Consider the following 72,089-nt stretch of genomic DNA (forward strand, 5'->3'; position numbering starts at 1 on the left):
CGAGTCTTCACTTATACGGTGGAATCAAACTTTGATGAGAAATCTCACCCAAACATATAAATTGCTATCCAAGCGACAAAACCAAAGCTACTAGGCTCCAAATAACAATCAAACTGGCTCGAATGTACAAGGATGAGTTATGAAAAAGTCTTCAAATTTTCAATTTAATTGCATTCAAAGTCAACATTTGATTGTCAAGATCAAACTGACAGCATAAACACCTTGAATCCTGAAGTTTATTTTCTTCCTACCCTTTCTTCTTGAAGTTAACTTGTTTGCAATTGTTTTAGTTTCTCTAAAGATGACCATTTAACTTCCAAAGAAAGCTCTAACAAACTAGTTAAATATATAACTCCATTCCAAGACGATAATTGGGCTACCAGCAAGCCGATTTTTCTTGAACATTGATCGAAACATACAAGTGGACCTTTTCATACATGAGAGAAATCCAACACCTTCGTAGTTCTCTTTTTAACGTTGCACCTCTTTTCTAGACTAATACTCAACTTCGCATGCGTCCTCAATCTATATTTTTGCTATGCACATTGTGTCCATAATTTTCCACGTTTCTTTATCATAGTATTTTAATAGAGACGTCATGTATTTTCAGTCTATTTGACGTTCTAACACGAGAGGTGATTCATCTCTTACGCCATATTCCTTTTCATTTGTCTCAAGATTCAAGCGAAAGCTTCCCCCAACATTGACACCCAAGTTCTAATCATAAAAATGCTCCTAGGATAAAGAGAGAAATGAAAAAGTAATTAAGTCATTCATGCTATAACAGAATAAAATAAGAGTTTCTCTTAAACAAAATTGGATATTGTGAATCAATACTGCACCCTAATCCCAGTACGAGGAATTATGGAAACTCCTACAGACCTAAACAATATCATGATATAGCGCTCAGACATTTGATCAGATATCTTGAAATCAGCCGAAACTAAACGGTTTTTCAAGATCCCAAACACCTAAGGGCTAATAATTTCACCTCAAGAAGATTGGAGAACATTGTTCTCTATGACCCAACAAAAAACAAAACACAGCTTTGAACCTCATAAGAGAAGGTTTTTTCTGGGTAGTGAGACCTCCCCAACGGGAGCATTGAACTCGGGTACTGGTCAGCAGACTTTGAACCTTAATTAAGACAAAAAGGTTAAGAGAAAAGGTTAAATGGCACCCCCAATTGGGGGAGCACTTTTGGCTGCACCGTGAGTATAATAATCATAAGAAATTTCAAACAAAAGAAATAATTACAAACAATACATATCCCGAAAAAATGACTTCACAAAGTAAAAGGACCTCATCGCTTGTGATCCATGAACAAAGAGTAGAGTAATGGTAGGCCGCTGGCAGCCTCGGTCTGACACTGATATGCACTCATAAAATGACTGAAAATTGTAATAACTATACATAATTGCGGACTTCTGACATATATACTCAAAATCAACAATCCCCAACAGCTGAACTTGGCTCATCCTTTTGCTTCTTTTGGTTTTCTGCCTCTGTTCTGCGGGTATTATTTTGGGGGGAAGCGGAGGGTGGGGTGCTGCAGATGCTTGTTCTCGGTCTAGTGTATAATAGAAATGTGATATAATCTGAGAATCAGATGGTAAGATTCTCCTGAATGGCGACAAATGACCCCACTATATTTCCTCCCGCATCCAGGAAAGTTTCACAGCCGGGAAGCGGTCTAACTTTGCCCTTTCGATCAACTTCAACAGGGTATTTCAGGAGGTGGCCCCTCATTTCTGTTACCTCATTAGCTGCAAATTGTTTCCAATTCATCTCACCCAATGATCTTACCCTTCTCATACATTCAACCGTCTCGGGTTGTGAAAAGCAGTCCTCGATGACTCCAGTGTGCTCTGCCCACAGTGACATCCTGTATCCATAGATCTACCAAAACAAAAAAGAGAACATATGCATATGCAGCTAGTCATGTACTGAACCTTAAGCTAGGGGCGCCATGCTCTTTGAAAAATCAACAATATTATGTTTCCAAAAGCAATTAAAATGAGTTACATAATCAAGTAGGCCACTTCCAAAATGGGATCATGACTCCCCAACAAACCATCCTGGTCCCAAGGCCGCATTGAAATTTTAAGAGTAGAAAGAGGAGGAGCTTAATCAAATGACTGGATTACCCATCTGTAGTTCATGTAAAAATACGGTTTGTTTCATAGCAGAATCAAGAAGAAACTAGGAACTGAAGAATGGATGTCTAGCAACAATTTTAAGGAATGATGGAGACACTTCTTTTTGTTATCATTATGAGGGCAACAAAAAATTTATTTCCATGACACCGCCTTTTTTAATAATGACACTGTCAAAAAAGAAAAAATGAGCAAGATTCAAAATGCTCAGGGAAAAATAGATTGACCCCATTTTCACAGGACATCTAAATACTCTTCAGCATTATCTACACAAGTACATGAGAAACAAAAACAATCACTTGGCGGCTTAGCTGCTTTGAAAGCCATGTGGAAATGAAACCATTCCGTTAAGACTTTAATTGAATTCTGTAGCAATATATGCAATTATAAATTCTTTTGCTACTACATTGGCAGCAAATGTTGTCTGCAAAAATGAAAAAGATGTCTAAATGGCTTTCCTCAAAGACCTATATGAAATGAGCATTGTTCTCTCTCATGACCCAACGGCAAGTAACAGGCTTCCAAATATGCTCATTTACAATGTTTTTTGACCTCAAGCAACAACACTCAAGCAGTTGCAATATTTTTTTCATAATGAATTTTCAAAAATTAACATTTTCTTACAATAATGTTTCAAATAACGTTGTTGATACCAAGGAGCTGGGACTGATTTTATTTCCCTGACCACCTCAGCAATCTTAAATGATCATCACAATTCAAGAGAAAACATTATCTGGTCAACAATTACCTGGCCATGTGGATTAGATAATTTTCTTGCCCAAGTGTGAAATGGTTGGTAGGCTCCCATTGCAATCTCAGTGTCTCGAGTGCCCTCCATGGACCGCTGGTTGATGTTTGCAGATCCCAATATTACATATTCATCATCCACTATCATGCCTTTTGAATGAACATAAATCATGAAGCGCCGGTTTTTTCGACTCTGTGCCTGGTAATGTCAGTGTACAGCATATTTATAAAAAATATTCATGACAAAAAGCGTATAAGCGAGCACCTATAGGAGAACTGCGTGGCAAAATTTTGGGGGTTGCGGAAAGGTTCGTGCGTATTGAAAGAGAAAACACAATCAGGTTGGTCAACTTGTATGCTAAATAAATTGGTCACTTCCAGAAGTGAAGATGGTTGTAGCACATGCGATGCATGTTTGAGATGCAAATTCTACTCTAATCTAAAGGATCTTATAAACTTGTACGCTAAATTATCTTATAACAGTATAGAAAAAAAATGACTACTAATTTCTTGAAAGAGAGAGATAGAGTTGGGGCATGGCAAAGTTGAGAGGGTTGTTGAGATATAAGGGAACTGTGAGGAACAGAATACAAGATGCCCTCATGCTTAAACGAGTTAAGGTAAGGAGTGCATGACTATGAAGCCAACAACATGATTTTTAAATACCTTTAAATAGGAAGCAGTTAATACAATAGAACCTGAAATTTTCTCTTTAATAAAAATAGATTAGGGAGCTAAAATTGCTCATCACACACATAACTTAAGACAGTTCAAAAGAGATCTCCATTTTGCAGCTGCCAAGCAAATGGCTAAACATAACGTTAACATGGTGGATAGAAAATTACCTGAGGAGTTTTTGGAGTAGCGCTTCCAACATTTGAAGTATCAATCCAATCTACAGCTTCACGATTACCAAGGCAGAAGAAGTTCAAATAATCTTGTGGTGCAAATGCATCCTCAAGCCCAACCTCCACTAAAGCCTTGTAAATTGTCTCATACATCATTTGCATTGTTTTGTGCTGCAGCAATCAACAAAAGCTCCATGTTATCAAAATGGTGAAATGAACTGGTACACTGTTGAATCATATACAGATTGATGAGGTGCCCTACAGCAATTAAATAAAGACTGCATCTTCTTTATAAATTTGAAGATTTCAAACTACAATTTGATATATTAAATAAGTGAAGTGCGATTCCTTAACATCTTGGCATTTCCTCCTACCAAAGTGAGGATGGCATGCAAAGCTCTCTCTATAGGGGGAAAAACTGGAGACATATAACGCCCAATGCTGTGAACACTAATCAAGGTCTTAAATTTTAAGGCTTTAAAAGTACAGGAATTTGGATGTTGATGCTAATTTTGATTTCAATTTCTATAAATTGATGGAAATTTCCAGTAACGCATGGACTTCTCTAATGAAACTTTGAAACTATTAAGAGACATAATAATGCACAATTTTGAACTAAAATATTATAAATAAAATACATCAAGGACAAGCATGCGGTATACGAGGTGCAATAACTGTAATATAGTAACCCTATTCAATTAATTTCAATGAAATTCATAAATTAATTAATATTATTTATGACACAAATACATATAATTTAGAAATAAATGTTCAAAAAAATATTATAACTAATATATAAAATTTATAAGCTATTTATATCTTTCTTGTAATGACGTTTAGCTTCAATTTTTTTTTTTTTTTTTTTAATGAAAAACATAAACTAAGACAGATAGTTCAAAATTTCAATTGGGTTTTGAATCTCAAAAATCTGAATTTCAAGGAAATTTCGTTAATAGTTAAAAATTTCAACAAAATTCTCTTAAAGTTTGAGATCTTGATAAATTTGGGTGATTCATGGAAAATTAAATGGGGATTTTGTTAACTCAAAAATCAAAATTAACAACCATTTCTACTTTAAGACTGTCTCGCCAATCGAGTAGGGACCAAGGTGAGGTTGGGAATTGGCTATTCGCATTAATGAGGACTACCTAGAGCTTCCCTTAGGAGTTGGGAGCCCCATGGACAGCATTGTGAAATATTATGTCACATCACTCTAAGAGGTTGAGATGTGCATCCAGTAAGTCCCATATTTTTCCACCATCTTGTGCCAGGTTGTACCCATTCTGCTATCAAAGGGACCACTGGATTTTCACAAGCTTTTCTTGCAGTATGTCATCCTTTGGAGGGCATTCACAAGAGGTGTGCAAGGGTTGGGTGAGTAGGTTTTACAGCAAGACCCTAATGCTGGATGTGAAAATTTTAGTACCTGGAACCTATCCCATGAAAGGTGGACACTAGAATCGAACTTGTCAGTTCCTGTAAATGCAGATTAGTTCCACGTTCCCTGTATTAGAACCTGTTAAGAATATGTATTGGAATCTGTAGAGAGCCTCTCTTAAAATTTAAAATTCCCATAGAATCAAAATATAATTGATATGCCCATTAATAAAACCTATGTAGACACACACGCATGCTATAGGCTTATAGCATACACTTCTCATTAACTGATGAATGGTTCTCTGTCTTCAGTTTTAGTTCTTTAAGATTTTGATTTTGACAAGCTTTTTAGATACATGAGAAAAAATTTGTTACAAATAATATTTTGTAAAAGCTTAGAATCAAAAATTCATTTGGTTTAGCTATTTTTCATTAATTTCATCTTACAAGATGACTTGGGTTCAAGCTTTCCAACCAACATAATTTCTAACAAACTACATGATGACTTGCTGGATCAATTTTGGTTTCACAACCAGCTTGCTAGGTCAGTGACAAGTTTTTTGGTGGATTGAAACCTAGAATCAGGAACTGAGCCTAATAGCCTATACATATGGATTCTCAAAAACTGGAACTAGAGCCTATCTGAGCAAGTATTGGAACCAACGTGTGGGTTCTAATCAGTTCCAAGTTCTTCACAAAACAGTCGCTCACCCCTGGCTTTGGCCTTGGAAGTTTAACAGCATATATGCTTACTTGAGGATTGCGCTGTGGGAGCTAGAATGGCCCTCACCCTATGTTTGGGAGCATGGAATTGGAGCTTTGGATTTGAGCGTGCATGGATTCGGATAATACGTAATACAAAATTGTATTGACTTCTTCTAAATTCACACAAATCCAAATCCAAGCCCTAAAATCCATGCTTACAAACACTACGTCAATGTTTGTTGGATGCGAGAACGTCACCTTGACCGTTCAGGATATGCTTCCTAAGAAACCATTCCAGTCAGGATAAGTTTACTCGAGGAAGAGCTCGAATGAACATGGAAGGACATTATGGATGTGCTGCCAATGTAATATCAAAGCGAACAAGGGCAATGGTTATCCATATGTCCACGGAAATATGTAAACTTGTGACACCATGTGATATAGGACAGAAGTAGGAATTCAGAGATCAGAGAGAGAGAGAGTTAGAAAGACGAGGAGGAGAAGAGAAAGAGAAGAAGAAGAGGGAAGAAGAGGGAAGAAAAGGCTGACGGGCAGCACAGAACAGAGAACATAGAAGAAATTAGAGACAGAATAGAGAGCAGAAATAGAGCAGCAAATTAGAAGAGTAGAGAAGACCAGGAGAAGAACAAAGAAGAGAGGCGGAAGAAAAAGGAAGAGAGTACACGAGAGAGGGAAACTGAACTGGATTCGAATTTGATAACCGCTAATTGTTCCATACAATAGATAATCACACTATTCATACACCCAGTACTACAAACAACACACCTAATCACAAAATAACCCAACTAATATAGAAAATTACAACATAACCCCAAAGTACTTAAAATACACAAAATAACCATAAATTAACTAAAATTCTAAAATGTCTACATTTACTAATTTAAAACAAAAGCCTTGATTTCTAAATCTTCACAGAGTATTGTTGCTTAGAATAATTCACAAGTGATCCTCCATCAAACTCCCCTTGTTAGAGAAAACTCAACCTCAACTTTTACAATGGTTCAACAATAGGGAATGTGCACCAGTGAACCATTCAACTTGTAATTTCACACTGTTCATTTTCAACTCAGATGCAAACATCAACAACAAATTATTGCAACTCTCAAGGTTCTCAATCCTGATCATGGTCTTAAATTTCCATGAAATTGTCGAAATTTCCATTGAAATTTCCGATTTCCGTCACCCTCGAAATCGAAATGGCTGTCAATTTCCATCTTGCATAATTTCCGTCGAAATCTCAACAAATCATCCAAAATTTATCGAAACCTCGAAATTTTAGCGAAATTTGTCGAAATTTTAACTACACAATGAAATTTCATCAAAATTCAAACGAGAGATTCAAGAGTGAAGTGAAATTTCTCTTTTAATTTATATTATTGAAACAAAAGGTTACCACAAGTGCTTTTGAAATTATATGAAAAAATAAACTTATAGTAACATTTTATTTAACCATTCCATGTCCAAATTATCAATATTTGTATAATAAATAATATTTAAATGAATTATGAATTTCATTTGCATTAACTGAATCTGTTTAATGTACATTATCTTACAAACATACACATACTATTTTACAACTTTTCCACCTTGTACAAAATATAGATGTATTTAATTTGTAATATATTAGTCTTAAAACTTATATTATTATATTTGTTAACCATTTCTAAAGTTTCACAAAGAATTCCATGCCTTACTACTAGTCTCTGTTATTTTTTCAAATCGAAATCGAAATTTCCGTTCTTTTGGAGCTTCGAAATTTGAGTCGAAATCGAAATTTAAGACCTTGATCCTGATAAAGTCGATAGAAGTATCACTTGGAAGATAAATCAATGCTTGGGGTCTACATGTCAGAAGGTTCTCCCAAGATTCACAATTTCATCCTCTGAAAAGCACTTGTTTTGAATTGAATTCCCAATTTTAACATTGAATTTTTGTTGCGGCATGCACTGCCATTGAGGCTCCCCCAGCAATGGTCTTCTGGATGGTAGTAGATCGAAGGCTGGTGAATCGATTGGTGGCAATGGCATGTCAAGAAAACAATTGCAAGTGTGAGATTTTGAAGGGTAGTTGGCTGGGAAAGCTTCAGTTGGCAGGTGGGCCTTTACCTGTGATTGGGCATTGATGAATTTTCAAGGGATGGAGTTTCTGGGGGTTCTATTTTTAATGGTGAGTGAGGTTGTTAAACAATGTCTGGTAAATGGTGTTTGAACTCAGGGGCACGACTGTAATTTCTGTAGAAGTTACAGATGAGCAATTTGAGGCTTTTCCTGCAGTTCCTAACCCTTGAGTGATTGATATGACTTGTATTTATGCACAATACTCACAATTATGGAAATTGAATCAAAATAACTGTTACTTGTAGAATCTAGGACAACAATGGCAGTGCTCGTATGCAGCTTAGATGACAGCGAGCTGTATGCTTTGGCTATGGCATGGTAATCGGGGTTGGGCTCTGATGCCAAATTGACGTACAGAATTTGAGATAAATGGAGAGATAATTGAGAGAATTATTGAAGAGAGAAGAAATAAGAAGGTAAAAAGAGGAGGAGAAAAAGAATAGAGAATTATGGGAGAGCGAAGAAAGAAGGCTGATGGGAAGCAGAGGACAGAAGAACTCAGAAAACAGAGCAGGAATAGAAAGCAGAACAGAGAGGGAGAGAGAGAGAGAGAGAAGACAGAACAGAACAGAGAGGGAGAAGGAGAAGGAAGAAGGGAGAAGGAGAACTGTATGAGAGAGAGAGAGAGAGAGAGAGGGAAAACCAGTCAGGAAATATGATTCAAATCTGACAACTGCATATTATCTTGCACTCCACCTTACAGTTTGCTTCTTACACTTCCAAGCCACCAAGTTGCCACCAACAGACCCATTATCTGGTGTAATAGATTTTGTGTCAAAAGGTGATCCAGCCTAATTTGCATGTGTAACCCTCAACATGACGATGACCCAATTTTGTTAAAAGAGACCTCTCCCAGCCAGGTGCACCCTTGAGATATCTTAGGATACGAATAGCATTCCAATATCTTACTTGAGGAGAGTCAAGGACTGAGTTAGAATAGCAACCAGTTTGAATAGAGTCAAGGGACTACTTAGAACATTGGCTGCAAAGGAGATATCTAAGCATAACTCAACCTTTCCATTAACTCTCCAGTCTCCATGATGTGGGGATAATATTGGGTTTTATGATTATTTAGGGTTTTAAATATTTTCAAGGATTTTTATGCTTAAATACTTTACAAATACATGTTCATCTAATTTTTAGGGATTTGATAGTATGTTTTATTGATATTAATTCCTAAAGAAGGGGCGCAATGGTAAAGTTGTCGTTGTGTGACTTGGAGTGACGGGTTTGAAGCATGGAAAGAGCCTCTTGCAAAAATGCAATGTAAGGCTGCGTACTATAGACCCATTGTGGTCCACCCCTTCCCTAGACCCCGCATATGCAGGAGCTTTGTGCACCAGGCTGCCTTTCTTCTTTTTTTTTTTCTCTTACTTATTTAGCATTAGGAGAAGCCTGCATAAAGGGTTGATGTGTAACCGTGACAGGTAGATTGGAATATTGAGCATTAGTTTCCTGGTGCTTTTTTCTAATCAATCCGGCATCAACTTGGGATCAGAGCCTCATTTCGATTCCCCATCACAGATTACTATTCAAAGTCACCAGCCACCCTCTGCCTTCCAGCATCCCAGCCCTACTTCCATCATTCTCCTCAGCCATGGACACAAGTTTTCTCCAATGATCACAGCCCCACCATCAGCAACACAAAACCCTACCCATTCATCATCCATAAACAAATTCCTCACCAAAACCCTAGCTGACCCCTAAGCTTCACTAATCAACACAAAAAGGGCAAACTGGTGCACAAAGCTCCCGTGAATGTGGGGTTCAGGGAAGGGGTGGACCACAATGGATTTATATTATGCAGCCTTACGTTTTTGGCTGTTTCCACACCTTGAACCTGTGACGTCACATGACAACAACTCTTCCATTGTGCCAAGGCTCCCCCTCTTAACCAATGAACACATAAAAACCCTAATTCCTCTTCTTCGAATAGCTACATTGGAAAACTAATCTCTAAAAAACCCATCACATTACAAAGAACTTGCAGCATTGTGGGAAAGAAAAAAAGAACATGTTGTAGATGTTGGCCACTCCCAGAACTGATCAGAGGTAGCAGAGAGCAAATAGAAGGAAAAAAACCAGCTACTGCTACATCACCATCTTTTTCCTTGATTAAAAAGCCCAGCCAGTAGACCGCTCGAATCTCCTTTTCCTTCAATCATAAAGCAACAATCAGAGCACCAGAGTCTTTGAAACTTCAACAATAACAGTCACAGCACTGCAAGTTGCCTGCTGTACACCTTGCAGATTCATGACTACCATCTTTCATATGCATGTGCTATTGAATTGTAAGAACTTCCCAAATCCCAAACCCATGCAAGGCCCCATCCTCTTGTTTTCTCTTCTCTAAACCTTATTCCCTTCTTGCAAAGAACAACAAAGCTCAGGCATAACTGTATGAGCATGACTAACTTCTTTATAATCCGATTTACGTGTCAAACCTGAACCCAACCTATTGACTAGCCTAACTCATGCTGCACACGAATCTGGACAGATCCAGCTTTAACACCATTTGAACCAGTTCAGTTTTTGGAGGAGAAAAAACAAAAGAAAAATACAGAGAAAAAGAAAAAAGAAAAAAAGACCATGGTGACCGACGACAAATCCAAGTTTCTTTAGCCAAATGTGGCCATATTGAAGTTCGGGAAAGGTATTCATGACCGTTGTAGAATGGCTTACTAAAAGGGCAGCCCGGTGCACAAAAATATTGCATTAAGGAAATCGTGGACATGAAGTAAACTGACACAGTCGACCTAATATCGTTAAAGGTCACAACATGGTTGACCAAAACAAATTAATTGTTGAAGAAGAGTAGAGGCATGTGGAGATGCATAGTGAGCCTATGTCAAAACTAAAGCAGCAACCTGCGATTAGTTGTATTAACAATAGGATCCAAGGGCATAAAGGATGTTCCATAATTGACATATGCTCAAAGAATCCATAGAGAAACTTGAGGAGGTGGAAATTGCAGACATTAAGCATCCATGGAGGGTAATTTTGTTGGGTCTAAGGCTGAAGATATGAGTGGCATTGCTTATGTGGAATTTATCATTTGCAATAAGTTTTGTTAACCTTTTTGAGTCCGATCCCTATTTTGATAATGACAAAGCACAAGTTTCTCATGTGTGTGCCTAGTACTTGGACAGGTTCATAATTCAGATCACACACATGGAAAAGGATAAATGGATGCCAAGTGGAACTTAAAGCGTATATTGTCTGGCGTATTCCATGAAGATTTAAAGAGAAAAGAAGAAGAAGACATATTTGTTTGTAATTGCATTTAGTATGAGTTGTAATAATGCATGCTCTATATGATATGGTGCTATGCTCAATAGCCGACCATAGACTGACCTTAGGGAACCAACACTTGCATGGAAAACCTTTTTCTATAATGCTAAAATCATACAAGGGTTTTTAATACATTTTTAAGGACAAAAATGGGCTAAAATAATGATTTTCAAAGGGCCTAGTCGACTGGCCTTGCAGCCCCAGTCGGCCGGCCAGGACACCTTAGTCAATTGGCCCTCTCACATTATATTATGCCCAATCGATCGGCCAGTGCCTTTTGGCCATTTTAGTATACCCCAGCCGACCAGCCTTATGAGGGCCTTAATAGCCCAACTGACCGGCCTATCGAAATGGCCTAGTTTCTAAAACCCAGCCGACCGGCCACATATACACTAGAGAGCCCCAGTCGACCAGCCTTCAAGCCCGGCCGACCGGATCATAAGGCCCGGCCATCCGTTTCTCGCGGATTGGAATTTCGCCAAAGACCAGCTGACCGATGCTTTGCCCAGTCGACCGAACCTCTCAGACTTTTGAAGGTAAGCCTAAGGTCAGCCAACTAGGACCTTCCCTAGTCGACGGGACCTCTCGGGTTGCCCACTTTTTAGCCAAAAAACAGTCATTATTTTTTAATTGAACAAATTAGTAAATGCCTAATATGTCCCTAACGGTCATATTTTGGGAGAACTCTATAAACCCTCATAACTCTTTTATTAACCAATGCTTATATTGAAAATCCTCCCAAAATATTTGTACTTTATTATTCTTTCTCTTACATATTCAAGCAAGCATGCTCTTTTTATTATTCCTTTGAAAAATCATTTTAAAAGAGCTTTGATTATTCTTTTACTCCCTTCACTTGCAAATTTATTGCATTTGAGGGTTGTTGGAGAATCATTTATTTGGGACATCTATTTCATCATCTGAAGCATTTACTCTCATCTTAATCCTTCATTTTGAAAATCATTTGTAGAAAGTAAAGTTTGAGTTTTTCCACATATTTTTCTTGATTTTTGGAGAAACCTTATATGGCTAGTGAATTTTTTTGCACATCCATTGCAAGATTCAAAAGCTCACATTGTTTTTATTGCAAAAATCTTTTTGACCAAAAACCTTAGCTTCCCTTGAACAAATTTTTATTGGGGTTAAAATTTTTGAAGTATTTATCATATATATTTTATTCAAAGATTGCAAAAGTTTTATTGAGAAAATTACCATACTCTATTGAGCTTAATTTTATATCATCTAAGAGTGCTTATAAAACTTCATTTTGTACATCTCTACTTATTTGAGAAGCATTCATATTTGTACGAAAATTTATTTCATATCTTTGTATTCCAGGCGTGGCCTAAAGAGGGAGACTCTACTTATAAGGAGACCTGGTTTGGCTCCACCCAATAAGTGAGCTAGGGAGAGTCCACCCTGTAAGGGGAACCAGTTTGGTTCCACCCGGTAAGTGAGCTAGGGAGACTCCACCCTGTAAGGAGAAACGGTTTGGCTTCACTCGGTAAGTGAGCTAGGGAGACTCCGCCCTATAAGGAGAAATGATTTGACTCCACCCGGTTAAGTGGGCTAAGGGGACTCCACCTTATAAGGAGTATTGTAAACGGCGTCGCTCCGCCCAGTTAAGTGAGCAAAGTAGTGGAATCCTTGGGTGGTTGGCCCAAGGTGGGGACGTAGGCAGAATTGGCCGAAGCTCGACAAAAATATTGTGTCTGCTTTCTCTTCCCTACTCTATTTAACTTCCGCACTTTAATTTTCGCACATGTATGCTTGATTATTTATTGTATTGATTGTTTTACATACATGCCTTAAATATTTGTGGGATTTGAGAAGGTATAGAAAGGCCCTAGGTTGTGTTATACCGACTGTGGTCCAGAACAAAACATATTTGACCTAGGATTTTTTTAAATACCCAAATCACCCCCCCCCCCCCCTCCTCTTGGGAATACACCATTACTGTCAAGTTTGTCTTTAGTGACTTTGTTTGCTAGCATTCATACTTAGCTTTCAAATTTTTGGATCATATCAATCATTTCCAATTGTGTGACTTATCAGCTTTTTATCCTTTGAATGTTTTGAACTTGAGGTTGAATTTTTTCAAACCAAGAGAGAATAAAAGAGAAGTCAAGAAGTTGGTTACGGGCAAAATTAAGACATTTAGAGCTCATTGCATTTACAATATGAATAGGCATAATCTAGGATAGTTGGATCTAATTATGTAATCTTCAGCATTTTGGGATTCACAGTTATGTTTCATTTATTAAGGGTTTGCTATTATTCCCTAAATTATGTTTCCTTATTTAGTGAGTTGCTATTATTTCCAAAATTATGTTTCCTCATTAGTATTAATAGAAGCAAATTGGAATATTGAGCATTAAGCCCTATTGAATTATGTCTTTATTTTGCTTTATTTTTCTTAATTTAGTATTAGGAGAAAGCCTATTTATGCCTAGTTTGACGCCCCTGTGGCTTCTAAAAAGAAAATTTTACAAAGGAAATCATAAAAAAGGGCTTGATTGAGATTATTATAAAACTTTTCTCACACACCCCCCCCCCCTCGGGGCCCACCCCTAAGGGCGCATGCGCGCATGTGTGAAACAAGGAGCTGTTAAAAAGAAAAAAAAAATTGGCCCCGAGTGTTCGGTAGAAAAATCTACCTAACAATATTTAAAATGACTAAACTAGATATGTGTTTTTAGAAATGTAATTAACGCACTGATAATTTTGTAGTAATTTGAAGAAAAAAAAAAAAAAAAACCTAACGAAAATACTGGAATAGAATAACTTGTTGGGAAAACATGAAGCTTTTAGCTTTTAAAACTTCAAATCTGCAGCTTTTAACCATTCTCCAGAAAACCTAAAAGCTAGCTTTTTTTATACCTAGTCATAGTCATCAAATCGAGATTCAAATCGTGAATCAAAATTCCAATTTTGAGAATTGAGAATTGAAAATCGAATCGAATCGAATCGAATCGTAAGATTCAGTTCTAATTTCCAAAATCAATTCTAAATGATATGCACATATTGATACACAAACAAGTAAAATAGTACAATGCATTTAAATTTTGTCTGTATAAAAACCATAATTCATGTGTATGCTTTTCCTAAGCAAATGAAAAGTAAGAGAAATGAGCCAAGAAATATTAATAAAAAAATGAAATTGCTGTTTAAGGGAAAAAGATCAAGAAAAAAATAGTAAAAAACTGAACTTTTGATGTTTAGCAACAATTAAAAAAAATATTTCATGCATATCATTTCTTGAATTAAAAATAAAAAATAATTAACTTAAAAAATGATAATAATTGAACAACCTAATTAAAGATCCCCTGTTTGCATTTTAACAACACAAAAAAACATGAGTACCACTTTAGCAGAGTGTTCTGCCCCATCTTCTCAACAGCGCAAAACTATACTCCTCCAAGAGTGAAGAATGGTTTTGTGAAGACAATATAAGCCCTAAAGTTCTATTTTCTCCTCTCTTTTTTTAGCACAAAAAGACACAAATAAGGAATGGAAGGTATTGTTTAAAAATAAAAGGAAAAAAAAAAAAAATGAGGTATTGAATCAGTCGTATCTATCAGGATATAATAAGCCTAGAATCGTGTGAATTGATAGATTCAAATTGATTCATAAGGTTCGCAAGGTTAATCGATAGATTCGGAAATGATTTAGTTGTTTTTAGATTCGGTAGTATGATTCGAATCGATTTGGCTTGGAATTGATACGAATCATATGTATTGAGTCGTGAATCGTAAGATTCGAACAACTATGTACCTAGCTTTTACTTTAAAAAGGAGAAGTTGAGGCAAAAGGGGGGTGGGGTTTCAAATCTGTAGCTAGCTTTTAGCTTGTTGGGGAAAAAAAAGCTACCTTCTAGCTTTTAAAAGCTTCAAATAAGTAGCTTTTAAAAGTTCCCAAAAAACCTAAAAGCTAGCTTTTAAAAGCTATGAAAAAAAAAGAGAGAGAACGAAAGAGAAGTTGAGGCAAAAGAGACGGGGTGCGAGTGCAGTTGCAAACTCACTCTAAAAGGCTTGATGTGTAACTGTGAGAAGCTGATTGGAATATTGATCAGTAACCCCAATTGAATTTTGTCTTCATTTTTACTCTTAATTCCATTTATTTTCTAGCATCTAGTATTGTCCTGGACCAGTGAACCATTCACCCCATCTAGCATTAGTTTAGCATTAGGGTCCTTGGGTGTATAAGCAAGTTTGGATCCCTAGAGCTTGTATTGTCCAACAAATTAAGAACATATGTTCTCTTTTACAAGACAATCTCCCTATGAAATCTAGTTACCTTAATTCCCAAAAGGTACATCAATGGGCTTAAATCCTAAGTGTCAAACTTGGTCTGTAAAAATTGATTCAAACGTGGTGTACCTTGACTTTTAGCACCCATGATGACATAAAGAATCAAAAGAATCTTACCTGCAACATTATGATGGTAGAATGAATCATCTGCTGTACATCTCTGAAGACCAAAATCAATCACCATTCACTGAATAATCTTGGTGACTGCTTTAAGCCAGCCAAAGACGTTTTTAGACAAAATACCAACCTTGAATACAGCAAGCAACAAACCACGGACTCAAGAATGTTACTCCAATATAAACCTTCTTGTGAAGATTACTATGTAAGAAGGAATTCTTCAAATGCTCTTGGTGTAAAGGCCAATGGAATGTAGTGGCTAAAGAAATAAGCAGGCAAATTGAAGTGTGTTTGGCGAGAGAGAACATATTGACATACATCCCAGTGTAGCAACAAGAAGTTGCACAAACTTAAGAATAGAGATGGATGTAAAAGTAAATACAATAGTAATAGGAAGGTGCCAAAGAATCTTAAGACACAATATTGGGGATAGGACGCTAGTACATGGGCATTTATCTTTGTGAACAACAATATTAAGATCAATGTCACAAGACACTGGATTTGTAGGATGCTAGTACATGGGTATTATCTTTGTGAACAACAACATTAAGATTAATGTCATAAGACACTGGATTTGTGGACAAAGGAACCAAAGTTGGAGCACTAGAATTAGGTTGGGTCTCGCCTACTTTGGGACTCTGTTGCATGCATACACTTGCAAGTTAGGATGATCTAGACGGCCAAAGGGACCCGACAATGTTGAAGCTGTTGGAGGACAGACAAGGCAAAGACTTAATATTGAGTAGACTCAAAGAAATTGACATCAGTCACGACAAGGAAACTTTTCAATTTAGGAAATAACACCAATATCCTTCTAGAGTGCAATAATACTCGAAACACAAAAAAATTTGAGAGGATGATGATCCAATTTATCAATCTAGGAGATAACTGTAGAAGAATGAAAGGCACAACCAGAGAAAATTCTCATTATGAAATAGGTCAGAGTATGGTACTTTGCCTTCAAGGATGGACAATTGCATCCAATTAATAAGTGAGCAAGGATCCAGAACTGCATCACTTTAAAACACTTTCGGTATATTTATTTGGTGTAACAAACTGCCAATGACTTTGCGAATGTCTATTTTCTCTTTTCAGCAACCCCATCTTGTTGTGGGATGTGAGCACAAGATGATTGGTCAATCAATTCTTGAGTCATAGCTGAATTACTTGCTGTATATCTGAAATAAAATATAGAATCAAAGAAGAAAATACATCACTTAGGGTTAGGATCAAGAGAACAAAAAAAAAGTGGGCTCATATAACTTAATCACTAAAATAACATATTTTCTTCTATCACTATCCCCTCAAGCTGCAGGTGTATAAATATCTCCTAACCCCATCTTGTTACAACCATTAGAAAAGGTGGGCTTAATATAGGCTTTGTGAAAACATTGCCTCCCTCGTCCACAGATTTCACAAACGGAATCCTCACTACCTTCTTCAGCACAGAATCTCTCACAAAATGAGAGTTAACTTCAATGAGCTTTGTCCTCTCATGAAATATTGGATTGCTAATTAAATGGCATCTTGATTATCACAAACATATTTATTGGCTTCATTACCAAGAATTGCATCACTGACATAAGAGACTTCAGCCACATAAGCTCACTCACATCATGTGCCATAACTTGATATTCTGCTAACATTAGATCTTGCTACAGTAGTTTGTCTCTTGCTATGCTTGGAAACAAAATTACCTTCCACAATAATGCACAATATCCGATAGTAGACCTTTGATCATCCATAGAGCCATCCATAGTAGTTAAAAGGCGTGAGGCACAGAGAGGCGAAGGGTGCAGCGCCTCATCACAAGCGAGGCGAAGGGACCTGTAAGAGTTGTAGGGAGGCGCTATGAGGCGCACTGATGAGCCAAGCGACGTGAGTCGCGCCTGGAACTTTTCAAACCTGTTAAATAAAGAAATAGTCAGAGCATAACGAGCCCTAGACCTATTCGACTCGAACCAACAAGAGAGCCAACACGAAACCCTTCTTCTTCGACCCTTCGAAGCCCCCAACCCTTCGCAAGTTCGTCTTCGACCCTTCGAACCAGCATGAGCTTCATGAGTTCGTCTTCCACACTTCAAACCAGCAAGAGCCCTTCGCGAGTTCATCAGGAGCTTCGTGAGTTCGTCGTCGACCCTTCAAACCAGCAAGAGCTTCATGAGTTCGTCTTCCACACTTTGTTTATCTTTCAAGTGCTCACCATCTAGTTACTCTTTGAGCTTTATTTCATAATCATATTGAGACTGTATTAGCTTGCTATTTTCATTGTACTTATTCGCTCATTTGAGGAGCATTCCTTGAACATCTATTTTCGTTGATTTCACTTGTAAAGGCATCTCTGCCGATTGAAGGAGAGAGGTAACTCCACCTACTGAAAGGAGAAAGGCAACTCGGCCTAATGAAGGAGTGGGGTGCTCTGCCCAAGCAAAGGAGAGAATCAACTTCACCTACGTAAAGAAGCGAGGCATCTCCACCTAGTGAAGGAGGGATTGTAAAAGGCATCTCTGCGTACTAAAGAGAGAGGTTTCTCCGCCTATTGAAGGAGTGCATAGTGGAATCCTCAAGTGAGTTGCTTGAGGCAAGGACGTAGGCAAGGATTGCCGAAGCTTGTAAAAATACAGGTTTTATTCTCTCTTCCCTAATCTCTTTAATTTAAGCACATTTATATTTGTTTATATTTATTGTGAATATTGACTGGATTTGCATTGGTTGATCACTTGATTAGATTGTGGTTAAAATTGTTTATGTATTTGCATTAATTTCTTAAATACCCAATTCACCCCCCCCCCCCCCTCCTCTTGGGACTACACCATTTCTAACATTCTTTACACATAATCGGTATAATTGGCGAACCAAAATTAACTGCCAATGAGATCAATACACGAACAAAATTTAGTCAAGCAATAGGAGCAAAGGTCTCAAAATAATCAATACCATATGTTTGGGAATATCCCTCGGTAACTAAATGAACCTTTAGTCATTCAATAGAGTGGTGTAGACCCAGTGACCCCTAACCAACTCCTTACTAGGAAAAAGATCCACCAATTACCATGTCCCTTGGGTGGTCAAGGCATTCATTTTTACATCCCTTGCATACATCCACCCCAAGTTTAGCAAGGGTTTCAACACGTGAGGAAGGGATAGAAACAGAGGAAATAAATACGGCAGAATAATGCATAAGGTGGAGAACTGAAACATAATGAGCAATAGGATAAGCAACTAAGGACTGCTAAGTGCATGTTCAAGTACGGAGTACCTTCCTAGCTAGCAATAGACAAATCCAAGTCACACTGGGATGCATTCCACAACCAGAAATCAAAACAATGATAGGAAGAAGAGGTAGTTTCATAGTGGTATTAATGTCCCCTCAATTGTTTCTTCTGAGTTAGCAACTGCTGGATTTTGAAGAGTAAAAGATTTTTGGATAGGGATAATAGTAGGAACATAAGGATCAACACACAAGGGGGGATTATAAATCTATGAAGGACTCAAATATATTCATCCAAGGAGGACCCTTCACCTTGCACAAGAGAAATAAAGTGTCCCTCCTAAAAAGGTGACATCTGCACTAACATATTTCCTAGGAGTGTGTGGAGATCATAACATCTATAACCTTTTTGATTTCTCGAGTACCCAACAAAGACACATTTAACAACATGAGGAGAGAAACTTGTCTTGACCAATATGTGCAGCATGAACAAAACATGTGCACCAAAAGACATGAGGTGCAATAAATAACATCGATGTTTCTTGGTACACAATGGGCAAGGGAATTTGTCCTCCTAGGATGTTGGAAGGCATCTTGTTACGCAGAAAACAGACTATAAGAAAAGAATCAGTCTAAACGGTTTTAGAAACATAAATATGAAATATTGGAGACCATGCCATGTCGAATAAATGTCTATGCTTTCTTTCAGCTATTCTATTGTGTTGGATGTGTGTGTGTGTGTGTGTGTGTGTGTGTGTGTGTGTGTGTGTGTGTGTGTGTGTGTGTGTGTGTGTATTATAACAAAAGAAATTACATTAGATAGAAAGAAGAGAAGGTATAGTGTGCAGGGACAAGAAGTCTACCATAAAAAAAGAGATAAAAAAAAAAGGAAAACAAAAAAACACAAGAACCCAAAATAGAACTAAATGAAATTATCCAAGAAACCCACTTTTCAAACCCTTCCCATCATAATTTACCGAACTCTTCAAATTTGCTAATTCCTTTTAACCTTTCAACTTTCGACTTTTACCACCGTCTAGACGCACTTTGTTTATATCACTCAGCTTTAAATCCATTTTATCCATAAGAATTTGAGCTTCTAACTCCTTAGAAATCTCCTCCATTGGTGTGAGCAAAATTCCATCCATATGCTGAAGCTTATTCAAACCCATCACAATCAAAATTGAAACTCCCTCTGCACTTTTCAACGGGAGTGGATGAAAATAAGATAAATTCCCTATTTCATCGTAAGAGCCAAACACATACCCATATTGTTTGTGAATCTCATCCAACAACAAACCCCTAGCATAATCAAAATCACTATTGTCATCACTTTCTAAATCTGAAAAATCCTCTCATTTCTTTACCTCCTTACCTTTTCTAATCTCATTAGAACCTCCGACATTCTTTTCAACTTGAGGAATTTCCACAATACTAACTCTCCTTTAGAATCTCTCCTTAGTGCTTTGTTGTTGATTCACCAAAATTTTCTCTCTTACCTTCAAATACCACCTTCATTTCAGCACCCAAACAGGACGCCTTACTCATGAGCATAGACCTTATTACCTTCAAATTTATTCATGTAAAGGCGACAATCATTAGATTTCTCCCCCAACCCTACTTTTTTTTAATTACTCTTTTTCACACTACCTTCTAATACATTATTAGAACTTATCACAACAATCTAGAAGCGAATTTGTTCTTCTAACATCTTAAGCTTCCTCCGACTCTTGATCAATTCGATTCATATTCTTAATAACTGGAGGCTGAATATTTCTACTAAGCTGAGTTTGAATAAAAATTCCGTTACCAGAAGGTATATCTTCCTCCTTCCTAGTACTTGTCTTCTGAGAAGTAGGAGCAGTATTTTGGGTATGTCCAATAGATTCGACATAGCAGTACTTGGGTACTTAATTTATGAATTATGGGCCTGCAAATCACCTGGAGCCTTTTGTGCGAAGCTCGTTAGAGGAGAACCTCCCTTTGGATCCAAATTAAAAACATGCATCACTCTTTCTTAAAGATTGGGCCTTTTCAAATAATTGGACCAGTTTCGTCAAAAATAACACCTCCTTTATCAATTTCTTGGGCCAGGTCCAAAATGAGAAGCATGCATCTTGGCCCAAACCTCTTCACTGCCTCCTCAACTGATCATCTCTGCACCATTGGAAACCCTAGCTTCCTTCTTGCACCTGTCAATCGAAACCGACTGATCTGCAATGGCCCTAGAATTGTTCAAATGCAGCTTGTCTCCACATTGTCGACACAACTCTTGTTTCTCAACCTTCAAACCCTGCTTTACGGAATGGGCTTGAGTACTGCAGCCATCACCTTCATGATTTTTGCCTACCAGCACCTCCTAACTCCACAATCTTAGTCATGGAGAGTTATATGCACCTACACTTCCAATTTCCTCACGAAAATCTTTCACGTTCTCGCAGAAGACACTTATCACCCATTGCCTTTTTCACCCTGATGAATATAAAATAAAAAGTTCTTCCCTTTCCATCCCAACCCTAACTCCAAATACTTTCCTACCTTCCTCCATTTAATCAAAATCCAAAGCTTCGCGACAGCCAATTAAGCTGATCGAAACACCTTTTGCATGTGGTAGAAGGTAGAAGCCATCAGCGAACCAAGACACAGTCCTTGTGGAAAACCTAACCCACCCATCCCGAGAGACATTGTTCTTGACCACATGTAAGGATGCAACCTCTCCAGGCTTATTTAATCGCATCTTCAATCTAGATCAATCGATTCAACATCGACTACCATGAGAACTTTCATAACACAGAAAAAATTCATGCACACAAGAGAGAGAGACAGAGAGAAACATCACAACTTTTTAGTCTTAGTGGAACGTACTCTTGCTCTAGTATTTGTTTGTGTTGGGGATATGTACGTACACACACACACACACACACGATGTTTGATGAATTGTACAAGCACATAAACTGAAGCTCATTTTGATAACATTCAAGTGCATTGCTAGATTGAAAAAATTGAATACCAATGCCAAACTGAGTTTTTTATTACTTGGTAGAATTAAGTAAATACATTAAAAATCTTAAGACCTGTCTTTTAACAAATAGATCCATGTCTTATGCAAAAAATCATCCACAAAGGACAACATGCTTTCCTAACTAACATGCAAATCACTCGAAATGAAAAATAGTAGTCTTGAACATAGGAAATACCTGTTTTGGTTTTTGAAGAGACGGATGACCCAAACAAGTGTGCCACTTATCAAGAGACACCATGAGTAGAAATTGAGGAAGTGATACAACAAGAACTATATATATGACCACCACCATCAAAATAGTACAAGCCGTCATTCTCAAGCCCTCCACTAATCCTATTCTTTGTTTAGAGATTATGAATAACACAATCAGAAGGAAAGAAGGTCACTCAATAATTATGAGATTTAGTCAATTGACAAACTGCTAAAAGGTTTAGGAGAAATTTAGGCATATTTAACAAAGAGGAAAGAGGTACAAGGAAATGAAATAATATTTCCACAACAAGAAATGAATGAATATTTCCACAACTAGAAAAAAAAATAATAATATTGTCATAATGCCAAACCAGTGTAACTGAACTGTTGGCAAGAGTAACCTTAGAGGGTAAAGTAGTGGATTTCAAGGACTAAAATAAATTAGGACTGCCTGTCATATAGGAGGGGGCACCAAAATAAATAACCCTGGGTGAAGATAATGACGAGGCAAGAAGCTTTACCTAAATGGGCTAAAGTAGCATTAGATGAAGACTGAGTTTGGAGTTGTTGAACCATGTGGACAAGATTGTTATTACTCAACTCTCTAGTAGAGTGACCAGGTGCACTTTTAAGTTTTGACAATGGTATCACCTTGGCAAGAGACTTATTAGCCCATGTCAGTTTCCTATGGAGATCCTAATGACGATCAACAATATGGTTGTTCTTACCACAATGTGTGCAAATGGGGGAATTAGGGGTGGCAAAACAAGTTCGCGGGGCGGGTCTGGGCAAGTCATAAATGGGTCGGATCGTAAACAGGCCGGATCGTAAACAAATCGATGTTAAACAGGTCACAACCATGCCAACCCTAACCCACCCGTTTATTAAACGAGCGGGTCACGGGTTATTTAAAAATATAACTTATTTATTTAAAATTTTTTAAAAATTTTCATATAAAATGACCTTTTTTTTTTTTTACAGCCTCTTCCCTGCACCTGCATGCACCCCATCGTACTCCTCCAACCTCCTCACCACCACCCTAACATCATATTTCTTCGTTACCGGAGGCGGCCAACATATCTTCTTCACTACCATTATCTCCCTCCCACCACACTAAAAAACACAAAAACCCTAAAAACCCCGCAATGCTCTTTAAACTCTCAAGAAAAACCTCATGAATCAGCAATTAATTTACCACCGAACCGCATCAAAGACGTACCGACGAAAATAAAAAGAAAAATTTTATAATCAGAGGGCAAGTGAGGAAGAAAGAGAGAAAGAGAAACAGAGAGAAGGGAGCGAGAATCGGGAGTTCAGATCTTCGAAAATCTTGAAGAGAAGAGCTGCAGAGATTCAATGCGGTGGATAAAATTTGAGGAAGCCTGAGATCTATGGCGAACAAAACAAAGAAGGCTAGGAGTAGTGGGAAGCTAGGAGAGAGCTTCAATAAGGGTTGCAGCATTTGCTAGGGCTATGAATCTCCGATGAAGCAAACGAAGGAAGTAGCCCGTGACGCCTTGCTCCACTCTTCACTTTCTATTTCTTCTCTGGTCCCTCTCTCTCATGCCAAACTCCAGCAAAGATCAGAGTGGTCTTCGCACTCTCACATTCTGAATTAATCTTTATGGCCGGGATGGGTGGTAGAAATTAGGGTTAGTTTTGAAATGTGTATATATAGTCAAATAAACCAGGTGACCCGACCTGAACGTGGGTTTACTTGTTTATAAACGGGTGGGACATGGGTTGACCCGTAAATGGACTAGTCATAGGTCACCCGTCGAGTTTCGACCCGTTTTGCCACCCCTAGGGGGAATTGCCACGACAATTTCCTCGTCTTGATGAACTACCTCTTCCATGACCGCTTTATAAACCCTATCCTCGCCTCCAACACTTCACTTACCGTGATTGGATGTGGTGTTTACCATGGTTGAATTATCATGGGAAGATGTTTGAGAAAAAGATTTCGAGCCATTTTGGTGATAAGTTGGATTCTAGCATGTGCTTCGTTCATGGATGATATAGATTAACTGGCAAGAATCAGATCACGGATGAGTTAAGGCTCAGGACTCAACTCAGACAAAAACTTGGCACCCAAAATATCTGCCCTTTGCCTCTTAATTGTTTCAACGTCAGAGCTAACTAGATGACAGATGTTGAGCTCCTCCCACATAACATTCAAAGTGCTATAGAACTCACTAACGGACCTATGTTCTTGATCATATTTAAAGAACTTCTCACTTAGGTAAAAAACATGAGTTTGATTTTTATCTTGTGAGAAGCTTCCATGAAGATCATTCCATGTGGCCTTGGTTGTTCTATGAAACGTCACATTGCAGCAATTCATGGCTCCATGCTATTCCTCAACTGCACAAGCAATATCTCATCCAATCTTCATAATCCTTGGGAGTCCAAAGGCCAAGGGTAATGCAAAAAATAGTTGGACTTCCCCTTTGTGTTAATTTACACATGTACAGCCCAAGACCACAATAGGTAGTTGGAGAATCCATCCAATTTGATGACTGTTGGTACATTAACAGTGCTGTAGAGGCCATCAAAACCACCCCTTATACACTACAATCATTACACAACAGTATCCCAAATGAATAGCAAAGCAACTCTGTAAAAACAAGCAGCAAACAAAGACACAAAATATCACTCATACACGAGCACAGAACAGCACTCCAGATCTTAAAAACTTCTGGAACTTCAACAGGAAGCTACAACCACAGAACTGAATTTCCAGTATCTGAGGAGGAATCAGAGACATAAATAGTCTCCCACTCATCCTATGAAAGTTGGTGTTCAGCATAAAGAGCAGAGAAGGGCACATTTTGACCACACAAAACAGAGCAGACCACAACAAAGTGCCACATACACTTAAACAGCAGTGCAGACAGTCCACAACCAACCTGGCAGCATCTAGAAGCATAGGCAGGCATAAAAACAGAAATCAGAGCATCATAACAATATCATCACTGGACAAGCAGTCAGAGGAAACATCAGAACAGCAACAGCAGTCAGCAAGAAATAGTAGGGTGCTGCCTTTACATGAGCGAACTGCCACAAGCCAGTCAACACCGACAAGGCAAGTATGGCTCCCGGATAAGAGTCGAAGGATAAAAAAACCCTAAATGACACTATCAAATCAGAAAAAAAAAAAATCTCTACTTTTAAGGGTTGACAAGGGAGAGAAAAGGAGAGGAAGGGAAGGCTGTAGCTACATCAGATTAATCAGGTTCAGAGAAACTGCTCTGATACCATGTTGTAAATCTGAAACAAATTGAATATTAAATAAGAAAATACAGTGCTTAGGTTTAGAGATGAAGAGAAGAAGAAAAACAGAGTCAGCAGTTCTTTCTGGAGCCTTACATACAGCTCCAGGCCAGCCCTTTTATATATTAATGAGAATAAAAGATTCAAGGACAAAAGTACCACCACTCACACAACTTAGTTACTAAAATAATATATTTTATTTGAATAGTACTCTTTAGCGACAGACACATTAAATGTCGCGTCCCTGTTCTTGGTGCGTGACCAGCCGTGACGCCATCTAAAATCCCATGGAGTCACTAGGCCTAGGCAAGAATTTATTTTACAAATCATCATCTGGAAACAAGTTAAAAGCCAATAAAGGGTGAACATTTGTAGAAAATGCAAGACATAAATATATATTTCTTAAGCAACTAAAAACATTTTTCATTCAGTGACAAGCTCTTTACATTGGGCTGTACTTTACATACAACATTTTCCACACTCCCTAGTCTACATAAATAACGGCCAAAAAAATGAACATACACTTAGTATCCAATGAACATACACTTAGTATCCTTATTGTATTCCTGCCAAACTGTAACACATGTTAAAAATGGTAGTGTATCTTGAAGAACTTAACATGTGGAGCTCTCCCTCAAATTATTAACGAATAGGGCAAACAACCACAAGCACAGTAGACATTCTTATTTCCCCCTTATTCAAATAAGGATTTCAATACTTAACATAGGATTTCTTACATGCATGCATAATCATAACGTGCATGAATACACTTTTCATTTAGTCATATCCACACTCTTCGATCAAAGCAAACTGTTCATCTAAAGTTACCATGCAAAACATCCAAATAGCATGCATTTACACATTTTCTTTTCAACATAGTAGCGCTGTCCCAACTAAGTGCACAGTTTTTATCTCCAACAAGTGCCAAATTCCAGCTTGGCTAACCACCGCAGGAGGTTTAAGGCATTTCATCCAAGGGAGACACAATCCCTACTTGCTCAAATTCCAGAGTTTCACAGCCACAACAACACATGTTGCCATCTATTTCACACAATAACAATTCAACACATGCACACACAAGTTTTGACATAGCAAGTAAAGCCATCATCCTTACAAGATGAATATCTATCACATGAAAATTTCCAACAAAACAAGATAAGCAACTATGATAACCAAAGAAACCATATATGCATTATGCAACCATATCAAGTAATTAGAGATTACAAGCTTAAATCTTCCCTATTAGGATTCAATTTTATGTAAGTTTCTACCCTTGGTTCCTTTAAATACCCAAAGTACCTAGGTGAATGAATAAATATTAAGAACACCTACCTTGATTTTCAGTTTCTTCAACTTAGTTTAAAGTTTCCCTCCAAATTTCCTGTATTTTCTCTTGATTTTCTCTGAATTTCCCTGATTTTCTGCAGAGTTATCTCTCCCTTTCTCTCTCTCTCCCTCTCTCTCTCTCTCTCTCTCTCTCTCTCTCTAGAACTAGGGTTTTCAGCAAGAGTTTGTGGTATCCTTTTCTGTACTCAGGCTGCTTCACAGGTCTGGAAAAGTCAAGACAGCAGCTGGCAACACGGGTCCTGCAATGCTGACATCTATGTGCTATGTGTCCCCTGCTTTTTTTCAGAGTTGCCAGGTGGCTGCGGCTGGTTTATAGTGCTGCCAGGTGTCACACCTGGTTTCAGCATGCCCCAGCCTTTTTTTTTTCCTCTTTCTGCCCCAACTCCTATGCTGCTTATGTTTTAGCATGACCCTCATAATTTGCTTTCATCTAAGCCCCTCCCGCCACTAATAATTCAAATGAAATTTCCAATATCGGTTAACACAACTCAAATAAATGAATAACATGGCTAGTATGAACTTATTTATTGCAAAACAAAGCAAGTCATGCTAATTTATCAAAGTAGTTTAAATTTACCGTGGCCTAAAGGGTATGGTTATCACAACTCTCTCCCCCTTAAGAAATTTCATCCTTGAAATTTCATCTGACCTTTGGCTGCAAACAAATGAGGATATCTTTCAGCCATGTTGATTTCTGATTCCCAGGTTGCTTCTTCGATGCCATGGTGTTGCCATAGTACCTCGACCAAAGGAATAACCTTTTTCCTTAAGACCCTTTCCTTCTTTTCAATAATCTGGATAGGATTTTCTTCATAATTAACATCCTCCCTCAACAGAATATTGGACCATTCAAGAACATGACTCAGACCTAGTTCATACTTTCAAAGCATCGAGACATGGAAAAAGTCGTGAATATGAGCTAATTCAGACAGCAACCTCAATTTATGTGCTGTTTTCCCAAATCGTTTGACAATTTGAAATGGCCCAACATAACGAGGTTGTAGTTTCCCCTTTTCCCTAAATCTAAATATCCCCTTTCGAGGTAACACCCTTACAAATACAAATTCCAGTGGCCGGCTTCTTTTATCAGCACAACTCTTTTGTCAGCTTTGGTCTGCGAGAAGATGGTGTCTTACTTGCTTAATCTTCTCAGTAGTTTCTTGAATAAAATTTGGACCAAGCATTTGATTCTCCCCCATCTCTGCCCACGATGCCGGTGATCTACAAGCATGGTCTTAAATAAAGGCCGCGACCATTACATAACGCCATTACGTAACGGTTTTTTGGGTTACTAATACTGTTACACACCATGAAATTGGTGAGAAGAAAAATCACAGCCGTAGCGCCCTTCACAAACCGCAACCGTTACGTAAAGGCCGCTACGGCCGTTACGTAACTGCTACAAGACTGTTACACCAAAAAATTTATTTTATTTTTTTCTTTTTCTTCTCGCTTTTTCCCTCTCTTTCATAAATCATTCTCAATATACCATGTGGCGAGAGGGAAAAGATTATAATGAGGATGACAATGATACAAAATTTACTATTTCTTTAAATACTCACAATAGATGCATTAATTAACAATTTGAAAATACTAGTTAGGAAAATATTTTATTTGATAATATTAGTAATGTGATATTTATGTTCTATATTTTTCAACTTCAACCATCTTTCTTTTCTAGCTATCATATATTTGTATTATTTGCATGTCTTATGTGTCTAATATATTAATGAAGTGTATAATGTATTTTGTTCTATTAATTAATTTAGCACACATAAGAATTTATCACAGATAAGAACAATGATACGTATAAATACACACACACACACGTAATTTTTCTATCAATGGTGGTTTAAAACAAATGTAAACTTGTTGCCCTTACCAAATAACTTAGTTACTCGAACTAAAGGACCCAAAATACGCTAAAACTCTTTCTAAGAAGGGCTAAAAGCTTAAAACATGCAAGTACGCTAATATGCACAAGGTTGTGCACGCTTCAAAAAAATTCACGCCCGTTACACCCACTTCCCATTATGTAAGATCCTCTACTCCCGCCACCCGTTACTGTTACATTACGCTACCCGCAACCGCGATTTAAAACCATCTCTACAAGGTCTCCCATGTAGAGCTTCATAAGGTGCCATACTTATACTCGATTGGAAATTGTTCTTGCAGGAAAATTCTACTAAGGGTAGATGCTCACTCCAACTCCCTTTGAAGTCTAGAATGCAAACCCTCAACATATCCTCTACGATTTGAATTACCCTTTCAGATTGGCCATCTATTTTAGGATGCAGGCAGTGCTGAATTTTAATTGTGTGCCCATAGCCTTCTGGAAACTTTAACAAAATTGAGCTGTAAATATTGGATCTCTATCTGAGACGATAGATAATGGAATCCTATGTAGCTGTACAATTTCTTTTATATACAAATGACTTAGCCTTCCAAGTGAATCAAAAATCTTGATAGGTAAAAAGTGAGCTGATTTTCTGATGCACAAGAACCAAATGTAAATCAAACATTATAGCAAGATCATAAATACTAAGCGCACACTAGGGATTGACTTAATGGAAGGACAATTCCATTTAAAATCAAACTTAATGGAAAGGTATTTTTCACATCATTCCATATCAATAACTTGAAGGTAATTTTATCAATAGAGTCATCCCCAAAGAAGGCAGATGCCACTTGCTTTTAGTTGAAAAAGGAAGTTTGTTCAAGAATCACAGGCTCAAGCACAGAATTGTAATTTTCACCTACTCACCATCTTTTCCAAGATGCACCTTATATGGTCGACAAAAGACCATGCTACAGGCAGATAATTTTCAGCATTCCCTAAAGCAGCCATAAAAACATACACATCATGCTGATCATGAAGTATAATGATATAAACATATAATAGAAGCATTTTTATATACTATATATCTTGTTTAACACATGTAAACATTGACATAGGAAGTAGTGAGCTGGCTTGCCTGCCAAAATAGAATCCTTTGTGTAGCAGCTCCTGTTGGAGCACCCTCTGGCCACATTGGAATAACAATATATGCAGAAAATCTCTCATTTGCTCTGATTTTTTCCGCAATTTTAAGAGCAATTTCCATTGGAATCAAATTGTTAGCACCTACAAAATTACAATGTGCTTACAATTCTACTCATAAGCTGCAGTTAATAGAACTTGTATGCAGTAAAAAAAATTTTAATAAAATAAGATTCAGCAGCGAAACCACATTTAAAATTCTATCATTTGCAAATTTTTCATACTATAGACTGCCAGTTTTCCATCCTGCTATCTGCTCATGCATTACAACAAAGCAAGTAGCCACTTGTCATGATGGTTCTGTTACACTTGAAAGTAACAAGTGTGGCATGACACAATGTTCCATCCTGTATAGAAATCGTGCACTAAAACCAACTCAATTTTTCAGTTTGTTTTGAATATCAAATTTCAACATCTATGTATCATATAATGTCCAATGTAGTGTCATAGCACTTGCCCACTACAAACAACTCCATTTTTCAGTTTTATCGGCCTGGTTTCATTGAAGAATATATTTCAAATCCTTTCTAAACTCTATTGATATTGAATTGTCTTGAGAGTACTTTAAGTACCTCACAACATAAAGTAGGATTGAGGTTCACTACGTAAATATATAATACTTCAAGGATGCAATTTGCAGTATTAACTCCTCAGATATACTAACATTTCCTAGTTCTAGAGCTAAAAAAAGCATAAAAAGCTCTTCTTTAGGGGAGAGTGACTAGTTATCCTACCATGAGCGCCAGGGTTGGGTCCTGCCTAATTGTAGGTTGCTCCCTATGTACTCATCATGTGTAAAATCTTCCTATGGATGTATTGTTGCTTGTTTCTATTAATAATACAAGTACACCAATTTCATACACGTATATTCTATCACATTTATTGCTTGTTTACTTGCATTATGGACGCCTACCATGTGTATGTTGCCCATGTGTGCTACATTATTGTTGGCTACAGTCAGGATTCACAAAGGTGCATGAGGATCCATAGAGCTCAAGCCCAAGCCTTCCTATTTTAGAATGAATCAGTTGACCACAAGGAAATAAATTGAAGAGATCCACCCTTCCAGAGTCATCAGGGCAGCAATCCATTAGCAGGAATACCTAGTTAGTGGAAGGGGTTGGGAGAAGAAGAAATCATCTTGGAGAATGTCGAAGACCTACAGTTCTTTTTCTTTTTTTATAATAAAAGAAATTATATTAAGAAAGAGAATGTGCAACCGTATTGAGGATACTAAATCCTCAAAAAGAAGATAAAAAACAAAAATAAAACTCAAAAAGAATAGAAAAAATAAAAGCAAAACAAAAATAAAATCTTCTATGATCTTCCAAGAAATTCCCTCTTTAATTTCTTCCTAGTTCACCGAACACTTCAAATTAGCTAATTCCCTCTGAACCTTCTTCACCTTAGATTTGCCACCATCAAGCCTAACTTCATCTCCTCCTTTGATCATACAACTTAAGGCCCAAGTTATCCAACAAACTCTAAGTTTCAATGTCCTTTCCAGAAATTTCTTGAACTGGAGTAGGCAAAATTCCATCTTTAATCTTATGTTCATCTTTAGTGACCTCATCTTCAAACTTATTAATTCCCCAAAATCTTCTATGATCATCCAAGAAATTCCCTCTTTAATCCCTTCCTAGTTCACCGAACACTTCAAATTAGCTAATTCCCTCTGAACCTTCTTCACCTTAGATTTGCCACCATCAAGCCTAACTTCATTTCCTCCTTTGATCATACAATGTAAGGCCCAAGTTATCCAACAAACTCTAAGTTTCAATGTCCTTTCCAGAAATTTCTTGAACTAGAGTAGGCAAAATTCCATCTTTAATCTTATGTTCATCTTTAGTGACCTCATCCTTAAACTTATTAATTCCCGCTAAGCCTTCTAAAGGATGAGGCAGCACATAAGATAAATCCCCGAGGTGATCAATAGAAGAATCGGAAGAAAATCCATACTGATCCTAAACATGATCCAAAAGTAAACCTTTTTCACATTCAAAATCACTACTCCCTACGCCATCCTCATCTGAAACATCTCCCCATCTCTTATTATCTTTACTCAATTTGCCCCCTCTCACTGATTGGCTCCACCACTATACGTAGAACACCTTTGGAATCTCTCTTAAAAATTTAATGTGTTTTCTAACCTAACAAAAATCACTTATCTTCATTAAGTTTCCTCCCTTCAAAACCCATTTGGACTTCCTTACGGTGGATGTAAAGCTTTCCACTCCTCGAGCCATCTAAACTGACTCCCTTACCAGCTAGATTTACCCAAAAAAGAAGTCTTAGTTTTCAAATCACAAGAATTTAGATTCTAAGAAATAGAACCCCCTTTCATCCCTTAAACCCCCCCTATTATCATTCTTCTCCTACTAAGGAGAAGCAACACACCTTCCTACTTTCATCATCTGCTCTTTACTGTTATCAAAGCATCCCTCCTCATGATCGTCATAGATGTTGTTCAAAGAGGAGCATGACTTAGGGCTAATCGGAACACCTTGTACCTCATTTGACGATGAGTGAAGTTCATCTTGCTGCTGCTCTGAAGAACATTGAAATCACGTAACCTCACAAGTCTTGGTTGGACAGGCTACCTTATGGTGAGGGGACCGTAAAGACTTCAAACCTGCCCGTTAAATTGGCCTATCTACACTTTTTCACTACTGGAGCCCAATGTTAATTCATGAGATTGCTATTGGGCCTCCTTAACCAACAAGCTCAGCAAAGATTTCAAACAGCCAGCCCAAGCTTATATTTTAATAGACAATAAGCCAGACCCAGCCCACTCAATCTTCATCAATCCGTCATCTCTGCAAGAAACCCTAGCTACCTCTGTTCTCAATTGCCAACAAGAGACATTGCCCTTACCATCGTTGATTGTCCGTGCCTAGCTGGCTGAATGAACTTCTCTTGCATTCTTCCCAACAAAAAGTGTAGACCACCTCATGCACTCATAAGAATTGTTCGACCACCACCATCACCTAGGCTTCTAGAAATGATCTAACTCCATAAGTGATCATAAATCATAAAGTCGATCTTCATGAGTAATTTGCATAGAAGATTGAATACTCTTTAGCTTCTAAGTCGATAGGGATGTCAGCAAATTGAGTGGAGGAAAAAGTCATAGGGTGGCACCCTAGGAGACAAATATGGATTGTGGTTTTATTGTGTGAATATGATATACTTCAAGGATGTACCCTAGTTCTAGAGCTAAAAAAACATAGAAAGTTCTTTAGGTGGAGTGATGAGCCACCGTACCAAAATATCTAGTAACTAATAGAGATGGGATTCTGTCCCATATACTTATAAGACACTACCTACATATTCAGTTTGTGTAAACCCCTCTTACAGATGTATTGTTTCTTGGTTCCTTCAATAATACAGGTAAATCCATTTCATATATGTATATTTTGCCCATGGTTATTAATTGTTTATTACCTTATGGATACCTATGCTCCATTGTTGTTAGTATATCAACTAGTACTATCATCGTGGTGCATATGGCTTATGTTATCTAGGGTAGCTTGCTTGGAAGAGTCCAAGACTAGCACTGCATCAGTCCAACAAGCAGAAAGAAAAAAACTCGGGTTCGTGCACCACGATGCCATTGAAAAAACTCATTTTAGATGTTGCTAAAGCTTGATATACATTGTTGATCCATAACTTAAACAGCTTAAGCTTTTAAGTAAAGTGGTAATCTAACATGGTAATAGAGTTATGGTTGCCAGGAGGTCCTGAATTCTAGTCTTGTTGCCCATGTTTATTGTTTTTTTTTAACCAATAAAGAGAAATTTTATTAAAAAGATGCATCAAGGGCACCACCTAAGTACAAAGGAAACAAGGAGAAACATCCCTCACTGAAAATATCTAGAAAATCATGGATTTCAAAGGAGTCCCTCCCCCTCCAACCAGCCCAGAATTTCAGCAACAGATCATAGAAATCCAACTGTACATGACAGCCTGAATGGGAGAAATAGTTCCTTCAGAGGCTCTTTTGTTCCTTTCTCTCCACACTGCCCAAAAAATAGCAAGGGGAATGAGAGAGAGAGATTTTCTTCCTTCCTTCCTCTCCAGCCACTTGTTGCCTGCATTTATTGTGTGGTGATTAAAAATTATATTGTTCCCTGTAATGGGTGTTATTTATCGTTTTTTTATCTCTCCACATGCAATTGGCCACACACATGCCGGAAGTGTTAAAGCTTACTATACAATGTTCGTCCACAGCCTAATAGTTTACGCTTTTAAGTGAAGTGGTAATCTAACACGTCATACAAAAAAAATAATGCACATCTCAAAATAACTAGTCTATCAATATGCACTTACTAAAATGTTAAAAATTCAAATTCAAACATCAATCTTGATACATATAAACTACAAAACAATAAATATTCGAAAAAAATACAAATTGTTTCTCAGTAATTGATAATAAAAGAGACCGAGCTTTGTCATAATGGTAAGTGTTTTACACCCAAACTTATTTCGCAAGTTCAAGTCATAGAAACAATATTTCCAAACGTGGAGGTATGGCTACATATGTCATGCCCTCCGTAGACCTAGATACGGCGAGGGAGCCTTGTGCACTGGGTGGTGCATTTTTTTTTTTTTTTTGTAATGGATATTAAAAATACATATAAAGTATATTTTTGCAAATGTATAATGCATTGATTTAGTCCAATTAACCATGGCTATTTATTTTCAAAACCCACAATTGACCAAAAATGAAATTTTCCAAGCTCAAACTGAGCTAAAGAATTCAGTTTACCAATTTTTGTTTCAATTTGGTTTGGTTTTGCAGGATGGCTCAGTTTTTGATTCTGTGTGCCCACACCTAAGTGAAATTGAATTTGGATCATGCATACAAAAAGCAGTACCACTAAGTCCTTTCTTTTCTTTTCTTTTCTTTTTTGGCACATGCTGCCCAAGTGGATCTGGTGGAGGACTATTTTTGCTGCCTTTTAAACAGCTTTATATAAATGCAGATTTAAGAAATTACAGTGGTTTTTAATTACTTTGGGGAAATTTTATAATTTTTCATTGTTTTGGGGTTATTTGTAATTTTTGATAGTTTTATCTTTAGAGTTCCTTAATTGCCTATAAATATAGGCTTATAGTTAAGGATAATCAATTTTTAGATGATTAATTGAGGCTCACTTCACACTCTCAGCATGTTTCTTTGGAAAACATGCAGCAGGATTGGCTGGCATTACTTGATTTATCTTGTGTTTACTTCGTTCAGTTTCTTTCCTATTGTAATGGGAGGATATCATGTTCTCCCTGATTTTTCCCCTCTCCCCCACATCTGATTCTCTTCCTCTTTCTCATGCCTTTCTTCCTATTTGCTTTATTTTTTTACTCTCCTCTTCTCTGTTTACTCCCTCTTCTCTGCTTATCTTCTCTCGCTAGTCGCTACTCTGTCTATTTCTCTACCTTTTCTCTTTCTCTGTGCTGTCCAACATCAGGAGTGGTAAACAAACCATGAACAACATACACTCTGAGGAATAACGTAATTGTTTTCAGAGACAGATGATAAATATGGGCAACAAGAATAGAACCCAAGACTTCAAAGTAACCATGGCTCTAACCCCATGTTTAGCAACCAAGTTACATTAAATCTCTTATTGTTAGGTTTTTGGAAAACAATGCATATCAAGCCTTTTCTTTGTGAGGCACTAAAGAAATATTTGACTGATTTCCCAAGCCTCGTAAAGAATGCGCAGAGACATAGAGGTCCAATTCAATAACCCTTCTGCCAAGAGGAAAAAAATTACAAATAATACCAAGTAAGATGGGCTTTTTATTGCAAGGACCACAACTTCTTCAGCCCCTTCCAAGATTGGCCCCTACATGTGTTTGTGAGTGTGTGCGCAACAAGGGAAAGAATAGTCCCATTATTATCTTTGGTATCTCAAAAATACATGTCATTAGATTTGTGATATGCTGGAGCCAACACATAGAACATGTTGTAAACAAATTTAAGTCAATTTACATCAACAAAATACACTGTCTAGTTCCATTCTCATTGATAAGATAGCTTTGACAATTGTACCAAATGTGGTCTTCAAAGTAGCCTGTTTTAACAATTAATGAGAATACATCCTTCTTCTTCTTTTCTTTTCTTTTTTTTTTTTTTTTTTTTTTTTTGACAGAAACAACTTCATTAAAAAAAGAAATAATTACAAGAAGAAGAGAATAAAATATACTCCATAAAATTTAAAAAAACAAAATCACAGCAGTGCCGTCTTCCAATCCCTTTGAATATCAGACAGTACCAATCTCCCCCCCCCCCCCCCCCCAAAAAAAAAACCCCAGAAGAATGTACCCAAAAAGAAGTGACTTTCTCCTAAAGCAAAGACAGAGAAGTATTCTGATCTTTGGAGATCCTTGCATTCCTTTTAAGCCCAAGAACCCATAAAATAGCAAAAATGGCACAATTCCACAATCTTCCCTCTTTTGTTTTTCTCAGAACCCCAAAAGTTCACCAACAAAAAGTTATATAAGCATTCTTCGGAGCTACCAACAATCCACACCATACATGAAAATGAAGTGTCTTTTGGTATCATTTCTGCTTTATGTTTTCATTTTGTACAAGTGAAGATTAAGAAAACATGTTTGTTTACGTTGCCTATTTTCTGTTTTTGTTTTGTGTTTCAATAGTATTCAGAAAAAATTGAAAAGCATATTTCAGATGATAAATACTTTAATATTCAGAATTAACTTTTGTGGATTTATGCTTATTTTTTATTAAAATTAAAATAAAATGACGTGTGAATTTAAAATATAAATAAAATAAAAATATCCATAAATTTTCTAAAAAATTGAAAAAAAAAAGTAGCATTCAGAATTAACTTTTGTGGATTAAATCATCATTTTATACATATATTTTTATTAAAATTAAAATAAAATGACCATGTGAACTTAAAATATAAATAAAGCAAAAATATCCATAAATGTTATAAAACTTTGAAAAAAAAAAAGTCATTTACGATTTTTCAACTGTCATGCACAATAAGATTGTTCATATGCAACTAAAAAATGAGTTTTGAAACATAAATATTAAGTTAAAAAATTACAATAATTTCCATTTTATTATAATATTTTCAAATTTTCTGGTTTTTCTGTTTTCAAATTTTGTTTCTGGTTTTGAATTTTCATTTCTGATTTTTCTTTTCATAATTTTGACATGATACCAAACAGCTCTGAAGAGTTCCAGAGACAGTTTCTCACCCAACAGTGAAGAAAAAAAGAACATAAGTCTCCTTTGCCTTGTGGCACAGCACAGAAGTGTCTGAACTAAGAACTTTATGAGGTCTCCTTTTCTGTAGCAAGTAATTCATATTAATCCTATTTAAGAACAAGAGTCAAAACTTTTCTTTCCAAACAACTTAATTAAGACAGAGAGAGCTAGGATTTGAAGATTTTAAAAGATGATTATGTAAGAATTTCCAGAGAAATACCCGATGAATCCCCAACCAACAGCCTCACATCACCCCCTCAAAGTAGGGAAAAAAGAATCCAGCACACCCAATAAAGAGGTAAGCTCATTGATCTCTCTTTTCGTTGGGACTCCAAAAGAAATGGAAATCTCAAGAAAAAAACACCCCTCACAAAGATAGAAGGCTTTGGTGCATTATGAACAGAAGAAAATCTAAACAAACGTGGCACCAAGAGCTCCAACAGTCTCACGACTCTAACCCACCCAAACATCCTCCCAGAACAAAATTCTGTTACTATTACGAACTTTAGAACAAGTGCAAGGAAAGTAAAGACAAGCTACCTGAGAAACAAATTTCCATGGACTTGCATGGGTAACATTGGCAATATCCTTAGTAATGCACCCATTCCAGTGCATTCCATACTAGCTCTTAATAAACTGATGCACAAGGAGCTAGATCCTAAAGGGGAAACCTCCATAACCATTTTCCAATCAAAGAGATGTTGTTAGAAACTACATTGCTAAGCCCCAATTCTTCCTTAGGTTTACGTCTCCTAAACACCTCCCAACTAACAAGATGATCTCTCTCATCCTCCCAAAAACCACACCACAAGAAATATGTTCAACCCCACAATGCATGACAAACATCGACATGATCTCACATGAAATACTGTAGCTCCTTACCTAAATCTTTGTGAGAACTCCAATTGTATGAGGATCCAATGAAATACTGATTCTCAATATAAATGAAATGCTGAGCAGCACGAATTGCCTTCACATATGCTGTATGTATGCTCATGTCAATCAGTATATTCTTCCCACATACTAGATTCTGTTAAAAAAGTATAATCAAATAAACTTCCAAAAGAAATGAGGTTCAAATGGGCAAAACAACCAAAAACAAAATAGAGAGAGCTACCTTGCTTGTAGCTTCTCTTGGATCTTTTGGAAAGCCTTTAACTGAATTTGAATCAATTGAACGGAAGACCTGGATTTATGATAGTGAAATATTATCAAAACAAACACAAATGGGATAAAGTTAACTCCAAAAACTAATTTGATTTACAATTACCTGGACATGCCAAGACTCTGGATCATTCTCACCCAAGCTAGGATAATCAAACATGCCAACTATTTCTGGTATTCTTTCAATCTTTAGCAGAGCATCATCATATGACATCTTTAGCTTTTTTAAACCATGGGGTTTGGAAGCCTTTAACCAGCGCTCTTGAAAGTTGTTCAGGACGTCATATGCCGCTGGCCCATCAATTCTACAATGCAAGTCATGCCATGGCTCTCTGGGACCACCAACAACATTCCCCTGTTCAGGAAATAAAGTAAACAAATAAATTTTAAAATAGGGAAAAATACACTGTCCTCCCTTGAGGTCTGCCAAGAAGATGTGAATCTCCCTCAACACTCAAAAAATGACAATGACCACCCTTTAAATTTGAATGTAATGACACTCCTATAAAAATAAAAACTAGCTCATGTGTAGCCCTTCTCGGGAACTAACATCTAAACTGTGAAGGGATTGAGAAACAAATGTAGTGGCAAATACTCGATACATCTTTCCACTAGTATGGATCTTCTTCTCCTAAGGTCCATCTTTCAACCAGCTGAGCTTTGCATTGGCCAGGCCCAGCATTCTCGTTGAAACTTGTTCGTATATGAGCTTCATTTTATAAAAAAAAAATCAGCATTAGGGCTTCTTCCCCTTACCAGTTAGGGGCTTATATTTGTTATTAAAACAAATATATCATACCATCACTGGCATCAACTAACGGAGAGAGTACGAATGTTCTTTAAATCAAGGAGGCTGGTGTCATTTTTTGAATGTTAGGATGTCTACGTCTTTTTGTCAAACTTGAAGACATCAGTGCGTCTTGCCCTAAGAAAATATAAACAAACTTGCTTGTTTTCAATATGATTGATTATTGATTCTTAACTAGCCTCTAACTTCTAATCACACTATAACATGGCCATGGGTGTGACATTAGCTCAGTGGTCTTTATGTCAATTGAAGACTAAGCATTTAATGTTTCTGCAAGAGAAGCAAGGTTGCACCATTATTTTGGCTGTATGATATTGTTGTTAAAAGATATAGTGAGAAGATATTGTGATCCCATAAATATTTTGGACAACGCATTAAGAATTTTAGAATCTTAGATATTCTTTAAGCAGCCTACCAAAGCATTTGTCCCTTTCAAAGAAAGCTGGTCATGGATTAGCTTAAAGTACCAGTATTTTGGGGGCTATGCCAATTGTCACTCTTAAAAACCAAATTTCCAGGTTTAATAATGTGCAAACTCAATGATGATGATGATGATGATGATGATGATGATGAGACACAACAACAACAATAATAATAGTAATGATGATGATGATGATGATGATAATACAGACATAAAATGCGAAGGCATATCAATCGAAGAACAAAATTCAAAGCCAGATAATGTCATGGAATAGAACATGAATATCTGGTTATGAGCAAAATTTTAGGATGGAATCCCCTCTGAAAATGAAGCTCCACATATTTTTGAATTCAGTATCAGAGGCTGGATGAAGAAATGGGATAGAGTTACTAATGTAAGGCATAAAAGAAAGGGGGGATGACTTCATCTACTTGTGCTTATACTTGCTTTCTTAATTTACAATAAAATCAAAAGCAGTCTACTTGATACCCAAAAATGCTAATGGAGAGTGTCTCTAAATTATTATATACCTAAAAAATACCCAAAATGCAAGAAATGCCTCCAACATGTTAAAATGTGAAAGGCTCTAAAACACTCCCCACACATACTGGCTAAACTAGGGTGATTCAGCTTTTGGACAAAAGCAGTACGTTTTTTGATTGAAATGTTAAAATGCAAAACAATAAGGCAGATTCAAGCAAGGGTCTCATACTCTCGCGGTCACAGCTTTGATTCAACAGGAGACCACAAACATTAATTAGTTTAATGATAAATCAAAGATTTGCCATCTGTTACTCTGCAGTGGCGGAAAGTGACTTTACGAAACAAACAAATAAGTAGAATAGTGCAGTATGTGCAAGCTACATACCACAATACGCATTACACAGCATCTAAAATGTCACAGACCAACTATGCAAGGTACCAGAGTAAATGTTATTGTCTCAGTAAAAATATTTGAAAACAATCAAGCTGTAAGATAATACTTCTTATTGAAATGTTAAAATGCAAAACAATAAGGCAGATTCTTGCAAGGGTCTCACAGTCCCAGCTTCAATTCAACAGGAGACCACAAACATTAATTAGGCTAGTGATAAATCAAGGTTTGCTATCCATTACTCTGCTGTGGCAGAAAGTGAGTTTATGACAAACAAATAAGTAGAATAGTGCTATGTGCAAATACATGCCACAATAATCATTACACAGCATCTGAAATGTCACAGACCAAATATGCAAGGTACAAGAATAAATGTTGCTGTCTCGGTAAAAATATTCAAAAACAATCAAGCTGCAAGATACATAGAAACCATCTTTGTATGATGTGAGGGTGGGAGGCTCAACTCATATTGTTAATTTTTTGTAGGAATGGTCATCAGAAAGATAATTATTCTTATTGGTTTATTTAGTAGTATTACTTATGTGAGTAAGCATGAGTTAACAAGGGTATTGTGTTCATTGTAATGTATTTGATATATATGTTGAACAGAGAGAAACCCATCAATGTGGTTTTTCCCAATTTACTAAACACTGTTCAAATGGTAACCGAGCATAGTCCTGGGACCTAAACCCTCAGCAGCCACCGCAAAACAGTCTCCTAAACCCGAAAATCCGCTGCATGTCCACCACCATAGGATAGCTGTGAGCACCACTACAGGCCTGAACCCACACAGTGGGAGCAGAAAAGACAGCGGTCATGGAAAATACCAGGATGACAACGCATGTTCAGAAACATAAAATCCCCTGGAGATTTTGCAAAATCAACACCATGGCAACTCAGAGACATTGCCAATTTGTCAAGTGAAATCCTAGAGCTTCCCCCACACAAGCTCATGCACCAGCCGAAGGCTGACTGCTCTGACTGTTTGCACTAATGTGTGAGGCTTTGTAGTTTGTGCAGCCACTTTTCAATCTGATCTGGTCCCACGCGATTCGACTCCCCTATAAACCATGTTATTAAGTTTTGGGCCATGAATTTTAGTCCAGTGAGTAAACCATTTTAATTGTTCTCGCAGCTCTCCAATAATGATCATTTGTTATCCTAAAGGCTGTTTGTCAGTCTGGTACCTGGATTCATTGAGGGGCTGACACAGCGTTCTGTTGCGGTTGTGATTTGTTCTAGTTTGTTTATTTTTTTTATTGATCTGCTAGTGTTTATGCTGGGATGGAGTCCATGAGTCCCAAAATCTTCATCGTTCCCACAAATTATCCAAGAAGTTGAATGGAAGTAACCATGTGCAGTCATCTAAGACTGTCAAGATCCATTTGACAGACATAGGCAAGTCCAAACACTTGTTTTAGCCTAGACAAATGACAAGAAGTAGAAATAAGTATGGGTGTAGGAAGATGCATTGGTTGTCTCCCTTCTATGGAACCCAAATAGCATGCTGTGTATGCATCTAGATGTATGGAAGCAAATTTAGGACTATGTTAAATTCATATACTTTACTAACACAACCCACATGTCTAATGTCTTTCTGGAGCACTTTCAAGTACAAGAGGGAGACAAGAGTGTCATGAGTACTTTTGCAAAGGTAAAGTGCACTCATGAGGAGCTCAACATCATCTCACGTTGTAATCTCACCAAATCTCCTTCTAAAGATCTCCCATTGTTTAATCCACCAAATTTCGAGCAGTTCCCTTCAATTTTGATTCAGCAAAGTACAACTTTCTAGCCTCATTCATGTCATACCATCAGAAATTGTACCCCAAAGAATACCCAAAATCTTCAAATTCATCAAGAGAACCATCACCATTAAAACCTTAGGCTTCTAATAATTCCTTTACTCAAATGACTATTTCGGCCTTCACACAATTCAAAAGTATGAGGAACAACAGCTATTCCATCACCTTGTTTGGTAGGAAATTCCATGGGCTTTTTACCTAAGCTGCAACTCCATTTATTAGCCTATTCAAAGCATGGTAATACTGTAATAATCTCCAAGGCATTTTCCATGTTCTATACCCTACCAAATAACAATTCCACTCGTGTAGTTAATTCAACATTGGTCACCATGATGCAAATATATGATGCAAATCACAAACTTCACTCTCAATCATTTAAGAACAATCTTCAAGTCACCTTCAATCTTGAGTATCACATAGAAATGAAACAAATTCAATCAAAGAACTCACAAATGCAGCAATGAAACGTGACTTCCAATGCTGGAAGCTGCAATTTCTTGCTTCTTGTAGCAAATTATCGCTCTTGTTTGCCATATATTGTGTCCAGAATCAAAATATCTTGTTGCAAGTCAAAATATCATGAAGAAAACCCAAAATATCACAGCTGGAACAAATTCTCGCAAAACTAGAACCAAGAGAAGACTCAAGCAGAGTCCCACTCATAGGTCGCCGATGACTCAATGATGAAACTTTGGTGGAGCAGAGGTCAGGGGATGAGGAGTTTAATGGTGCTGGTGGTATGATGTAAAAAAACAGAGGCTAGGGTTGTTTTTGAAGAGCCAACAGCTGGAGAAGTTTGGCCAGCACGTAGGGCTCCTCTGGTGGTCGAACAGTAAAGATTTTTTAGGGGCTAGGGTTTTGGGGAGTTCTGTTTTTGTGGGTGTGGGTGGTGTTACACACTTGTTTCGGAAAGTGGTGTTCAAACAAATGGGGCACTGACTTTCATTTTTTTTTTTTTCACTAGAATTTCAGGGAAGAGAAGAATCGGAGAGAGAATGAAGAGAAACAAAGAGAGAAGAAGAAGAAGCAACATAGAGGGAAGGGAAGTTACAAAACAGTGGGGAGAATGAAGAAGAAGAGTGAAAGGAAAGATGGGGGAATTGAAATGGACGAAAGAGATCGTGGCTGGGCTCTAATACTAAATGATGCATGGCAACATCAAAGATCTGCATCCATGGGAAAAGTTTGAAGAGATTGAAGAAAGGAACGAGAAGAAAGGAGAGAGGAGATACAAGGGGGAAAACTAACGTTTAATTCCGATTCCAATTCAAATTCAACAATAACTGCCTACAACATGGCTTTCACACTATTTATAAGAAAGGCTTTAAACACATGAAATTACACACATACCCCAAGAATACACAAATACTACAAACATACTCCCAACATGCATAGTCCTAATACAAGCAAATTACACACGCATACTTAAACAAAAAACCAAATAAGAACATTTGGGTTTCAGATCCAATAAACAACTGACCCTATCTTGACATAGGCCTCCAAATTGGGTCGAAGAGATCCATCCAAATACCATTTTCTCATCCTACATCACTTGGGTTCAATATTCCCAATTACCGAGAAATACACATTAGACAAACAACCCCTTAATCCATTGATGTCATTGCTCACCAAAACCCTTACAAAGATTTTATCGAAGAAACTCCAATTAACTCTACCATATGCTTGCTCAAATTAAGTTTGAAAGTAAACCCCCACTTCTTATTCCTACAAACATCCTCCCCCACCTCATTAGCCACCAAAATAGTATCCACTATTTGCCTCCCCCCCCAAAAATGCACTTTGAGCACTATAGATAGTCTTATCAAGCAGCACATGCAGCCTATTAGCTAAAACTTTAGTGATCATCTGATGAACACTAGAGACAAGACAAATAGGTCTAAAATCCTCTAAATTAATAAATCTAGACTTTCTTAGGCACCAAAAGATATAAAGGAGGAATTAAGACTCTTGCTCAAAATCTCATTCTTATAAAACTCAGTGAAGACTTTAACAAATGACCCTTAAACTTAATAACATCCCAAAAATCTTGGAAGAAAGTGACATTAAATCATCTAGACCCGAAGGTTTTTCTAATCATCGCATCTGGTCTTCAGATATGGGATTCCCACATTTGATACTCATCTCTAAAGTTAGCTTGGGATGTTGAGTGAGACAGAAATGAGGGAAGGGCTTGACCATGGTCTGACATGATTAGATCGCCTGCCTCCTCCAATGATCCATCTGCAAATTCGTTGGTTGATCCATCCGCTCATCGGTCAAAAGGGAATGATGCCCAGAGAAAGGAATATACATCCGCCGTCATTCATTGAGGAGATAAAACCATCAACTAGGGTCAATAATAACTCTCCCACCCCCAAATCCAACTCCCTAATCAAATTATTTCTCATTTTCCCATTAGCGAGCCTATGTAAAAGAGTAGAGTTGTAATCACCATCTTTGACCCTTATAAATTTGGTATATTACCTCTAGCTCCTCATTTCCTTAAAAATCACCTCTTCCAGCTCATTCTTTAAATTTATTTTTGCCTCCTTGCTTTCCAAGAGATTTATCTACTCTTCCTTCCTATCCAAGAAGGCCAACTCACCTAATAGGCTAGAATTTCTAATTCTAACAACGTCAACACCTCTTTCTTCCAAACTTTCAATTTCTCATTTAGACGCTTCAACTTCCTCAAAAATTTAAATTCTTCCCAAACCCTCTCCATATCCTCTCCCCAAGAATTCCTAACCAAAGTCTTAAAAGTTATGTGATCCAACCACATATGCTCAAACATAAAAGGGGTAGGACCCCAAGATGCCCTAGTAGATTCTAGCAAAATAGGGAAATGATCAAAAGTGTCCTCGGAAGAATATTTTGGGAGAGATTAGAAAATCCATCCTCCCACACTAGGCATCCCCAAGAGGAGGTCTCTCGAACTGCAATCCTCAAACAAATCAAAATTTTGCATACTAGTAGTAGTAGTAACTCTACCCCCTATCCCTCCTTTTTTTCCTCCCCCAAAAACCTTACTGTGTTCAAATCACCGCCCACGGTCCACCTAGGGGAGCAAAAACCGAAAATATAATAGAGCTCGTCCCAAAAAGAACTGCCAAGAGTTATCAACACTGAAGAAACCCACCATTGGCCCCTCTCTCTCACTTCAACTAACACAGGAAAGGAAAACACTGATCAAAGTATCCACTCTAGCAATAGACCAAGAAACCCACATGACAAGGACACCTCCCAAGGGGCCCTACAAGTGTACGAAGTCCCAAGCCCTACAACAACCACCTCAAATACTCCTAACAACCCCTCCATCAATCAATTCCAATTTAGTTCACGAATAAGAATGATATCAGCGGAGTATCTAACCAAGAATTGCTTAATCAAGCTCCTCTTCCTAGCCCTTTAATATTCCAGCTAACAATCTTCATAATTTAACATTCGTACCACACTCATAGTTAATTGATGTAGCCAGATTTTGAAGCCATTTTTGAAATTTCTTCTTCTTCCTCTCATAAGTTCTAGGGCTTAGAACCCACCCTCACCTCATTTCCTCTAGGGTCTATGAATTTCAGGGCTAGGTCCCCAAGGAGTTTTTGCAGTTCTTAAAAGTCTCTCTCACCTCCCTCAAATCTAAACCCACAGCCCTCACTCCTAAAAGAATCCTCCCTTTGGCAAAATAGTTACAAAATAAAGAAAGTTGTGAGTAAAAAGGGAAAGAATACCTTTACTAATTGTAGAGGAACAAGGCACCTCCATAGAAGAATCTATCTTCCCAAAATGACTCCCCCACCATCCCCTGCCCCAAAAAAACACACCAAAAAAAGGTACAACTGAATTGTCTGCTGGTAAGAAATCAAGCTCACGGTCAAGAGGCAAAGGACCTTTAACATCTAAGACTTTCATTTGGTCAATATTGTGATTAGCAAAATGTTCACCTGCTTGTGCAAACTCAGAGTCTTAATGTTGACTCTCTCTCTCTCCAGTTGTTGTGAGTTCTTAGTTGGATTTACACTCTGACCGGAACTCTCCTCTTCAACGTTTCCACTCTTTTCTTTAAAAATCTGAAACAATCTTTCCTCTTCTGCAAATACAAGGTCAGCTCTCAGCTGGTCAACCAATAGTTACTTCTCTGATTCACAGCTATTACTCAAGTCGTCCTCCAAATCGAAAGATGAATCAACTTCTAGATCCCCTTCTAACGAAGCTTTCTGCTTCTCCCTTAAAACTGATTGCAAGCACAATGTTAAGTTGTTGTCTTTTAGAACAAACCCAGGCTCACAACTTGATTGGTAATTTCCTCCTTGTTGTTCATAGAAGTAGCTCCTATTATACCCAGCCAAACTGGCTTCTGAAGCCTTCCCACTACAGTGGCCAGCGTGTGTGTTTTAAAAGGCCAATGTCCCCATCTTCAATCCTAAGTTGCGCCTTCTCTATTGCTGGGCTCGAGTCCCCATCCCCATTTAGACTTGATATCCTCCCTTTTCAACCCAAATCAGCTTGGGTTTCTTCAGCTCATGTGAATTGGATCTTTGAATTACTAGCCCAGCAGCACCCAAGCCTTTCGGCCCCACAAAAATACCCCCAGAAAATTTAAAATTTGAGAGCCCAACACCGTCACTTGTGTATCTCAAGGATCATGGAAGCATTTTAGGAAAGAAAGCTCCCCTATCTAGGAAGACAACCTGCTTTATTTGTTCCAGCCTCATCACCGAAGCTCCTCTGGTCACGCCCGCAAAGGGGGTGCTCATCAAAAGCCTCTGAAACACGCTAATCCTCTCATCATTTTCCATTGATCTCTGGATATTCAATGAACCACACTTGGAGCACCACCAACTGTCACTATGGGTATTTATTGAATCATTCATATCCAATGAAAATTTTAACAAAGCAACGAGGAAAGCCCATCACCCATCGGTTTAGCCTCCCTCAAGGATGCACAAATCCTGACTACTCCCTCCTGTGTTAACCTTCTGCAGACACACAAATCTTCCTCTACCATTCAAGAGGATCGTCAAACTTATGGGACTACCTTCTTTCCTGAAACTGAGGCCCCCTTGACCCTAGCAAACCCCCCATTGCCTCTGCAGAATGCACCCATCAACCTCAAAGCCCATACAAACTCCTCCTTCTTCAGCACAACAAAGGACACATGCCTTCCTGCAAATTTCAAGATGAAAAAAGTTGAAAGGTCCAATTGATTCACATTAATCACCTTCCAAATTTGAAAGTCAAATGCCCTCCTACACCTGCTTCGTATTACCTATGGCGAAGGTAAAGAGAACAGGATAGAGAGGCTGCTAAGGCAATTGCAGAAAGATCGAAGAAGAACATCAAGGAATCAAGAAGAGTAGGTTTCTGTGGATAATGATTCAGGGTAGGGAGATCAAAGGATGTTGCCATGCTCGTACTCTCACGGGAAGGAAACTCCGGACAGCGAGCCAAAATCCATGAATTGTTCCATAACCTTCTTTCTTTATCATGTTTTCATTTAGGATTTTAAGAAGAGGGAGACGATTGGCGAAGGACGTGAGGCTGGCGGGCTTTACTACCTTTGAGTCACTATCTCTTTCTACTGTCTGCTACAATACTGCAAATCCACTGTTGCGTTGGTTATCTTTTGCTGGACAAGTTAAAACATTTAATTCCTACTTTGAGTTGTAAGACTAACCTTGAGTGTGAGTCATGTCAGTTTCCAAAGCATGATATTTTTCATTTGATTCCGAAGTCAATAAACAAGAAGTTAGTTGTATGTTATTTCATTTGATGTTTGGGGCCCTACTCGTGTTGTGTTGAAGTTGGGATTCAAATAATTGTCACTTCTGTGGATGACTACTCAAATGACTTGTTTTTTTCATTTTTATTTATTTATTTATTTTTGATAGAAAAAGAAATTCATTAACAAGAAAGAGAAGAAAATACGTCAAGATGGAGGATAGGGGTCCTCCTAAAGAAATAAAAAGCCTTACGCCTTATGGGCACACTTTTTCTTGGCCAAAGAGAGCCTGCCTATAGATATTTCGGAAAAGGACTATTTGGCTGCTCCTATTTTCCAATTATTCTAAACCGTCCTTATAGTTCTTTTATTATTTTCAATTACTTTAAGATCCCATAAGTGCACAATTGAAACATGGTTTTTAGGTTTTAGCTCTTCACAATGATGCAACTACAAAAAGAAACAAGATTAAGAGAATACCACAAAAGTCGGGTTATGAAAGTCATCTTTGTGCACTGTTTGTAGCGTCTTGAATAAAGAATGCTGCAGAGTATCATATCGCCCATCACATAAATCAAGTCCTCCAAGAAAAGCTATGATTTTTCTTCTATTTTGGCCAGCATCAGAATCCACAACCACTGTTTTCTGATGGTGCGTGTAGATTGTTTCAACTTCCTGATAGAAATAAAAGAACTTCAATGCAAATCTCCACAACAATTTTAATAAGATCAAATAAATAACAAGAGGTGCCAGACATGAAAATACATACTTAAATGACTAGCATAACAAAGATCCCACATTCCCATGCAAGGATTATCCAGTGAAGTTTTCAGGTTACTTCTGACTGACATAAGAGTTTGCTATGAGATATAAGGACTGATGACTAACTTACATAACTACAAAGATTATTGCTGACTCAAACATTGGTGAACAGTACAAAGCTTTGAGCATCTGACTATACAAGCATGTCCTATTTTAGCCCTTTTCCCTTTTGCATTAAACATACTGACGCAGGTGAACTCTGGACGCTGCTTTGAGCATCAATACATATGCTGAAGTTCCTTTTGTTTCAAATTTGCAATGCCAAAGACCTTATACCCATTTCAGGGAGCATAACTGAATCATATTGCTACATAGATGGTACACACTGCCAAATGCAATTGCCATATCAGCAACCTAACAGTTTATGATTCACCCTTCAGTTTCCAGTTACGGAAAATTTGTGCATTCTGATTACCATCCTCCAGAAGTTCCAAATGATAATATCAAATAAAATGCTAACTCATATCAACAATTTATCACATTACACATGTAATTCGAATAAAAATAAATGTCAAACAACAAAAAATATTATTCACATCTTACCCTTTGCTTGACCCAGCTATGTCGCTTTCCAGCAATGCGGGAACAAAGTAACACTTGTACTGAAGAGTGTTTGAAAAAACTGCGAGTTTCCTCATCATGGGTTTTCATAAATCCATCCTGTGTTTACAATTTTCAATACAATATTTAGGAAAAGGAAATTCAACCAAGCTTTCTAATCCAAAAGCAAAACATGAGCAGCATGGAAGAAAATTAATTTAAGAACAATATTTGTGGGGCATAGAAATTAAAACCCTGGACAACTCAATGATACATAAGCTTATTTAGCTCCCTCTAAGAATCAAAATGAATCAACGAAAAGGAAGCTGAAAGCATGTACACAACCATCAAGATATAACAAAAGCACCATAAGTAATAAGATAAATTTTGGATACTTAGAATTCTTAACTCCAAGCCTCAAATCCAAGAAATTCATTAATCTATACTATATACAAAAGTACATATAGTGCAAAGCAGAAGAAAGGCAGCATACACTGTGACAACCCTCTCCCTACCCTTGCAAAGTGAGTAGCCTTGTGGCCCCAGGATTCCCTTTTATAAAGCGGAAAACACTTTCTGAGCAAAAATATCTTTATCGTTTAGAAGTAGGATGAACAAGTTTAACCAAAATTAGATAAAACGGCATTTAAAGTATTTATTTTGGATGAGTTAAGATTGATTTTGAAAATATTTCTGCATAGCTTAAACATGCTTCTAATGTAAGTTGAAAAAGGATCCATTTCTCTTGCGAGCATTAATTAATTTTTCACAGCTAAAATTTAAGTTATTTATTATTAATTTTGAATTTTAACAAATATATCTAATTGTCTTCATTTCTCATCACTACCAGAAAATGTCCATTACATTTAAATTTTGTTTGTTTGATAAAATAAAATAAATACAGTAGTATCATAAATGTTAAATAGAGCAGGTATATCACCACCACCACCACCCCGCTGGTGCCCCAAAGAAAAAAACCTATGATGTAGAAAAAATCTATCTCAAGAACATACTATATAGGAAACTTGAACCAGTTCTTGAAAACCTAAATATATTGATAAATTACATTAATCAATTTTCCCCAAGAAGTATACCTTCTAAACACAATGACAACCATGCTTTTATCCAATTTTTTTCCCAAGCTGCATCCTAATCGCTTTTAGAAGTATACTAATTTTACTACTCTCTTGCAACCACTCACATTAATGAGCAGTTATGAAAAAAAAAAAAATTAAAGGGCATCACTGGGTCACAAGGCTCCCTGCTTTGCTAGGGTAGGGGGAGGGTCATCACAATATGCAGCCTTACCTTACTTTTAGCCGAAAACTGTTTATTTAAACTCAAACCCGTAACCAACCGGTCACAAAGAAGAAACCTTACTGTTGATCAAAGGCCCGCCCTAAGCGGTTATTTAAAAAAAACAAAAAAAATTATGAGAGGATAATAAGACCAGAATCAGGGGCAGGGGGACTCATAAGACAGTAGCCATGAGATGCTCTGACGTACATTTACTGTGCCACTATGCCACAACATTTTACATCATAAATTACTTACAGTTTTATATCCACAAATATTCCTTGAAGTAGGGTCATCCCACACAAGAAGCAGCACTCTCACACCTTCCTGCGACTTGGACTTCAAAAGTTCACCCAATGTGTAATCTGATGCGTAACTACTATCCCTTACCAATCTAACTTTGTGCCACACTGACCATCCAGTAATGTAGATCAAGCGTCGTGCCTGACGTATTGCATCAAAAATGTCATGCCAACACTTGCCATGCACATAATGCAAACCCTGATCAAGCTTGAGATTCGGAAGGCAGCCATCAGGAACATGTGCATCTTGATATAGAGTAACAGTACCACCTTTTCTAAGAGGAAAATATGTGCCAGGGACCCCATAATAATCAGGACCAGTCCCCACACCATGATGGTAAATGCACAGTTTCTCCATCGGGGTGTATTGGATTGAAATACTCAACACAGCTCCAGCTTTCAAGGGTTTACCATTACTATTTAAAATTGGGAAAGTTCCCTCAACTTTTGCCCCTGAATATATATGTTCCACTGGAATTTCCACAGCTCCTATAAGCTGAGATCCCACAATATCACTATCTTTAACAACAAAGCGCACTTCAGGAGCATTATGTGCAACAGGAACATTAAAATGTTGCAGCCAGACAGGATTTTCACTATTGCTAATCACATATGTCCTCCCAATAACAGCGTTTGATACTGATATTGAAACATATGGATCACTAGTAATCTTTCGAGCCATATGCCCTTCAATTTTGTTGCTCACATTCCCTGGTAATTTCCCAAACATCTCTCCTAGAGTTTTATGAAACATGTCCATATTTGGAAGGTTTTTTGCTTCTTTTACCCAAATATCCAAATTCCCATGTAAGAGCAAAACCTTCAAGGACCCTTTAGACGTATCAAAGGGTACAATCTGCAAATTCTGAGTATGCTCGGACCCATCAAATGCGGTTGAGTAGGCATGGGGAGAGTAAGCGGGGGAATTAATCCGGCCAGAATAAGATGACTCGCAACTACTTGAAAATGAGTTATTTGTACTCAAGCTAGGATAGCTTGGAGGGGAATTCGGCACTGTAGGCAACACCGAAGGTGCTGGGGGGGATGCAGGGGCAGTTGGATGATTTTCAAACAAATGCATGCCAGCTAAAATACTATCCACAGGTGGATAGGCAGCAGTGTAAGATGGTGACACGTCAACACTGTCATGATTTGTCAACCCAGCTCCTAAAGATGGTGAACTGTCCTGCCGGTGGTGGCCAGAGAAGCTAATGGCATGGGGGGGAATATCAGTAGAGTGGAATGGCCTGGGATGTTGGTAGTGATTAGAGGATGAGAAACTGCCATGATGTTCAAGGGTTGGGGGGGTTGAATTATAGGCTGTGGGAGGAACAGGGTACCCGTAAGGATAGGGAAGAGGACCAGAATGAGATTGTGGACGGTACTGATATTCTGGTGGCGCTGAATGCGTGGTTGAAGGAGGAGGTGCTACGTAGGGAAGCTGTGGGTATGTGAAGGATTGGGAAGAATTGTAGTGGGCATAAGAATAAGCAGAAGGAGGAGGTGGTTGAGGTGAGTATGGATCTGAACCTGGAGGTGGGTATGGATGAATTGGAGAAGGAGAAGGAGAGGGAGAAGGATAAGGGTGCCCATAAGGGTTTCTAAACGGGTAATTATCCATGAATCAACACTAATATGTGTCTAAAATGAAGAATTATTCATACAAACATGACAAATTACAGAAAATTATTCGACATGGGTTTGTTTCTTAACTATGTTGTATATCATAATGGATCGAAATACAGGAAATTTACAACAAATTACTTGGAGAGAGAGAGAGAGAGAGAGAGAATATGGGCAATTATCCTTTGAACTTTGATGCTTGGGAGACGAAAGACCTAATTAACGATCAGACTTTGACGAAGAAGAAGACGACAAAGAGGAATAAGGAAGAAGAAGAAGGAAAAGAGGAAGGAAGCGAGAAGGGCGGAGAGAGAGAGAGAGCGAAGAGCAACGAAACGAGTGGAGCCTGACCTGATACTGGTTTTTCCCGGCTCGGAGCTCCCGTCTCTTGTTTCAGACGACGGCAATAGAAGAGCAGGTACGGCGTTTACCGTTTGCTTCTCCGCCACGGAGAAGTCCCGCACCGAAGGTGATGCAATAGAAGTCAATTCCGATTTGCCATTTTAGAATTTTTTTTATAATATTACGAATTTAATTAAAGATTTTGCACGATGATTAATTATGTTTTTTTAAATACACTTAACATAATCAACTTTTTATAACTCAATTTATTTAACTTGCATTTGGGAAACTTGATTTTCAAATTACCTATAAAAAGAAATCAAATTTAATTCTATTGATGGAATCAGTTTTTAGTTTGAGTTGTTTGGCATGCAAACTAGAAATAAAAATTAAAAATTAGAAACCGACAACTTATTTAATCAATATTTGTAAAATAAAAGTAGATTAAAATTTTAATTTAAAAATATTTATTTTTATCTTCAAATCAAATAATATTATTAAAAGAATAAATTTTTAAAATAATACAAATTGAAAATTATTATAATTAAGCTACTTAATTATTATATTCTCAAATTATACTTTATAATAATTAAATTCATATGGTCCTTTTACTTTAATCTTAATTTCAAATAGTATATATAAAATGAATGATTTAACTTTTAAAAAAAAACAATTTCTAAACATAAAATTCCTAGCAATGGGTTGTCAAAATAATTGAAAATAAAAAATATATATTATTTTCAGTTTTTCTAGTTGAAAATCAACAACAAAAATAAAGACAATATAAATAAACGCTCTTTTTATAATCTACTTTTTCATTGTACAGAAATTGAAATAGAAAACAGAAAATAGTAATTATACCAAATATATACGTAGAGCAGGTGTGTTATCATTTTTGTGGCTAGTTTCTTGTTTGCATTTTTTTTTTCTTTTTGGTACATAACCTAAAATTTACTTTGATTGTGTTGTGTCAAAAATCTAGAAACGGCTTGTTTCTTTAGAAAACAAAAATCACTTTTTGTGGTTTTATTTTGTTGTGCAAAGGAGTTGAAACAATATATTGGACATATTTAAATAATGTCCTAAAGGGTTGAGTGTGTGATTTACCCTTATGCATTTTGCATCTTCTTTTTTTTTTTTTTTTTTGTCTTTTATTTGAGCTTATACCCAAAGCCTTCATGCTATTACCTCTTCATTTGATCTAAACCTCTATTCACGCTGCTCTATTCCTCCCATCTCTGCCCTACTTCTATACTTCCTTTTTCACCTATTATCCGTTTTAAGACTCCAATGGATATATGATAAAATCGTTTATTACAATGGAATGGTATGCAATGTCAATAAATCTCAATGAATATAATACGATTTATCGTTACACAATTAAAGGTGGTTCTAGATTTGGCCCAAGACGAGAGTAGTTTCTAGAGTCTTACTCTAATACCAATTGTTGATCGGTGTAGGCACCCAAAACAAGGGCGAATTGGGTAACATAAAACTTTTATCCTTTATAAACAAAATAAGTTTAAAACTCAATATTGCTTACTCGATAAATAAATCATGACACAACAATCAATGAAAGATTCAATGCTGAGAAACACTCAGTTGGTTGATCAATAAACTAAATATTACGATAAGTTTTACCCAATTATCAAGGTGGTTGATTTAATTCTGATTAATATGAGATGTACAATAGCAATGTAAGTTGCTTAATGAATAAGATGGTGAATAAGAATGCTCAGTGCGAAGATTACAACCACAATCCAATCATTAAGTTGATTAATCAAGGATGTTTGATATACAATTCACAACCACAACCCAGTCATAAATTTGATTGATCAAGGATGTTAAATATGAAGTGCACAATCAAAATATAAAATAGAGAGAGATAAGACTGACACCTAGGATTTATAGTGGTTCAGTCTCTTGACCTACATCCACTCCCCAAAAAAAATACTTTTTGAATTTGTCACTAGCACTTATATTAGAATTCTAGGAGAACCGTCCTACATTGTTGAAGACCTATCAACAACTTGTGTCGTAGCACCATGGACAACAAAGCCTTATAGGGTCAACACAACCCCAACATGCCCTTGTCCAATACTCAGTGCCTTTGCACTCTAAGACATACATCCTAACTAGGATGACACCCAAAACATAGTGTGAAGCAATCTAGGACGCAGGTTGTAACTAGGATTACACCTAAAAGAAATATTAACAGACCAATGAACCTCTGAGATCTTTTTTCTATTTCACACATGCCGTTTATTAAACCAAAATTTATAGGTCTAGAAAGCCTTCTTGAAGGACTCGACCTATAAGGTAAGTAAAACATCAAGCCTGAAGAGTTACAATAACAATGGAACTAGCTTAAACAAATAATGTTTAAACTCAAATGTGTGAACACTAAATTCTTGTGTTATGTCTAGTATTTATAGAGAAGTGGTGGGAATCTAGCTTGATTCTTCTAGCTTATGTAGTTAATGCATGATTTCGTTGAAGGATCTATGCACATGCAATGAATGTTATTGCTCAGTTGAAGAAGAAAACTTCTATTTGTTTTGATTGAACCTTGGTTGATTCTCCAATTTGAAATTTAAACATTGAAGCTTTTACATGGAGGGATAGCAATATGTCAATACCACACAGAGTCAGGAGCCCCTTGATCTTCCAAAGGAAAGCAACCAATCTAAGACCACATCTCCAAAATAGTCCTTCCTATGGACTTTTAACAGGATAACTCGGGTCTTTCAACCAATGCTTTACCAAAGGAGATCAATGGGGACCGTACAACCTTTCTGATGTGCAAGATCCTCCTTAGAGGCAAGCACAGAGCATACTTGACACCATGTCATGAACATCAGAGATACCCATTATAGTTTCGTTAAACCTGAGTTTAAGCCTCTAAGGCTAGGTTACAGGTATCCACCGTAAAGTTATCCCTCATGAAATCATGAGAACATTACAAGCTCATAGAAGTGAAGTTTAGAAGCCCTTTAGACAAATAGCTTTAGCGGAAAAGAGACCTTAGAGAGCCATAGATAAGAACACAAAAAGGTTTTATTTCTTAGCCACTTCTGCTTTACAAACGGGAAGACAGTCCCTTATATAGAGGTCTGAGACCCCAAAACTTATACGCTAAGCCAACATCTTACAGATAACTGAAACGGACATAAAGCAATTACTTTTGACTAACTAACAGCCTAAAAGAAACAGCTGAAAAAGGTGACAACACATAGGCGGCTGCATTTGTGCGGGAGTGACCCACCACCTTTCAATAAAGCTAAAACTTTTTGACTTTAGCGTCCAACAACTATATATTTATCACACGCAAACACCTAAGCAACCTACCATTGTTGTAACAACCTCAAAATCTTAATATAAAATTTAAACATAATAAATAGAAAAGTCAACCTGTACCTGTGGGTAATGGGGACACCTGTCATTCACAGCGAAAACCTACTCAGCAGTAAATATAAATCACATTTTCAAAACCGTAATATACATAATACCAGAGTTTACTACATCACCAAAATACTGTATTTATATACAACCTCCAAAATATCAAAATAACCCTAGGATCATACAACAAAATCTTCTGATCCTAGATCAACGCTTACCCTTCTAGTAGGGAAGCTCAACTCTCTCAACGACGGCCTTGACCTGCCAGTCTCTCTAGGTTTCCTGAAAATCATTTAATGTTCGAGGGTGAGACACTTCTCAGTAAGGAAAAATAAACTAAATACAACTGTGAGACAACATGAACATATAATGCAAATATACATACACAGTACATTTTATATTTCTGTAAACATTCATCATAATATACTGAATCATCATATACTTTCATATTTACTAATAAATCATATCGTTCATAAAACATCTGTTATAATTGATAATACTGAAAACATACTCAAGATGAATAGTTAGCTGATGTCATATATTACCCCCCATGACGGGTTGTGCAACCCGAAGGCGGGACCTGACAATGGATGGCTGACCACTGCCGAGTTAAAAATGCCTGTAAGTACGATGGGCCCGCCACCCCCTGGTCCAGACTGCCAGGTGGACGTCCACACTTTACTGAAAGTCACATCGACTATCCATCTCCCACCCCCTCGTAGGGTGGTTAGCACCAATCTAATCATAGATATCTAATCTATAAGTAACGATATTGTGCTCCTGAACTAAACTAAACTAACATCCGGGTTCTAATAATATATAATACATGATAATATAGCATATTTCATAATTTCATAAATATGGCCTCGCGCCGAATAGTTCATAAATACGACCTCGTGCCAATCGTTTCATAAATATGGCTTCGCGCCCAAAATCATACATAAATACGGCCTCGCGCCAAAATCATACATAAATACGGTCTCACACCGAAATCATTCATAAATCGACCTCGCGCTAAAATCATTCATACATACGGCCTCGCGCCGAAATCATTCCATATATGTATATCATTCTGAAGATAATCAATTTATCATATATTTTCAACATCATAATGTACTGTATTCTTTCATAATTTCTCAAAACATATTTCAATCATATCATTGCCATATCATGATATTTTTCCACGTAAAATAATATTCATGTCACACATTTGCTGTATAAAACCATACATTGTATTCTAAAATTATAGTTTCTGGCATCTCATACATATATACACATTTCAACATAATAGCAGTATTTTCCCAAACGTGCATTTCCTTTGTAATATATAGATACAATACATGTTTTCCTGAAATAATTTACTCATACATAATAATAATTTGCATGAAAAATAACTGTTTTAGTTTATTCTCTTACCTGACTATTAAGAAAGCCCCTAGAAATTCTGGTCTCACACTCGTAAGATTTCCTGATCAATACCCTGAAAATAAAAACTCCCAGTACTAAATTCAGTATCTTCACTTGTATATCATTTCCTATAACTACCGTAAGACCAAATTTGGATTAAAAGTCTTACCTCAATTCAGGGATGAATTTCAACGGAGTTCCACCGACGATCTGCTCTGACAGATATGCAGAGAACTTCTCCATGAGCGTTGTGGTGGCCTCAAATTGTCGATCTGGCGAGCGACGGAGCCAAAATCAAAGAGAGAAGAGAGAGAAACCATAGGGAGAGGGAGAGAGAGTGAGAAAAATGTAAATTTTGACATTTAAATTCGGGTTTTTGATATTTATAGAAATGGATTTGTCGACGAGCCACGTCATCTCGTTGACGAGTCCTTCAGTAATTTTGTCGACGAAACCCTCTCCTCGTCGATGAAATTTAGACTTGCTTAAAACCTCTCTCGGTATTTCCTCATCGACGAATCTTGCCTTCGTCGACGAGGTCCTCTTATACCCTTGTCGACGAATCCCCTGTGTTCATCGACGAGACCCTGGTAATTTCCCCTTCATCTTTATTATTTAAATCCCAGTATTATTTGGGTTGTCACAATTGTGGACTTTGGTAGCAAACATTTTCCAAATAAAACATAAAGTGGGAGACATGTGGGGCTACATGTGATGTGATGGTGAGAGGCTGAGATTGATGTAATCTTCATCTATAATATCTCCATGGATCGGATGGTGATACGTCGGTGGATCAAAAGGATAATCATCGGTGTCCATTGGATCCTGAGAGTCTTGCATAGTATCTTTGTAAGACGGTGGTGGTTTAGGTGCTGGGATGATGTCTAGAATGGCATGGAGGATTTTAGAGCAGAACTTGAAATCATTCATTTCACAGAGATACTTGAGCAATGGAAGTTTGTAGTTTGGCCATGAACTGGGGAATTTGTAAAGGGTATCCCATTCATAAGACTAGTTTTGGGACCAAAGGAGATTCCTGTTGGAGTTGTAGAAATACGGTCTATACAGGATGAAGACACTGTGGATGGTGGATACAAGTTGTGGGTCAAGCTTCGAAACATTATGGTTTCCCATAAGAGTGGTTAGCTTCTTTCTCTAGGTAAGAAGAGGGTCGAACCATTGCAGGAAAGTCCAGAGCAAGGAATTATGATTAGCTGGATCATAGAGGTGTGCGTAGACTTCTTGAAGTGGTATAAATACGACATGGACCTACAAAATAGAAATATACCATATATACCATATATCATTAGTATCAAAAGACGATGGTTTGATGATGTAAGGATTCAGGAAGGGATAAGATGGAAAGGTGAGGTGATGTCCAATCTTGTCAGCATAAGATCGGATGTGGGTTAGGGCAAAAGATATCAGCTGAGCTGTGTTTAGACTTTGTGAAGGAAATTCAGGAGGGAAAGTCATTTGAGTGGAGGTACAAAGGTGAAGGATGTTTGTGGAGGAGGAGGAGGAGGAGGCCATGGGGATCAGAGGGATGGTTTGATGTTTCGAGATAAGAAAAGAAGTTTTCCGAGGGCAAGAAAGCATATTAGCAAGAACATTGTAATCGCCTTTTATATGCTTCACAGAGAAATCATATCTGAAAAACCAATCTTTCAATCTGGGGATATGTGGATCAGGAAGAATCTTATTCTTGAAATCAAGCATTCTGGGGAAAGATGAATTGTCCATTTCAACCGTGAAATGCTTTGATCTGACATAAAAGTCAAATTTCTAGATCCCATTTTTCACCGCAAGAATTTCTTTAAAGACAATGTGATAATGTTTCTTGGAATCTTTGAATTCTCCACTGGCAAGTCCACAATAATATTTTTTATCGTCTTTTTCTTCAAGCAGTAAGGCTCCCCAATAATGATCATTGGCATCTGACTGTAGGATATGATTTCATGTGGACAGAATAGTCAGAGGCGGTGGATTCTCTATAGCTTTCTTAAGATATCTGACATCTTGTGTCTGTTCTGGGCCATAAGGAGGTGGCTTCTTCTTCAAGAGAGATGACAAGGTAGTGGTATATTGACTGGCATGTGGGATAAAGTCTCTTACGTAATTAATGATGCCAAGAAACCGTTGGACTTGCTTTACGGAGAGATCTTTATCAGGAAAATGCAATAATTCTTTAGCAAGATGGGGACCTGGACGGATTGTCCTATGTGAGATGTGCATACCCAAAAAGTCAATAGCATTTTGTCAAATTGTGCTTTTCTTTTCTGAAAGCATAATCCCGTAGGATCTTACCAGTTGTTCAAATTATTAAAGAAGCTAATAATGATCTGCTTGGGATTTAGAGAATAGCAATATGTCATCAATATATATTAGAGTACTGTGCAGGATAGGATTAAAAATCCTAGTCATCGCTTTTTGAAATAATGATGGAGCAATCTTCAAGGTGAAGGGCAAAACAGTTCACTAAAACTGTTCATTGGGGATGAAGAAGGCAGTTTTGTATTTGTCATCTGGATAGATTCCAAGTTGCCAAAAGGCTCCTTTGAGATCAAACTTGGAAAATATCGTTGCCTGAGCAAGATGAATGAACTTTGTCTTGGCTTTTGGAATAGGAAACTTATCATCCCTAATGAATGTATTAAGGGCTTGTAATCAATGACTAGTCTTTTCTTTCCTCTGATTTTCTCGAATCTTTTCTCAACATAAAATTCTTGGCATGCCCAAGAAGAGCTGGTTGGCTCAATGAGACCCTGTTCTAATAGAGAATGACATTCTTCCCCTTCAAGTCGAAGATCTAAGGGGGACATTCCCAAATGGGAGGCTTTGGTAGGACTGACATCTTCATTTAATTTGAAAGGGATATGAATAAAGAATTCTGGATTTTTCCAAAGAGGATGGTCATGGATGAATTGGTCATGGCTTTCAACACATAATTTCAAGAGTTTATCTTGAATAAGCTGGAAATCAGGAGAAGAATATGAAAGAGAATAAATTTTGTTTGTCTTAGTAAAGGGCTTGAATTCTCTTTTGCACTTAATTCCAGTGGGAAGAATCCTTAGGGATTTGGATAAACAATAAACATCCCATCCTAAAAGAACATCTTTTTGTGGGAGAGAACTCCTAATAACATGTGTCCAAATGATGCAATTAGGAAGGAGTTTAATTCTAATTTTCCTTTTGGAAATCAATGTGGTAGTGAAGAATTGATCATTTACAGCTCTAAAAAACTGAGTATGGGAAGACCAACAATCCGAAGGTAGGACTTTTGGATTAATCATGGTCTTACGGGAACCTGTATCAATGTATGCACAACAGGCATGGGTTTACCATATTTTTTAGAAAGAAGCTGGATTTGAACATGAGGACTTATCTGTGATTCTTCAGAAGAGAGAAGAGGTTGGACATTGAATATTTCATCTAAAAAAGAATCATCATCTGAATTAGATTCGTCAGATTCTGTAAGAACCAAAATAGTTTCTTCAGTCATTTCTTCTTGTTCTGAAAGAACGAATTCAGCATCTGCATCAAGATTCTCAGTTTGTAGCTGTTGGGCAAGTTTTGCAGATTTTGTTCGATTTGCAGGGCATTGTTTAGCATAGTGTCCTTTCTTTCTGCAAATGAAACAACGAGAAGACTTGTCATATCCTCGTCGAGATTTCTTTTTGAAGAATCTGAATCTCTTTTTCTTTCTGGAATACTTTTTGAAACGCTTGTCAGAATCATAATTTTTGAAGTGTTTCTTCTTTTTAGGATTATAGATGCAATTCTTTTCTTTGCATTTGATATGAAGATAAGGCTTCTTGCACTACTTAGTAAACGTGTGGTTCTGTTTCATCATCTTTGAAAATAATTGGTGTGTGTCACACAATTTTTCAAGAGGGGCAAGGGCAAGCTAATGAATTTCTCCAAGAGAGATGTCTCTAAGAGATCTTTGAAGAGAAGAGAGTCTCCTTTGAAGTTCAGGATGAATATCTTCTAGTAGAGAATTAACATAAACCTGTCTAAGGTTTTCATCAGTAGGACCACGGAGAAGATAATATCGTCTGGACATTCTTTGATAATGAAAATCAAGATCCTTTCTCTTTAATGAACAACAACGCATCTCAAAGTATTCTTGTCGAACTTCATTAGCATGAGCATCAAGGTCTCCAATAAATTCTCGATAAAGAACTCCAAGGGCATGAGAGGGAGACTGTGATATGATGAACTATAATTGTTTGTAATCACCAAAACTTTGAAACCAGTCTTTTAATGTTCTAGTAAATCTAGAATAAATTCAAGAAGTGTTGTTTCAAGATTGTTTCTTGGTTTAGAGAGTTGGAGATCAATCCAAGCACCAAATTCTCCATTTCTATCTCTCCATTTTGTGGGTGAGAGTCCTTCAAATGAGAACCAAGGACAGTTTTGAGGAACATATTGCTTTGGGGCTAAGTCAACTGAGGTTGATTCAACTTCAATGGGTTCTTCTACAATTGGGGTTGTAGTATCTGTCTGCTCATTAAATTCCTATGTTCTAGAAGATCTTGGATCAGTAGGAGATGCCATTAGCATGTGTGAAAGATTTGTAATCTCATCATCCGGTGTGGATAGAGTTTCTGATGACACTTTAGTGAAAACATCACTGTCAGAGGATTCTTCAGATATAGACAGAATTTTGTTAGCAAGTAATGATGGTGGTTGATCCGAGGATGGAAATGGTAGCTTAAACTTTTGATTAATAGAAGTAGGCTTGGAAGATTTTGATTTGGGCAAAGCTGAGGGTCTTGGGGAAGTAGCTTTGGTTGGTATGAGAGAATGTCTTTTAAGGAAATCAAAGGTTGACTTGAAATGCTTAGAGTAATAGGGTAAGTAGGATGGAGATGGTGGTGACTGAGATGGGAAAGAGGAATATGATGGAGTGTATGGAAAGGATTTGGGGACATAGGAAACTGGTGGAGAATGATGGAGATCTCATTCCATCTGAGATAACTGATCTTTGAGTCTGTTAATCTCTATCTCCTTTTCGTTGAACATTGGTCCATAATATCCTGTGTCTATGTGCTATCTAAGCTCAGCATCAAGACTAGTAATTTTCCTCTTCAGGCCAGTGTAAATATCATTTAGCATGGAATCAAGACAGTCAAGTCTTTGGTTCATCTGAGTACCTTGAGAAATGAGCTTATCAACCTTATGATCAATGGAAGATAAAGTTGAATTCTGGGATCTGGCGTTTTGGGTTTGCTAGTTTAAGACTTGTTCTGCTTGTGAGGGGAGTTTCTTGGACCCATCTGGTTGGACTTCAGAGGTTTGAACAAAGGGTCTAAAATCAAGGTTTGATTTTGGATATGACCTGGGTTCCAATGGTGGAAAATGTTTATCATATAGGGATGCCATGAAACAAGGAATAGGTTGGGTTTGAATCTAGTTAGGGATTGGATTTTGGTAAGGAACTAGATCAGGTTCTTCTAGAGGAAGTAATCCTTCTTCACGAAGAATCTCAAGAGCTCTATCATAGATCCATAAAGGCTTAGGTTTAGGATCTGGACGTCGAATTCCTATCCATGAGCTGTTTGGATCATCAGGCCATCTGTGAGGCGGAAATGGTTTGTAGGACGGCTTGGTTTCCTTTTGGTGTGATATATGACAATCACAATCAAGATCACACATCGAAGGGTCAACATCCCAAATAAAGTGTCCTTCAATTTTGTCAGTGTAGATGGGAGATCCATATGCATTAACAATGTTTAGAGGAATATCTTCTTCAAAAGTGACAGACTTAATCATCAAGGATTGGAAAACTGGAGGTGTGCTAGAAGAAGCACCATCTTTTGGATCAAACACAATTTTCACAGTTCCGTCTGGTGGTCTTTGGAATTTTGGATCAGAAAGATGAATTGGTATGGAATGCTGGTGAAGTTGCTCATAGCTGGTAATCCACTCCAAAGGGATAAGCTGTTTTAATTCATCTCTGGGAATTTGCCTTGGTATCTGCAAGATTGTTGGCACTTCATCTTCTCTTTCAGCAGTAATAAGAATAGTGTTGTCAGACTGTCCCGGGAGGGGGAGATGAACAACATGATCTTGTAGTCTGTAGATAAGCTAATGGTGAAGAGTAGCCATATAGGTACAGGATGTCTGAGGAGCACCAGTAATTTGAAGCTGATCCTTTATACAATTCTTCAAATTTTTATCCCTTAAAGGAATATTGAAGTTTGGAAAAAAGGTGAGGTAGAAACTTCTAGCTTGAAGTGTAGGGAGAGAAGTCTCGATAGCAGCATGCTCATACTGAGTATAAGTGGTGTTGAGCAGAGTGATCCTTGCTGTAACAGGAAGTCCTTTTCTGCCATGTAGAATGAGGAGAAGATGAACAGCACCGAAGTAAAGGTGAGTATAACCTTCTCTGAGCTATTGGTTGATCAGATCTTGGTCAAGCTATTGTTCTCTAGAAGAGGCTGGAATAAGGCACTTATCACGAGCTGTGGTCTGAAAATATTCTTTGACCTGAGGTCTGTTGTGAGAAATGAGAAGAGTACGGACTTGGTTGGTTAAGGATTTCTTTTTTCTGAAGATATTATATGGATTAACAAGAGGAAGAGGGGTTTCCTAGATCTGAGCAGAATTAGGAATATAAGAGTATTCAACTAAGTTGGTAATTTTGGAAGAAGTGGTTCTTTCGATGGAGGGAGGAAGAGAGATGGAAGAAGAAAGACCATTGGAATCATTAGAGGGTGTATCCATGGTTTGCAAGTTTTCCCTGTTACTAATTGTACCTCATTCTTCTAAAATCACTTCTATAATCTTAACTTTCCTGGACTCCAGGCAAGAAACATGGGCTCTAATACCACACAGAGTCGGGAGCCCCTTGATCTTCCAAAGGAAAGCAACCAATCTAAGACCATATCTCCAAAATAGTCCTTCCCATGGACTTTCAACAGGAGAACTCGGGTCTTTCAACCAATGCTTCACCAAAGGAGATCAACGGGGACCGTACAACCTTTCTGATGTGCAGGATCCTCCTTAAAGACAAGCACAGAGCATACTTGACACCATGTCATGAACATTGGAGGTACCCATTACAGTTTCATTAAACTTGAGTTTAAGCCTCAAAGGTTAGGTTATGGGCATCCACTGTAAAGTTATCCCTCATAAAATCATGAGAACATTACAAGCTCATTGAAGTGAAGCTTAGAAGCCCTTAGGACAAATAGCTTTGGGGAAAAAAAGAGCTTAGAGAGCCTTAGATAAGAACACATTGATTTGCACGATAAAATTATAATAAATCTATGAAAGAGTTTGTGACAGAATCTGTGTGAATATATGAAAACATCTATCCATGAGTTTGTTACAGAGTTTGTTTGGGAGTATGTTTATGAATTTGTGTGTGAGATTGCTTGTGAGTCTATTTGTGAGAATTAAATAATCATTCATCAAAACTAACATCAACAAAATAGGTGCCAACCTATCATATTTCTATTGTATTTACAAAAAAATATAGTTAATAGCTTAATGTGTTTCTTTATTTGTGATGGTTTATGTTTGTGATGGCAACTATTTTTTGTGATTGTTGTTTTATACCTTCCGATAATAATTTTTTACCTCCTAAAATGAAAGACCTTTTGAATGTATGAAAAATGGAAGCAAATAAAAATAAAACCATAAGGAGGAAATTTGCTAGAGCTAGTCGACCAACCTCCTTGGGCAATTGAACAACCCTCTCTAAAAATAGTTGTTGGCCAGAACCTTTAGGTGGTCAACCAACCTGCCCCTAAAATTTGATTTTTTTTTTCACTTGTATTCACATGATTGGATAAATATTTTGGACCAAGCACGTGTCCCCTCAATGTCACAAGTCAAACTTCAACATTGACAATTAAGGGTTGGTAGTTATTGGTGGTTATTTTCAAATTTGAAATTTGAAATTTAAACTTGAAAAATGTTTTTCCCTCCACTCTTAAGAGGTTTATAAAAGGACTCCTTGGGGTAGAGTTTAGGACAAACTGAAAGGGCAAAGTGAGTATTTATTTATTTATTTAAAAATAAAGGTTTGCAAAAAGGGAATCGCCAAGAGGGGAAGAGAAAAAAAAACTTAAATCCTTCATCATTCAAGGGGGTATTTAGGAGAGTAATTCTTCATTGAGAAGACTTCACTTGTCTACTAAAGGGATATAGCATTTAGAAGTCAGTACCCTTTAGTTCTTCTAATGTAATTATCTTACATTTTCTATGCATGATATGCATGACCTTAGAAGCATGTTCTAGGATTCACATGCATTTCCTTCCATTTTTCTTGGATTTGTATGGCATTTTATATCTAGTTCTTTTGTATTTTTTTTATTCTTCAATGTGTATGGGAATGCATGGGGAAGGTGCCAAAAATGGCACAAAATAAGGCAATTTCAGTGCAAGTGATCAATCGGTCTACTCTAATTTGAAAAAGTAGTCGTTGGGGCTACACGCAATTGATCAACCCTATGAAATTTCAATAGGCGGTTGACTGCCAAATCCCGAGAGGTGCAAATTTTGCACCTTTTTTCACTTTCTCTAAGATTTTTTTTTTTTTTGTTCTTTGCTCTTAAACTTTCCTAAGTGTAAATAAATGTGTCTTATGAGGATATTACAACAGTTTTATGATCTTTTTTTTCCCATAAAAGGTCAAATCTTTAGGAGATTGAATATGATCACTCATGTTTTCTTCAAATCTTTTAGAGGTTTCTTGTAGTTGTTCATAAAATCTTAGAGTCATACACCCATGATGAGGCTTTTGAGTGTTCTCCAAGTCTTTAATAAAGATTTCAAGTTGGGTTTGTGGTTCTCCTTCCAAAAATTCACAATATTTTGCAAGTTTCTGATAAAAATGAGAATCATTTCATGACGATCACCCTCGAAGAGGCTTCAGAATCTAAGAATGTTTTTTTTTCATGTGCAAACTTGTTTTCTCACTCTCAATTTCATAAATAGTTTATTGGAAAATATAACTTTTTTCCAATGAAAGTTTCAAGATAATCAAGGATTTTATGTGCTTTTCAACAATGAGTTTGTAAAATGAACATCCTATCGATTGCTTTCAAAGTTGTTTTTGAAAATGATTTTTGAACTATAGACGACTTGATTCATCTTCTAGGTATGTATATATATATAAAGACAATCTACTTTGATAGATTCAGCCATAACAAACAAGGCTTACATGATGCATGCAATTCATTTGAGGCAAGGAGACATTTGCCAATCTAGTCAAAACTTTTGTTTGGACCGTAATGTAGGCTTAGGGCATTGGCCAAAGAAAGAAAGGATTTAAAAAGCTCAAAATTGTTGATTTGATTGGGTTATTTTCCTTTGTTGAAGACCACCTATGTGAGGTATAACCTTAATTTTCTTTTATTTTTTGTGCTTTTCTTCTGGTTTCTCTTTTGCTTTTAGGTAGCATTTATTTTTATTATGATGTATGCCATTTTTTCTTGAATGATATTCCTTTCCTTTTTAGGAGTTATACTTTATTCTTTCTTTCATACGTTGGATACCTCGATATTGCCCTAGTATGGGTGATCCTTTGACAGGCTCTTGAAGAAATGATAATCATGGGCTTAAAAGGATTGGTAAGGGACTTGTTTATCTATTTTTTCGAGTAGTAGAATGATGACTTGCCTTCATTTTGACATTATCTCACACCTAAATTGAATTGCTATATGTAAAATGAGTCCTAATACCTAAGGTTAAGTCTAGTAAAGTGACTTGAGAACAACAAGACTTAATGGTTCATTTAAAGCTCAATTAGCTGACAAATGATACATTAATAAATCAATGGAAATTTCGAGATACTAATCAGCCAAGGAGGGCCACCTATCCTATAGCCTGTCAGATATTATGCCCAAACGCATAGATAATATATTTGGGATTTGACTAGTAAAATGCTCATTTTGTCTTTGAAGAGTTTATAATGACATCTCTTCCTTTTTCTTTTATTTTTCTTTAACTTTTTTCAACACATGGCTCCTTTACAAGGCCTTGGGTTTTTATATTATTCATTGAACTTCGCATGACGAGTCCTTTTCTTTTTCTCAATCGCCCCATTGACTAGGTGTGTCAAATCTAGCGCTAGCATTATAGAGATTTGTGAGCGTGCATGTCACATTTGTTAGGGATTTATACTGAAAGACATGCTTTATGTAATCGGTTTTAGTATTTATTAATAACTTCAGTTTTCCATTTTGATAAGAATCTTTGTGAGTAATGTTTGCTTGACATTATTTATTTAATGATTATGCATGTGTGTCTTTTATTCTATATAGTAGGTGATCTAGTGTGTAGAGTACGACTTATACACAGAAGATTAGATCATCAGTTCTTATAGAATATAAGTTTATTATTCACAGTCTTAAATGAAATTGGACACACCACTGGTAGGACTGTAACACAAGGTTTTAATAGGTCTGTCTTGACTATTGGGAATGATACAGTTCCAACTCCTTGTGCTAGTACACTTAGTGTGTATTGAACAGGATCGTCTTGGGGTAATTGTTTTTATACTGACTATATAAAACAATTAATGCCTCATGGTTATTATGAGTGCTTATGCTCTTAATCCTGATATGATTATTGGACACGTGCATATAGTGTTGATTACTTTGATTCATAGAAGAGTGAGATTCTATATGGGTTAAAAAATTTAGTGAGTTGAGTGATGACATTATGTGTATGGTGAAGATTAATTATTTATGGAATCCACGTCCTACTATTGGGATTGATGATACCACCTTGAGGAAGCTTATAAGTTTTGATTGTGTCAAACCCTATAGGTGGATTTTGAATCTGACACATCAAATAAGTTAAGTAGAAGACCTCAGGGAATTAATATGTTAATTAATTAAATTTTCAGTAATTTAATTTAATAAACGAGTATTTGTAATCTTTACATGGGGAGATAAATAAGCATTTAATAATAGAAGCTCGAAATTTAATTTTGAATATGACAAGGAGTGCAATTATAATTCTTTAGTGGTATGAATTATAATTAACGTAATTAAGGATGAATTCAGGTTGGATTAGGAATTCTTAATTACATGAGAAGTCCTGGTCATATTTGCCCAGAGGTCCCTGATGTAGCCTATATACATGCGCTCCATTCAGCAGCTAGGGTGAGATGAGTGAACTCTCATAGAGGCAAACATTTTTTTGTGAGAAAAGAAAACCCTAGCAGTCGCTTAAGGGCCCACTTTCTCAAGAGCAAGGTGTGTTCAAGGAATACAGTAGAAGATTCCTGGTCATCTTCAAGAGCTCATTTTCATACTTGCATATTCGGGATCAAACCAGACAGATCGCACAAGCATAATTCTAATCATGTAATTAAGGTTTGCATGATCTTATTATTATTTTTGTTATCTATATGCAGTACAGCCGAATCTTAGAGCTATTCTGCAAGTCCCTTCAATTGGTATCAGAGCCTCGATTGATACTGTACATGGATAATAATACCATGTTCTTCGAAAATCGAACCAATGCATGCTTAGGGTAGAACGTGTGTACGCACTAACCTATGTTTTGCAGCATTTTGTCCAACAATTATGGTCACACAAATGTATGTTTTGTGATTGTGATTGTTTATTACAAGATTCGTAGCATGTGAACTCCGGTTATGGAGACATAGGATTTTGTAATCTAATGCAGTTTCATCCGAGAAGGAGGCATAGTTGTGGCGTGTGAATAGTTGTCGAAAACTAGGTGAAACCCTAGTTACGAAATTATGATCAGATGGTCGGTAGTGGCGCATAGCAGTGGTGAAAAATAGGAAAAACCCTAGAACAGTGATGCAGTTTTTCGTTTAGGCTTTAGGGGCGCTGCCCTGGGCCCCCGCCGAACCCTGGCACTGCGTAATGGCAAACAAGGATTCACTGTGTTATGATGCAAGTTGCTTGACCATAATAGTCGAGATATTTATTATATCATATTTTTTGTTTATATGTTTGCTTAGCGTGTTCGTTGTTCTTATGTTATGTCATTAGCATGTAAAATTTAAAATTTCAATGTTGGTTTATGCATGTGCAACTAGAGAATAAAATTAATTCCCAAGTTATAATACAATTTTTTTTATAAAAAAATATTAAGGGAATTTGGAATTTTATTTGTTGCGTGTATTTTAGTTACCAATATTGGAATACTAAAATTTATTGGAATATTAAACATGTGTTTGTATCCCTCATGAATTAAATAACCAAGTGGGTGAGGGAATTTATTACATATAAATCTCATGGTATCCATCACTAGTTTATAGGTGAAGTAATTAATTTTATGTGATGATATTAGTATCTTCCTCCCCATCGGATGGAATTAATTACAGACTCACCAATTATAACGTCTAGTAATTCTTGGTATTGGGTCACCTCTCCATTTGGGGATTCACTATGAGACAATAAGTCTAGTATTATGTGATGGTATATGCTTAGCTATGGATAATAGTATCCTCACCATCTGAGTCATTGCTATTGTTTACAAGACCAAAGTTAAGTCAGCAGTTTAATTTTGTTTGGCATAGTTACTTGCGTAGATAGTAAAATTAATAGGTCCTCACTTGTCTACACAAATGTTGAATAGTAGACAACCTCCCATCAAGGTATACTACTTACGGTGTGCTATGTTCTGACAGATTCTTAAAAGAAAATATTGGTAGAGGGAATCATATTCTTTAAATTGAATTAAAAGTTTATTACTGCTTATCATATTTTGTTATAATATGTGATTCTCAAGATTAAAATGGCTTTCAATCCCCTGATTGTTATTCTCAAAGAAAACAAACTGGTTGGACCTAATTATATTGACTACAAAAGGAACTTGGATATTGTACTGACTGCAGAGGAGTACAAGTATGTGCTCATAGAGGTATGTCCACAGAAACCCGGTGAAGGGGCAACTCATGAGGAAACCTAGGCTTACCAAAAGTGGATTAAGGCCGATGAGATGGCATGGTGTTACATTTTGGCATCTATGTCGAATGTTCTGCAACATCAGCATCAGTCTATGCCTTTTGCCTATTATATAATGTAGAACCTCAAAGATATGTTTGGGGATCAAAATCGTGCTGCTAGGCAGATTGCTATGAAGGAACTTATGAATACTACTATTGTAGAGACCCGAACCCTTAAATAAGGAAAATAAATAAGAAAGGGGTAAAAAGGGAATTACAACAGGGTTCGTCAACGAAGGCAGTATGTTCGTCGACGAAGTCCCTTCAGTTCTTCGTCTTCAAAATTCAGAGCGTTGTCGATGAAGAAATATCGAACAAGCCAAAGGAAATATATGAATAGGGTTTGTTGACGAAGGTAGAGCTTTGTCCACGAACTGAGTGGCTGGTTTGTTGACGAAGGCGCTGCCTCATCAACGAATTTGACTTGGTCAAAGGCTTTACAAATATCATTTTTGGTTGCTTAAGGGTTAAGAAAACCCAAAAGCTCTCTCTCTAGAACCTTTGAGTTCTCTCTCTCTCTCTAGAACCTTCGAGTTCTCTCTTTCTTTTTCTCTCTCTCTCTCTCTCTCTCTCTCTCTCTCTACGATCCTTCATCGTTCATCGTCCGTTTCTACGATCAGAAATTCCTACGTGGATTAGGGGAGGAAACTCTACAATTATTGAGGATCAGATTGTCTTTTTGAAGATTTTTGAGATTGTCCCTAAAATCGAGGTAAGGATTTGATTTCATTTCTGATTTGGTAGTTACGTAGTAGTCGAGATTATAGTAAAGTGTTGTACTTCGATTTTTAGGTTTCGAGGATCCCGGGTCATTGTTTTGGATCGATTCGTTCATGTTTTGGAATTTGGAATTAGGTCAGGGGATTTCTTTACATCAGTCATTTTTAGAAAAGTAAATCGCTAAAAAGTTAGCTTATGTTTATATGCACATATTGACTGCTTATTTGCAAAGTTTCACAGGGTAAAAATGCCGGTTTTACGATTTTACGGTTTTGGTAAAAATAAGGGTTTTGACATATGATCTCCAAAATTTTCAAAACTTCTTTATTTGCCTTAATCTTAATGTAGAAGATGCTTGAACCCTTTATTTTCCATTTAAATGATATTTATCGAGTTATATACTATATAGTGGATTTTTAATCAAACGACCGTGACATATGATATGATATGGAATATGTGAATCAGTTTAAATACGTATATGAACTATGGGAACTGGAGTTCCATTTTGCTATGTGAAAAATGTGGAAAATAGGTGTCGGTTATATACCAAGCTATATATGTAAAAAGGATTAAATCAAGAGGGTGCGAGCCAATTTATACCATAGTACAATTGAATAAGTTTGTGAAAACACTAGAACTGTACAGGTGAATTATGAATGTGAAACAAGTTAATTCATTTTACAGTAAATTGTATATATGATATTTTGGAACCGCAGCTTGTTACTATTAGAGCCCTAAAAATCTCACCGTTATATCAAATCCTTAAGAAGCTCACATGTCACGCCCCGAACCTGGTAATGGTACCCATGGGTGAATTAGTAACCTAACTTGTCCTTGTTTCATACAAAGTATCCATACAAAGGAAAATGAATGAGGGTCCGGAC

The 72,089-nt window shown here is 37.1% G+C and overlaps 1 protein-coding gene across 1 annotated transcript; it reads right to left on the reverse strand.

Annotated features, from left to right (window-relative positions):
* Nucleotides 1-1,156: 1,156 nt before the first annotated feature.
* Nucleotides 1,157-52,880, reverse strand: LOC131166151 (phospholipase D gamma 1-like). The gene is made up of 10 exons (XM_058124464.1): nucleotides 50,722-52,880; nucleotides 49,171-49,287; nucleotides 48,286-48,480; nucleotides 38,285-38,533; nucleotides 38,132-38,200; nucleotides 37,897-38,044; nucleotides 29,710-29,858; nucleotides 3,749-3,922; nucleotides 2,905-3,102; nucleotides 1,157-1,899 (listed from the first exon to the last, which is right to left on the reverse strand). The coding sequence occupies exons 1-10, from the start codon at nucleotides 52,384-52,386 to the stop codon at nucleotides 1,606-1,608; spliced, it is 3,258 nt and encodes a 1,085-aa protein (XP_057980447.1). The 5' UTR covers nucleotides 52,387-52,880; the 3' UTR covers nucleotides 1,157-1,605.
* Between the last annotated feature and the right edge of the window lie 19,209 nt (nucleotides 52,881-72,089).

Source organism: Malania oleifera, chromosome 10 (assembly GCF_029873635.1).
Source record: "Malania oleifera isolate guangnan ecotype guangnan chromosome 10, ASM2987363v1, whole genome shotgun sequence".
NCBI classification, from domain to species: Eukaryota; Viridiplantae; Streptophyta; class Magnoliopsida; order Santalales; family Ximeniaceae; genus Malania; species Malania oleifera.

Excerpts from the sequence above, each read along its gene's own strand:
- LOC131166151 (XM_058124464.1), bottom strand. The coding sequence starts at position 52,386 with ATGGATAATTACCCGTTTAGAAACCCTTATGGGCACCCTTATCCTTCT. Across the intron at positions 29,859-37,896 it reads GAGTTCTCACAAAGATTTAG|GTGCTAACAATTTGATTCCA; the intron begins GTAAGGAGCTAC and ends GTAATTTTGTAG. Across the intron at positions 1,900-2,904 it reads TATCTAATCCACATGGCCAG|ATCTATGGATACAGGATGTC; the intron begins GTAATTGTTGAC and ends TTGTTTTGGTAG.